The sequence below is a fragment of the Myotis daubentonii genome, chromosome 6, assembly GCF_963259705.1.
Source record: "Myotis daubentonii chromosome 6, mMyoDau2.1, whole genome shotgun sequence".
In the NCBI taxonomy this organism is placed as follows: Eukaryota; Metazoa; Chordata; class Mammalia; order Chiroptera; family Vespertilionidae; genus Myotis; species Myotis daubentonii.
This window is the reverse complement of record NC_081845.1, coordinates 51879702-51951790: the sequence shown is the minus strand read 5'-3', so window position 1 is coordinate 51951790 and position 72089 is coordinate 51879702.

Here is a 72089-nt window from a genome sequence, read left to right as displayed (position 1 = left end):
GTGCTGGTTTCAAACACCTGTATTGTCTGAGCTGCTAATATAACAAACCTTTGTTATCGATGGAAAATTTTGAAGTCAACTTTCACACTGGTTTTAGAATATCAAAGGGAGTATAAACCTATAAAGGTAATATTGGAATGCTAACTCAATGCTAAGAAAAATGTTTTAGTAAAGCTGCCATAAGCCACAGGCCCTTGGAGATGGGAGCAGTGGGGGGTGGGGAACATGGAAGACAATGTTTGGATTTGCAAAAAAATGTCAGTGAAAAGACTTTTCTTTGTTGTCTTTCTTCCCCTTCCCTTTTTAAAGGCTAGGATATATTTTGTCAATGTAGTTCTAGCACTGGACATGTATTATAAGTACTTGATTTTATGGTACCCTGAGTTTCTCTCTCTTTTTCTTTTATCTTTTCATTTTTGTCTCTTTCTTGTTTGTCTCTTGAGCACCTTAAAATAACTTTTTTTCTCTCTATCCCCACTTCTTGGCACAAAGTAGAACCTCAATAAATATACATTGCATGAAAAAATAAATTCCAAGTGTGTGGAATGACCAAAATATAATGAAAAGGTTAATTATTTAATTTTTAGTTTTGTTTTGGGTTATATTTTGAGTCATACCTTACATTGGACTGTACCAGAGTAGGTCAATGAAAACTATGGACTACAGATTTTCTGAGTTTGACTCTTAGCTCTCCTGCTCACTGTCTGTGTACCCATAGAAAAATTACTTAACCTTTCTGTGCTTCAGTTTTCTCATTTGTAAAATTGAAACACACCACACACACCACACACACATAACCACACACCACACACACATAACCACACACCACACACATACCAAACACCACATACACACCCCCACAACGCACAGACCACACACACACACACATACTCCACACACCACACACACACATCCACCACACACTTACACATAACCACCCCCACACCCCCCACTCCACATCCCCCCCCACACATATCACGCACACACACACACCACACACACACCACACACATACAGGACAGAACAAGGCCTGAACAGGGCACAGAGGTGGTTTGACTCTTTTTATTTATATACTATATACACTATGTGTGCTAAGTATACACAAAACTATTCTGTGTATAAAACTATTGGTTTGACTCCCCCAATAGTCTTCGTCTTTAAAGTTTGATTCTTGGTAGGGAGTACTTCTGGTTCATAGGACTTGTGTTAGGCCAGTAGAAACCCGGATGAATTGGACAGTGTATATCTAAACTAATATGAGAATATTAGTAGAATATATATCACTGAGTTATGAGAAAATGTGATTTAATATATGTAAAGCTTTGGAACAACTCCTGGTACATAATGAGTGCTCTGTCAGTGTGAGTTATTATTTTATTATGCCTTGGGAGTGATCCTCAGAAACCCAGGCTACTAAAAGGGTTCTATCTTATTATTAAAAAACTCAAACGAGTTTTCCAGTCTCTTTATATTGTTTTAATAAGTATTCAAAGTGATATGTGGTTTCCTCTCAGTTATTTTTTGGGATTTATTTTTAGTAGTTGGGAAAGTTGATATCTTAAATGATCACAGCTCCCAATGCCCATGGACTTGGCCAAGAATAGCCTTCTAAGAAATGCAATTTGAGGATTCTTTGGTCAGAGATGGGATCCAAGGAAAATGTTTTATGTGAAGTGAGAACCCACAATGCCAAAATAATATACTCCCCCAATAGTCTTCGTCTTTAAAGTTTGATTCTTGGTAGGGAGTACTTCTGGTTCATAGGACTTGTGTTAGGCCAGTAGAAACCCAGATGAATTGGACAGTGTATATCTAAACTCATTGAAAACTCTTTCTGGATGGCTGCAGTTCTCAGAGATGGGATGTTATGTAAAAGCAGTCCACTGGCCCACTGCAGGATGCTGGATACAATTTTATGGCATGTTTAAATCTCCACAATCTAAGATACATTACTCTGTTTTACCCCCAAATGGGCTTTTAGTAATTATGCTTTGGTTACTTTTCCTTGTTGTTTGGTTTATTGCGCGCGCACACACACACAGCTTCTCAAAGCCTTAACTATGTGGGATTGTATTGAGAGGCACTAGTAGCAGAGTCGAATACCAATAAACATGGAATGGCTCATTATAGGGCAGGAATAAGGAAATGGAAAGTACTAGTAGTTAAATAGGAGTTTATATATCTACTAAAAAAGATTCTGTTTTTCAAGTTACCTTTTGTGGCATATTAGATGTGCTTTCTTGTGTTGAAAATCTTGGCAACTCTTTCATATTAAATATTTCAAGATCATTTAGTTATTTATCCTTCAAATGCAGTGAGTTAAAGCTATCCCAAAAGGAGGGAAATGGCAAATTGCTGAAATTAAAACTGTTTTTACATTTCTAATGGAAGTAGTTTTAAAATCTATGGGGGAAATATCCAATTTGAAGGGAAGCAGTATTAGAAAGCATGCAATTATATATAGTGAATATTTCCTCAGTGATGGAAAAATTCAAAATACACGAAGAGAAGCCTCCATGACCATTTTCTCAATAAGGTGAGTTGATGTTGTGCACTGCTATTGGGGACTGCTGTCGCCAAGGAGGCAGAGTAGAAACTGATTTATTGTGTATTCTGGCCTGAGGTAAGAGTACAATATCATTGATAGAGATGAAAATCATGTTCCAGAAGCCACATAGGAATTAAAAATATGCAATTTCATTTTCCATTCTGATTCTGTACCTGGGAATAATTAATAGTGATGATAATAGTAACTATTAATAATATTTAACTTAATAATACAGTTGTTGCACATGTTAAATGAGATAATTTTATTAAGTTATTAAGTTCTAATATGTGATGTGAGTCAAGCCTCTTAACTTTCACTCCTATGATAAGACAGGTAATATACTTTGCTTTTTTGCTCCTTTGACAATAGAGGGTGGCCCTTAAAGATTATATATATATATAATAATTATATATATAATAAATATATATATTAATATATATAATAAATATAATAATAAGATATATTATATATATAGTACAATGAAGATTTAACATTAAATATAGAATATACTTACATTACAATATAGAAGTTGGTATAACTAACTTTGTGAATTCTTGTTGGGTACCTGTTGAGTGTGCTTTTCCACTTCCACATGCTGGTGTGAAACTATTGAATATATACAATTGCATTCAAGCTGGTGTGAAACTATTGAATAAGGAAAATGCGAAAATGACCCCTGGTTTTTTACTTAGTATGTGGGAAATGAATAGAGTATTGTGAGGCATATTCAAACTTACCCAAGTTGAGTGTGTCAAACTTTGAAAATATGGAATGGAGTTTCTACCGCTTCATGTATGGACATCCAAGGTGAAGCATTGATGTGGTCATATCCAGGCCTTACCTCTCTAAACATAAATTTCATATGGCTTATGGGAATGAAGCACTTAAAGAAATTAGATGAGGAAAAATAAATCTGGCACAAACCCTCAAAATAGAAAAGGAAGTGAAAGGTAATGAAGTATATATATACTCTCCATTTCTTGTGTCTACTGTTAAATGGAATTATTTTCCCAGGATTTGACAATAGGGTTTATGGGCTACCTTTCTCAATCCTTATATTACACAATATGATATTCATGAGCTTTAGATATTATGCATTCTTGCACTTGTTTTACCCAGAACTAGATCATGCACTGTGGTAGCTCAGAATCTGTAATGGCAGGCACAAGATATACAAAAAATACATTATTCTTTTTAATCTTCTTTTTTTAAATATTAAAACATAGAAAAAGCTCTAAATAGTAATGCAATGAATAACTCTATTCACCACTCAGTTTAAGAAATAATTGTTACCAATCAGTTGAAACTCCTTGTATCACTTCTCATCTTATCCCCACCCCACCCCAACCAGTGGTACCTTCTCTATTTAAATCTTATTATTTTTCTAAAGACAGTAATATATAAAATACAGTGATAAATATTTATAAGAAAATGGGTGTACATCTTTTCATTTTTTTAATGTTTTATGTAAATGGAATCATCTATTCTACTGAAACTGGCCTTTTTTGGTTTAGTATTATGTTTGTGAAATTCATCCATGGGAATATGTGTGGCTCTAGTTATTCATTTTCACATCTATGCAGTCTTCCATATATGGATGTACTACAGGTAACCTACCCATCATTCTCTGGATGTTCATTTACGTTGTATCTAGTTTCTGACTTTGCAAACATCTTGCTATGAGCACTGCTGTGCATGCCTTTTTATGTCCACATGCAAGGCTTTGTCTAGGATACATGCCTAGGAGAGGAATTGCTGAGTTCTGTTACATGTGCTTTCACTAGTTATTGCTGAATTACCCTTTAAGGTGGAGAATAGTAATTTATGTTCCCAGTAGCAGTGTATCATCATTCCTATTGCTCCATGTGCCCTCCCACACTTGAGATTGTCAGGCTATTTAATAACTTCTAATCTGATGAGTAAGAAATGGTATGTTTCTATAGTTTTCATTTTTGTGCCCTTATTACTAATGGGACTGAACATAATCTCTGAATTTCTGTTTATATGTTTTGTCCACTTACCAATTGGCTTAATTATCCATTTCCTTCTATTCTTTTTTATTGTGGTAAAATATACATAACATAAAAGTTGCAATTTTAGCAATTTTTACATATACAAATCAGTGGCATTAAGTACATTCACAGTGTTATGCAACCATCAGCACTATCTATTTCCAGAACTTCTGTGTTATCCCAAATAGAAGTCTGTACCCATTAAGCAGTAATGAGTTAAAGCTATCCCAAAAGCTGTCATTTACTGTATTACTTTCTCTCCCCACCCCAAACAGTCCCTGGTAACCTCTAATCTACATTTTGTCTCTATAAATTTGCCTACTCTAGATATTTGCGAAAATGGAATCACACAATATTTGTCCCTTCTTTTACTTAGTGTAATGTCTTCAAGTTCATCCATGTTGTAGCATGTATCAGAACTACATTTCTTTTTCATGGCTGGATAATATTCCATTACAGGTGTATACCACATTTTGTTTATCCTTTCATATGTTAATTGCCATGCAGGTTGTTTCTACTTTTTGACTATTGAGAATAATGCTGAACTGAACTTTGACATACAAGTATCTGCTTGAATCCTTGTTTTCCATTCTTTTGGTATATATAAATAGGAGTAGAATTGCTGGGTAATGGAAATCTTACTTTTAGGATGCTATGTTTTCAAGATACAGTACTGCCAAACTGTTTTCCCGGAGGCCGAACCATTTTACAGTCCTGTCATAAATGTACAAAGGTTCCAATTTTCTACATATCCTCTCCAAAACTTATTTCCTATTAAAAACTATAGCCATACTAGTATGTATAAAGCAGTATCTCATTGTGGTTTTAATTTTCATTTCCCTAGTGACTATTGATATTGAACATCTTTTCATGTGTGATTTGTATATCTTCTCCATAGAAATATCTATTCAAGTCCTTTACCATTTTAAAAGTTGGGTTGTTTATATTTTTGTTGTTGAGTTGTAGGAGTTCTTTATATATTCTGGATATTAAGCCATTATTAGATATATGGTTTGCAAATATTTTCTATTCTGTTGGTGATCTTTTTACTTTCTTGATAATGTTTTCTTATGCACAAAAGTTTTTAATTTTAATGAAACCCAATTTTGTTGTTGTTGCTTGGGGAGTGTATTATCTTTTTCTTATTGATTTACAGCAATTATATATAGACTCTGGGTATGAATATTTTATAGTTTATATTCATTACAAATAACTTCCTCAAGTGTTACTCGTCATTTCTCCTTTTAAGTGATTTTTGATGAGCAAATGTATAAATTTTAAGTGAGTCACATTTATCAATATTTTAATTTATGTTTATGCTTTTAGTCTTTCTTAAGAATTCACCTTTTTCAAAGGGTAAAAAGTATTAGTCTATATTTTCTCTAAAAGTTTTTTTTTTCAAATTTAGGCCTTTTATCAAGTTCCCCTCTTGGTGTGGCTGGCAACATTCTGAGCATCTCTTGATGCCACTATTGCACTCAGATGTCACCACAGTGTCCACAGCTCCTGCCTCTCATCTGGTCCTTCCAGATTGACCTGCTGACTTTCCTCACTGACTTCTTCTTTGTCCACAAGGATAATCATGGATTGGCCTTGTAGTCTTTCTTCAATCCTGTTAGCATTTGGCAGAATTGGATTAAATCTTCTGGCTTGTGCCTGTATAAATATAGATTTGTTAAATACAGACTTATTAAATATAGACTTAATAAAAATATAAGTGTAAATATAAATGTTGTTTATAATTTCATTAGGAATCTAGAAGGTGGAAGAGTAGGCATCTGTATTGCTGCTGTCCCAAGACTCTCCAGAGCTTGACTCAGTTACTCAGCCAGGAGTAGTGCTGCCTGGAAGTGGAAGCCAGTACCACTCTGGTCCTTCCTGACCTTGACATTTCAGATATAAAATATCTCTTATTGGAGGCATGGCATATACTGCTTGTTTTATGAGATGAGAGTGTATTTTTTTTTCTTCTAGTCAGAAGTCAGCTGGAATCTTATATCTTCATAAATTACACATTTTATTTGGTAAAGGCTAATCAATACCATTTCAGAATCTCAATATCTATCTTTACCTGTATCTCGTATTGAGAGATGAAAATAATGGATACCTCTGAACCTTTTAATCAGGGAGACAAATGATTGCTACTCATCTTCCCCGTGTCTGGCATGGAATCATGTGAACAGAGGAATAGAATAGGTAAGAATATTGATTTGGGAGTTTGCAATATCTACCTTTTGAAAATCATATAAGAAAACATGCCAAGGCAAGAACTACAGCTGAAAGAAGCATGACTGCCTGCCATTCTTTTTAATAAACTTTAATGCATCTGTGATTGAGAAGCCATGAGAAAAGACAGAGGGGTTCACCTGGGACTTAGGAGACCTGGGCATTCATCGTGGCTCTTCTCCTTACCAGAAGAGAATGCTTTCCACATGTTATCCCTGGGTCCTTCTCTCTTTGGGATAGTAATGCCTGTGTTGCTGGTATGTCAGGATTTTATGAGATGATCACATAAGGCAGTGCATGGGAAGTAGTTCATGAAACATAAGCACAGACCACCAGTTAGGGGTCATTGTCTAGCTGGTGAGATGGGAGCAACCGGTCTTGGATGAGTTAAAAGGCACCTGAAAGCCACAACTAATAAAGTGCTATTTTTATATTCTCAAACTTTCCTCATATATATTTAGGACTTTGTATATCTAGCCATGACAAAAACACACACCTGACATTTTCAGTCAAAGGTAAAATGAAGAGTTTACTCTATAGATTCATGTGGAGAAAATGGGGCGTGTGGACCCTGAAGCAATCCCAGGAGTGAGGGAGAGCCTGGCATCTGGAATAAGATCCATCCTGGGCTGGACAGCATGCCATTGCATTTCCCAGCCTTTCTGTGTTCCTGCCCATCTTTTGAGGTGGGTCCTTGCTGGTACATCTTGCAGTGGATTTGGGACTACGCAACATAATCATTCTCAGCAAAGGGTTCCAGATACGTGGAGGACTGCTACAGAATAAGCCTGCTCTGAAGAATTATTTGATTCAAAATGTGTCCCATTGCTAGCCTCCTAAAAATGTTTGCAGCATCTGCGGGCTCTGAACTACTGCAGCCCAAGGCTCCAGAGGCTGACAGGCATTTCCCTCTATTAAGTTAGTCTTCAAGGACTGCCATATGCACTTCAATCAAACCTTCCCCACACTTATGTTCCCATAAAATTGGTGCTCTGCAGAAAATCTTTTCAACCACACTCATGTAAATGTGGCTTTTTCTATGAATATAATAGAGTACATATAGGATCTGGCTCAACAATAGCACCTTTGTATTCCTCACCAAGCTTTATGCTGTGTGATGGGACGCTGATGCTTGATCCTTCGGAGATTGTCAGGGGATGTCTGGTCAGGCTTTTCTTGATGTGTGTAGTGGGTTCCATTATGCCACAGGGTTGAGGCTCAAGAATAAAACTTGTTTTATGGATTTCCGATCCTGAGTTTCATTTCTCCAAACTTTATAGCTTTTATAGTATTTTCCTTATATCCAGCAGAGGTAGGCAGAGCAGGTGTTATTATCCACATTATAAATATAAAGAAACCAAAGCTTAGTTATTACTTGGAAATGTTACTACATTTAGTAAGGTTTTTACTGTGTTATTTTATGTTATTTATATTGTAGTTTAATCTTTGAACAATGTCTGGCCAAAATAATAGGAGTCAAACCTATATCCTCTTGAACTCTCTGAGATTATAGTGAAATGGATACATACTATTTTTGGAAATATAAGCCAACATATATTTCATTACCCTTCAATTATTATGCCGACAAAAGGCCAGGGCAGATACCTACTAGAACAAATATATCTGTAAGATAGAGAAAGGGGATATAACCTTTAGGATGTTCTCACCAAGTTGGAAGCAGAAGTGAAAGGGTAGAAGAGAATGTCCTGCTTCCCTAGCAGTAGCCTGGGGAGGCAGCCATCTGTCTGAGTAGCAATATGTTGAACCTGATGCTCATGTTGGCAGGATGTAATTTAGCCATGGGTTAGAGATGACCCTGGCACTTCTCAGTGTCTGAAGCCAGTGACTAGGGTGAAAAGGATCGCAGAGTTCCCTTGGGCCCTGTTGGGGGAACAGACAGATGTAGAATGGGCAATCAGGAATCAGGGGATCCTTCTCAAACAGAGATGCATAACCTTGTACATGGACACCAGCTGCTGTCCCAGCACAGTGCTGCCCCCCAGTGGTCACGGAACAGGACCTCAAGGCCCAGGATTGCCCTGCAGACAGGACCCAGAAGACCCTCTGAGGCTGATTTAGTCTCAACCTGTTGGCCCCATCACACTGAAGGCTTGCAAGCTACTCTTCATACCCACATGCCATGTTCTCTTAAAAAATGTGGGAATGTTGCTGTAACTGGTTTGGCTCAGTGGATAGAGCGTTGGTCTGCGGACTGAAAGGTCCCAGGTTCGATTCCTGTCAAGGGCATGTACCTTGGTTGCAGGCACATCCCCAGTAGGAGGTGTGCGGGAGGCAGTTGATTGATGTTTCTCTCTTATCGATGTTTCTAACTCTCTATCCCTCTCCCTTCCTCTCTGTAAAAAAATCAATAAAATATATTTTTAAAAAATGTGGGAATGTCATAAAGAAAACTAAAGACTGAGTATTTTTCCAAATGAGGCCTAAGTTCATTTTTTAAAACCAGCTTAAATAGAGAAATCTTTAATTTTATTAATTTAAAATTTCTTTTTCAACTGTCTCCATTTCTACCTTCCCCATTCTCCTAATTCCCAGTGAGATGGAGATGTGCATGAGGGGTTTAGTTCAGTCATAGGGATACAAAAGAAGTTGCAGCATATCCGAGTTTTAGGATGTGAATTGTCCACCTCGCTATAATGGGAGAGGGAAATCTTTCAGTAGAGCTGAAGGCTATGTTAGAGGTCAGTGTATATGTGAACCTTGGAAACAATAGGAAACCATAGGCATTTTCCTTTCTTGTACATGCTTTCATTTTGCTTGCCTAAGGATCTTTTATATAATGGACGTCAGCAAAAGTGCCTTCCTCCAGGAGCACAGTCCCCTTGCCTATGGTGCAGGCCTCCAGGGGTCCCTTGGCTTCTCAATTTAATTGCCATAAGACCTTTTGCAGTTGCCCCATGGTGTTTCTAGGCTTTCCCAGAAGCTGTGCCATAATTCTTTCGCCCCCGAAACCCTCTGTATATCCTTCAGCCAGAATAATTGGGAAGAAAATTATGTTCATGTTATTTCAGTTGGAGAAAGTGCTGATAATTCAGGGATCTGTGCAGTGGGACCTAGAAATCCATTACTTTTAGGGTTAACTGCATATTCCATTGACCTTGGGCAGCTCTCTGAGCCACTGTGAAATGGATTGGGCTACGTGATTTTCTATGTCATCGTTTATGATTTGTTTGATTTGCCTGTTCATTTAACACATATTTATTAAGGGCCTACTATGTGCTCTCCTGGGTGCTGAGATGTGGCAGGGAACCAGAGAGGCATGGACTCTGTCTTCTGGTGCTTTTTATATGGATAGAAACATTGAGAAACACGGTAATAAGTTATCAGGTGACATTCACCACAAAACTACGATGCAATCACTAAGCCCTTTATAACCCAATTAACTTTTCACAGCAATGCTTTTCCTCATGATCTTCCTGCACATCCTTGACCAGCTCCCTTAACAAGCCTGGTTCAGGGAGGGTCCCAGAAAGGGCACTGGAGAGAGCATAACTGGGGCAAGATGATGGAAGTGACTAACTCTTTGTGAGGACCTATTATACGCTAAGTGCAACACTGTGGGCTTAACACATGTTATCCTGACTTGGGGATAGGAAGCTATAGATGGCTTTCTGTCAGAGCTCTCTGTCTGCTTCACCATGACCTTCTCTTCTCATTTAATAAAATGCAGCACAAGAGGTACCAAATGGACTAAGTTAAAGAGCAGGGGAAACAGATCAGGGGACTTCTTGGTGAAGAAAGCATGTGCATGGAGGAGAAACAGATGAGGAAAAATAATACCAGTAAGTTCACCTGTTAACTTCATAAGGAAAGGGCATTCTATGGTTAACTGCATTATTTTGAAGTAATGAAATGTTTTCCTAAGTGGGAGATCATATCTGGTGTGCCTGGGTGGCCTTAATTTAAAGAGAATAATTATTTCATGTGTTTTTATAAGAAATTTTGAAATAAAAACAATGACCAACAATCTGGTATACATATTGATTGATTTCAGAGAGGAAGGGAGGGGAGAGAGAGAGAGAGAGAGAGAGAGAGAGAGAGAGAGAGAGAGAGACATAAATGATGAGAGAGAATTATTGATCGGCTGACTCCTGCACACCCCCCAATGGGATTCGAGCCCACAACCTGGGCATGTGCCCTGACTGAGAATCAGACGGTGACCTCCTGGTTCACAGGTTGATGCTCAACCACTGAGCCAGGTATATTTTTAAAATCTGCTCTGGAACATATATTTGGATTGTCATATTTTACTGCCAGTACCATGAATATAGGCCTATTTCAGAGCTACCTGTCCAGATGATTGGCGAAAGAGGACAAAACAGCCTCCCCAAACCCCAAACCAGTATCTGACCACCCTTTGTTTAGAAAGCTTAACAAAACGGTGTCTCAAATGAGGGCACATACACCAAAAATATTCATGAGTAGCTCATGTGTGGGAAGGCAGCATATTTTCCTGAACCAGAAATAATTCATTTTCTGAGAGTACATGGCTTTCCTTCTATAGAGGAGTCAAAATTTGCACACGATGATGTAGTTGGGGAAATAAGGACAATTTTATTTACTATAGCTACTCCTTTGCTTTTGAGTGCCATATCTGAAAATGGTGGTTAAAAACTTAAATTTGTAAAGATTTCATCGTTTCATGTTTTGGATAAATATTTAGTTAATTGAAATTTCAAGCTTTTATTACTGCTGTTTCTCCCTCTTGAAATTCCACCCTTGTTTCCAAAGTGGGCCCCTGATGTAGGGGAAGGTGTGAGTGGCCTCAGGCCCAGGGGCAGATTTCTCACCCTTGTGGGGTCTCCAAGAGGTTTCCCTTGACCTGTCTAGCTAGCCACTCATAGCTGTTGAGTGTGGTTTGTCCTGCCTAGCTACCTGCACGTTGTGTGCTAAATAGACTTTTTTCACCCCACAGTCAGGACCAGCTTTATAATTTGTGAGATCCTGTGCAAAATGAAAATGTGGGAAACCGTGTTAAAAAAGTATTAAGAATTTTCAGGTGGCTACAACAGAGCATTAAACCAAGATGGCGCCCTTCTGAGCACAGGGTTCTTTTTACATTTTCTGCTATACTGCTCACCTGAGTAATTCCTAGCAAAGAGACCACTTTAAGTCCCTAGGAGATCAGGGAGGGAGAGAAGCTGAGTGGGGGCAGACAGATTATTTTTTGTTGTTAGTTGAAGTGGGCAAACACATGGGTACATACGTCTTATCCTTGTTACATGCTTTGTCACTGAACTCTTGTTAAGCTTGTCAGTGGTTGTTGCATTTCTCTATCTCTAAACCAAAATCCCTATCATTTGCTTTCTTTTCTTGCAAAGGTTAGCATCCTCTTTTTGAGGTGGCTGCTTTCTCCATGTTGTGGCAAGGAAGAAACTTTAAAACCTTTATTGGAAAAAGTTTTATCCTCTTTGCATCCCAGCTGATCATGGATTCTCCTTTTGTGACTGTCCTGGTCTTTTCATGTATAATATTTTTGGCCTTTCATATTGAAGCTTAGTAACCTCCATCTTATATAAAAACTGCTGTTTGAAATTTTAACTCTGCTATTTTGGCTTCTGTAAATGCTTGCTTGCTTAAATAATAGTGAAAATAAGACTACTCCATTCCAGAGAGGCCATAAACTATGGCCCAGACAGAGTTGTCAGTGCTGGCGCCAGGCCAGGCCTTGAGATATTGGTCTCATGGCCCTTTCCAGCACACAGCATTTCTTCCTCAGAAGGTCTGGAAGACTGACTCCAAATTTGGAAGACAAAGAGCTGGAAAAAGTACAAAAAGGGAAGACTTCTTCCATATAGGGGCCCAGAATTTGAGAAGCAATATTCCTCTGGGCTCACTAGCGTAATAAAAGACTCCAAACTAATTTGGCTTATTGATTAAGGCGTCTTCTGTTTTAGCTCACTGATTTACAATATAACAATATTTACACCATCAAAACTTCTCCCTCTGCAGCTACCACCACACGCTCTGAGTCTAAACCAACAACAGTGCTTTAAAACGTTAATCTTTAATATTTACATTATATTTGTACTATGTTTTCAATGTGGAGAGGAAAGCATTTCCAAAGTATGTATCAAGGACAAGACTTATTAACACGCATCCATTTTTTTGCTCACTCCAACTAACAACAACAACAACAAAAAATCAGAAGGTGAGGGTGGGTGGGTGGGAAGAGATCAAACAAAGAACTTGTATGCATATATATGGATAACCTATGGACACAGACAATAGGGTGGTGAAGCCTTGGGGTGAAGGGTGGGAGTGGGCTAGAAGGGGTAAATGGAGGAAAAAGGGTCATATCTAATACTTTCAATAATAAAGACTAAAATAAGAATAATAAAATCTGTCTCTCCCATTCGGCTGCTCTCCCTCCTTGATCTCCTAAGGACTTAAAGTGGTCTCTTTGCCAGGAGGTATCCTGGAGGGCGGTATAGTCTGTATGGCCTTAGGCAAATCATTTAACTTCACTGAAGCTTCTTTACTTCATTTGTAAAATAAATATAATAATATAAACCTGCTGATGGTGTGTGTGTGTGTGTGTGTGTGTGTGTGTGTGTCTGTCTGTATGTGCATGCGTGCGGGGGCGCATGTTTGGAAAATCAGAGCATGCTATAGAAATGTAAGGCTCATTCATTACCCCATGCTAGGTGCCTGGGGAAAAACAATCACAGCTCCTCCCGTTCCAGAGCCTATAGTCAAATAGGAGTAGCAATGGAGACAATTAAATAGCACTTACAGTACATTAGCACCTGGACAGGGAAAAGGGGAGCACTGCTCAAGTACACCTTGTAGCCTTGGAGAGGCAGTGGTCAGAAGATACTTGAGAAAATGTAACAGTGTGTGTAGACGCAAGGGAAAACGTGAGGTTGGCTTGTTTGGACATCAAAAGAAACTTTACTGTAACTGATGCTTCCAGTGTGGGCTCGGAGTGGCTGGGGGGTGAGAACATAAGGTCTACAGGGCTGGCTACATAATTTGTGGGGTCTAGTACAATATGCAAATGTGGACCCTTTTCAAACATCAGGAAAAAAATTTTCTGTCTTGACTTATTTTTTTAATTTGCTACTTAATGTTCCCCTCAGGATCAGGGATACAGAGCGAGTGCAGAGCCTCCCAGTTGTTCTGCACCCTATTCTACTTGATGCTTCTATGTCCAACCTCAACCCACTCCTAGGACCCATTGGGGTGAGATGGTGGCAACAGTTGCTAGTTGGGGGGGAGGGAGCATGCAGCTGAGAATTCTTGAGAGGTGAGGAGGCGATGCATGGTGGGAGATAAGCATCTAAGGTCCCAGTACATACTCCATTGTCTCATCAGCCTTCACTCACCAAATTCAAAGATAAAATTATGGAGAATTTCAAGATGGTGACATTCTGAGTGTGGGGTTTCATGTGACTGTATTATTGATATGGGATATTTTCTTTTGCTGTAGAGATAATGTATTTGGATTTGTTTGATAATACTTTATTTTTGACTTTTGGGCCAATGTTTATAACTGAGATGAGAAAATGATAGACTATTAATTTTGTATTAAAAATATTTTGAGAAGGATGCCATCAATAAGATGACAGAATAGGAGTTTTCTACCATCATCTCCCAACAGAGTGTACCCATTTTAGGTGTATATCTTGCTGAATTTTGACAAATATGTACAGTCATGAATCAATTACGAAAATCAAATATAGATTCCTCCACCCCCCTTTTACCATATTAAATTCCCTCATGCTCCGTTTGATCCATCTTTTATTCTATCCCCAGCCTTCAGCAACAACTGATCTGATTTCTGTCTCTATGGTTTGCCTTGTTATTTAATTTAATTTACTTGCACTATGGCCAAGGAACATGGACTTTACTACAGTGATTCCTTGATATTCGATGAGATCTGCTTTTGGTGTATTGTGTGGCAATTATCATAAAGTATCTTTAGTGCTGAATTATTATGTGCAGAGTTCTATATATGTCAGTTAAACCAAACTCTCTTATAGTTTTTTTCAATCTCCTATCACCTTACTCATTTTCTGTCTGTTTCATCTATCAATTTTTGAGAGAGGTATACTAAAATTCCCCAACTTTTTCTTACAGTTTCTTACAGATTTTTTGTCTCATGCATGTTGAGATTAGAGATAAATCTTCCTCAGTAACATTCTTTAATGTCTAAAATGTATTTTTATTCAATTATTTTTTTCTGGTATTAATCCAACCTCTGGCTAATATTTAAGTGATACATTCTTTTTATAGCCTTTTATTTTAAGTATTTATGAGTCATAATGCTTTTTTTTTTTTACAAAGCCCAAAGCTGTATATATTTTAAAATCCAATCTAACAATTTCTGCCTATTAACTAAATAATTAGGCCATTTACATTTATTATTACTTAAACTTTTCATTTGCCTCATCTTGGACAGCTATGCACTATTTGGGGGGCTTGGAGGGACTTTGGGAAACTGAGGAGAAATCCTGAATCTGCTACTGCTCTGTGTGTGATCCCCTCATTTTAGGTTAGTTTCTATGTCCTTTGTTACTTTCAGTCTGTGAGCACTAAGCCAGGCTCACTTCAGATGGTACATTAACCTCCTTTGATACACTAGTCTCCTTTCCAACAGTGCTGTACATTTACAATATGGATTTATAATTGTTATAATATGATCTGTTTAGATAAGACTTCAACTAGATTGTAAGCTCTTAAAGAACAACAGTTTTTCTTGTACCTTACATAACTTGTTTCACATTGCTAAGGAAGGTGTTAAGTGATTGAACACATACCTTTCTCAGTACATCTTGAGTGATCGAGCATAGAAATTCATATCTAGAGACTATTTTGAAAGTCAGTTTTATATCCATGAATGAAACTATCTTAGCCCTAATGGCCTATTATTTCAAAGAGTTTTATTACTTAGTGACCACTTAATGTGTGGATTATTGACTCATATTGCAGATGCTTTGAGATGTCCAAGTCTGCCAACAGAAATCTGCTTTGCAGACTTCAAGATAAATGACTTAGTAGTCTTTAATGTTGCTGTTATAGATGGATGTGCCTTAATTAATAGTTTAGAAGATTAACAGCTCACTGGATGGATTATTTCACTCTTCTATGGATTTTAGAGAATGAGTATATCTCTAATGGCTCAAGTCAAATCAAGCAAACGTTTGCCGAACTTCTACTATGGGCAAAACACTATCTAGGTACTAAAGTGCAGGTGAGTGGGTGGGAATCAACTTTAAGAACATAAAATGACAGCAAAAAAACACATGCATTAAAACATCAAAATCAAATAAACATGTAGGCATTTATGATGATGGTCCAATTTAATATCAATGGAGCACTAATAAGAAATGGTATCGCCCAGCTGGCATTGCTCAGTAGTTGAGTGCTGTGACCTATGAACCAGGAGGTCAAGGTTCAATTCCCAGTCAGGGCACATGCCAGGGTTGTGGATTGATCCTGAGTAGGGGGTGTGCAGGAGGCAGTCATTCAATGATTCTCTTTCATCGTTGATGTTTCTGTCACTCTCTCCTTCTCCCTTTCTCTCTCTGAAATAAATAAAAACATATTAAACATTTTTAAAAGTCATTATTCTTAATAATTTTTTAAAACTGACATTCACTGAGTATTTGCATAGGTACATTTGATTGTGCTAAAAGAGAGTCTTGTTGAATATTATTGTTTATAAAACATGAAATTATCAAAAACATTAGCAGTATTTGAATAATTAAAAGATGTGTTGGCAGCAGCAATAGCAACAGTGGTAATTACGGCCGTGGTTAAAAACACAAGCAAAAAACGTGTCAAACATTCTGTGTATGCTTTCTCCCTAGACAGTACTGTCAAGTCTAAGAAAGGATTTGTTGGAAATAAGGAGGACTCCTGTCTATTCATGAGATTGTGTGTAATGATTAAGAATATGGGCATTGCCACCAAACAGATCTTATTTAGAATCTCTAATTTGTCAGTACTAGCCATATGAATTGTGGCAAGTCATTGATCCTTTCTGCAGTTTTATCACTTATGAAATTAGTGTAACACCTACTTTGCCATGTAGTTACTTTACCAGATAGTTATAAGTGCCTGGTGTATAGCTTGTACAAAGTGTTCAATAAATAGGAATAATTATATCCTAGTTACTTTATTAGTCCCAAATTTACATGTCTGCGATGACTATAAACATCTAGAACCCATTTACTATTAGGGAGCAGGTGTTTGAAAAGTCATTGTGAACTTTGACAATAAAGTGGACGTGGGGTGTAGCTCAGGAGTTGGACTGGGAAAAGGCAGGCTGTCCTGGTGAAAGCGGGAGATGGAGAACTGTGGTTATAGGAACTCAGTGTGGGTGACAGTGTAGAGAAAGGGAGGATTATCACTGTAGTGTTCCCCCTTGAGCCTTAAGGACTGCTCATTAAATCTACTTTAAAAGAGAGAAACATTACCAGAAATCACACTGGAGTTTGCTCTTTTCAGCCTGACATTAACTATAGAAATAATTACAGTTGCATTTTAATACCTAAAATTATTTCAGTACAGAAAGGATGATGCTTGCATTGAGAAGGATAATAGATAGGAAGTTTTTCTGAGAAAATTCAGAAATACTATGCAAATTACTTGATTCTTGTCTTTCCTTGCACCTCTGTGCATTTTTTTTGTGGGGGGGGGGCTCCCAATCAAGACTTAGTTTTCTCGACTCTTTGGCCTTCCTGAATGTTACTGCAATATACTGGAAGGTCAGAGGTCAGAAAAATTCATGTGGTGCAGAAAATAAAGTGAAGAATGACTTTACTTTCTCATTAATGCATTTTACTTACATAAAGTGAAAATACTTCATAAATACAAATAAATCTTAGGGAGCGAGTTGGCAGAATAATAAACGCAAGTTTCCCTCATGCCTGTTAAAGGTGCCCTTTGGGTGCTAGAGACGAACCCACTGTCAGGCTGTAGCATTAGTGACTCTCACCGAAGCAAGCATTAGTGACTCTCACTGAAGCAGTAGCTGCGCAGCCCAGGGTGGCTCTAAGATTCCAGTGTCAGCTTATGGTTCCCATTAGGCAGGGTAGCCTTGTGATTCATTGCCAGTAGCCTGCCCCTGGAGGGCTGGTTAATGAGGTTTGAAGTTTCATTTAAATTTTCTTTTCAAAACCCTTTTCTTTCCATGAAGATGAAAGTCAGAGTTTCCAGATAAGCTTAGCTGGAGTGCATTCCATTTCTCTGAAGTTTAAGAATGGCGACGGAAATGTGGCTGGAAATGCAGGGACTGTGTCTGATTTGACTGGGTGGGACTGCCCCCGTGTACCTGCTGAGATGTTTCGTGGGCAGGTACCAATTTGCCTCAGGCATTTAGAGGTCTTATTTCTTTAGGTGGGCTGGCCCATTATACCCTCAGGGCAGAAGCCTACTTTCCATTAGTGCTAATGTGAAGGGCATGCTCACTGAATCGTGAGTGCACAGACGTGTGTGTGAAAAGCAGGACTGGCACTGTTGAAAGGAGTCAGCCCGGCAGGAAGAGGCTATCTAGGAATGGTGGCAGTCATTCTTACCTATGCATTTCTTGACATTTCTATTCCTGTCTTTAGAAATGAAGTTGGGAGACTTTTAGGATGATAAAACAACTGTAGGACATGATAGTTTTTACCTGGCCCCCAGGTATCAGCAAGCAAAGGAGACAGATTTTCAAATTGCCAGATGCAAAGAACAAGGAAGACATTATAGAGCAGCTAGTCTCAGCCCAGCAAAGGAGTGAGGAAGAAAGAATGACACACTGTGAGTACAGCTGTGGTTCTCTGCAACAGAAACCCCTGACCATCTTGATGTAGCAGCGACTCCTCACCAGCCCTGCAGGGCCTGGGAATTCCAGGTTTGTTGCTAAGTAGTAATCTGTCACAGTTGGAGGCTCTGATAAAAGCTGTTTGTGTAAATGCTGTTCTTTTGAAAAAAGTCAGAAAAGCTGAAGTGGGTATGAGTAGGGAGGATCTGAAGCCAAATTTCAGGTGGCTCTGACTTTGGCTTCGTAATAGCTTGTTTGGTAACCTTGATTCTGTTTCCCAGGGGCTTTTGTGTCAGCCTTAATTTCACTGGTTCAATTAATAAATTCAACCAACATTGATTGGCGAGTTGACATCTCTATAGCTAGAATGCAGTCCTCAGACTATAAGAGTAATTATGGCCATCCTGTCATGTCAACCACTAAATAGTAAGTGGGTGTTTTTAAAGAGTGAGCCCAGCCATCTACATCAGAACTGCCTGGGTGTTTGTGACAATGCACACTCCTAGGCCCCATTCTAGGTTAGTACCTGATGCACAGACATATACACACTCAGGGGATCCTTATCAATCTAACCCTTGAGAACCACTGCTTTTGTTGCTATTTATCAGCTTTAAATATAGTCAGGTGATATTTGTGAGGCAGTTTTTCCCCCAAACATATCTTTATGCCAATGAAGGTGATGTAGCAATGATCACTTGGCATTTGTAGAGGGTTGAAACAGAAGACTTGTGCTTTCACAGGACTCCAAACTGGAATAACAAATATATATATATATATATATATATATATATATATATATATATATATAATGCCCAAATTTATATATATCATGCCCAAAACTAGGCTGATCAAACACATGTTGGTAGGTTAAATAATCACCTTGAACAATTCTTAAAAAAGAAATGTCTTTTTCATCCAGACTTAACTATTGTCATTTTCAGTTTAATGTAATCACAGTCCTCCATTTAGGTTGATTTAAAAAAAATTTGAATGGTCTTTCTATCTTTTTGGAACCACATAGTAGAGACATACTGTTATGACACATAAATGTGTCAAGCATATAGCAGAGAGCTTGTCATGCATGCACTGGTGTTCAGGAAATTAGTCCTGTTTTTTGTTCCTTTCTCTGCTTCTCCATCTTTTCCCTCTAGATGGCTCCAGGAATTGACATCAACTTTGTGGCAACCACCTTTCTGATTCATGATTTCTGATTTAAGCCACAGGCAGTCTATTCATCCTATTTATAACATTGGAGATAAGTAAAGGTACCATTTAGTTCTTAATTAGAAGCAACTTCTTTGCCTGACCTAATACTTCATGTAAACCTGGAGATGCATCCTTCCTACTGTGTCCCTGCTCTCATAGTAGCCAATAGAGAAAAAGGAGATAAATATTGGAAATCCCTTCATGGAATGTGTTGGACTCCAGTTCCTGTTTGTCCTAAATAGGGAAAAAGTAATTCCATGTTTCCTTTTGAGAAAATGAGTGAAGCTATATTCTCTCATTGGTATAATTTCATAGTTTTGAACAAAGATTTTAACTAGAGTAAGGACATCTCTGTTGATCTCTTATGCTGACATGATTGCTGCCCCAGATTAAATATCTCTGCCCTTGGATCAGTTACCCAGACTCTCCTAATTGGGCAGCTCCAATTACAGGCTTTGAGAGAGAGCATTATACATTACCCTTTACCTTCATGTGTATAATCATATGTACTCACACAAGAGACCCTCAAGAGGCACAGAGAGACCATTCTTCTTTGCTGGAGCAATTCTTTTTTTAAAAATATATTTTATTGATTTCTTACAGAGAGGAAGGGAGAGGGATAGAGAGTTAGAAACATCGATGAGAGAGAAACATTGATCAGCTGCCTCCTGCACACTCCCTACTGGGGATGTGCCCGCAACCAAGGTACATGCCCTTGACCGGAATCGAACCTGGGACCCTTGAGTCCGCAGGCCGATGTTCTGTCCATTGAGCCAAACCGGTCAGGGCTGCTGGGGCAATTCTTGCTAAGTTTACCATATTACATTTAACTCTCTTCTACAAATACTCATGAAAGTTACTGTCTATTTTTAGGGAACAGACCCTCCACCAACAAAAAGATTACAACTTGCTTTATTGTGATCTAGAACCGAAACCTCAAGGTCTCTGAGCTATGCCTGTATATAACTGTACCTGCACCTGTTTATTATAATTTTATCCCCATTCCAGGTGCTCCTTTGTCTTCTTCATTTTCCAGAGCAGAGTTGCCCAGATGGCGAAGCGCGTCCATCTCTTCCACTCGCAGCCTTTGCTCTTTGTGATTTCTAATTTATGTGTTGGAAAATCCTATTAAACCAGACTTGACAGGGCAAACAATAGTAATTTGCTTTTTCTGTTGATTGCAAATGTGGCTTCTGGGTTACCTGAGTACTAATAGTTTCTTTTCTTCGCTTTGAGCTACACTGGGATTTTAAATAAAAAAGTCAATTGAATTTCCAATGCCATTTGTTTTGAAAAGAAAAAATAAAAACAACCCCAGGAAGTTGGGAATTTCTGAGGAATTTGCACTCTATCAGAATTTGAAGTTACAGTTTGTGGCCAGTAAGACTTTTAAAATTAATTTAGAAACAAAGTTAACATTAATGAAGAATTTAAAGAAAAAGACAGTGGGAGAACTCTGATTTTGATGTCAATATTTCACAAAGCTAAAATTGGTTTTTACCAGGAGCTCGCTGATATACACTCACTTACAAAGCGCACGAGTTGGCTGTGGATTGGTAGAGGTTGGGTCTCAGATAATATGGCTAAATAGCAGGGATTCTCTGAATTTCATGTGCTTGAGGATGCTTACTTCCAACGATTTTTGTCCTTGAGGTCAATAATGAGTTGGTGGAAATTCGAGGTGTCAGTACCTTCTGGGAGGACTAATTCTATTTGTCCCTTATAAGGGATGCTTGGTGCTAGCTGCTTAAATCAGATTAATACTTGAGTAATGTCAACTCCAGGGAGTGGGCATTTTGGTTTGGGGGCAGAGGGAGTGAACTGAGAGAAGACATATCAAACAGAAGAGGAAGGAAGGAGAGGAAGGAGGAGGATGCCAATACTATTTAGATGGGAAGTTTAAAAGCAATTATGGTCTACTCAAGAGTAACTTGAGTAAACATTAATAAGTGAAGAAGTCTGAAATAGGCACTTTACATTAATAAATTTGATTATTTATTACTCCTTCTACCATGATACTTCTGTTAATGTGGGAGAATTTCCTCAAAATAATCCTGAATTTTCAAAAAACAGATTCAAAATCTTCTTTGCTTCAGTTTGATCCATTCTTTCTATTTGTTTCTCCCTTGGCTCTGGGTTTAACCCCCACTTCATTTTTTTTGTTGTTAAGCAAATTTGAAAACCATAAAGTGACATTATTTAAGTTATTTTTTTTTCTCTATTGCCCGGTCCCAAGTCAGACATGTAGTTGGTTAGTTGCTGAAATCGTTAAATCATTTTGTTTCCAAAGATAAAATGACCAGGGTTGTTGGCGTATGCCCGTCTTTCCACACACAGCTGGAACATCTTGACCCCTTTCTCAGTGGGGACTCAGGCTCATTGCTCTGTATAAATGGTAAGCTGTACACACCTCTCACTAATGGGGGAATCTCTCCCCTGCTCTTCTTCATCTCCTTCGTCTCAGCCGGGCCAGTGCTGCTCAGTAAGTGGCCATGACTGAAACATTAAACAAAAAGTGGAGAAAACCAAAAGAGCTCATGGGTGATTTGGCTTTTCCAAGTGCCCTCCCTTAGTTGCAAGGACTGGGAGGTGCTTCTACCCAAGGGGACGGAGAGCAGCTGCCTGTGGCTCACGTGTTGCTCTGAATATTATGTAAGTTGAATTCAGATGTTAAAACTGGGGTGGGGTGGGAAGAGATCAACCAAAGAAATTACATGCATAGCCCATGGACACAGACAATAGTGTATTGAAGGCCTGGGGTGGGGGGTGGTCTAGAAGGGCTCAATGGGAAAAAAAGAGGACATATGAAATGCTTTCAACAATAAAGATTTTTAAAGACTATTCTTTAGAGTTTAATGGTTCTGAGCTTATTGCATTTAACCCTGGGAGGAGTGTTCGCATCATAATACATAACTTTTCTAGAGAGGGCAAGAGCTGGGAGTTGAATCCAGAGTATGTCGCTGCCATTCCAGGCCAAACTGTTTTCCTAAAGTAAGGGAAATGTTGTACTGAGGATAAAGTGTCCTCTTAAGTGTTCTCACCTCTAGTACAAAAAATTCAATTTCCCTGAAAGATATATCACCACTCTTCCCTTCCTGAGACTTTAATCTCTGTATCACAGTGGAAAAGGCCCCACGGATCAAAGATGCCTTACAAATTACTGGGTCATGTTTTGAACCGTCCTTGTGTGGTCATCAGAACGTCTGGGGGTGAGGTGGCTGGCGGCAGGTGGAGAGCTGTGGGAGTGGCGGAGGAACAGCAGGGATGGCTGGTGAAATTATCTGAACACAGAATGGTGATTTTGATACTGTGTTCTGCTACCCAGCACAGGTCATTAGCTGTAAAAAAAACCAATTTTCTTTGATAGTATATCTATGTCTCTTACCTCTTCTCTGAGATTTAGGTGATGATCAAAGTAACTGTAGACAGTGTACTGTATGGCACATTATGTTTGTTGCATTTAGTTGCTCTGGACATTATAAAATCAATAGACTACGCTGCTGAAGCCAAATTTCAAAATGGATACTGTATTCTTCCTATCTCCCTTGTAATCTCAATCAGATAAGGTTTTTTGTTTCTTGTCCATAGCTGTTTGGGGTGAGCATTCAATTTCTTGCAAAAAGCTAAATGTAATATGTGGATATACTTTAATCAAATCACAACATATTTATTTAGTTCATAATATGTTCAGAGTATATATTGAACATATTATGAACTAAAGGTGCTGTGAAAGAAACAAATTTTGTATTAGACACAGATCCCACACCTTTCCTCTCCTATGGATTTTACTCCCGTGTGTCATAAGATTTTTACTCTTTGTTCAGTTTATGTTTTTTTAATGATACACTAATATAACTACATTGCCAACAAATTGTAAACAAAAGAATAAATATAGTCCATAAAGTGATTACCTTAACAAGAAAACTACTGGCATTTTACTGTTTTCTTTTAGTCCTTTCTTTCTGGACATGTAGGTTTTCCCTTTTAGTTGTTATAGTGTACATATATGCTTACAGCTTTTTTTTTAACATTTTATAATACTATAAACATTGTCCATTTCACTACAAGATCTTTACATCTTTATTGTGAAGGCAAGCCATTATTCTCAATTAATATTTGACAAAGGAGGAAAGAGCATACAGTGGAGTCAAGACAGTCTCTTTAATAAATGGTACTGGGAAAATTGGTCAGATGCATGCAAAAAATGAAACTAGACCACCAACTTACACCATACACACACAAAAAAAACCTCAAAATGATTAAAGGACTTAAATATAATATAGGAAACCGTAGAAAACTTAGAAAACTTCATAGGCAGCAAAATATCAGACATATGTAATAGCAATATCTTTACTGATACAGCTCCTAGGACAATGGAAACTAAGGAGAAAATAAACAAATGAGACTACCTCAAAATAAAAAGCTTTTGCACAGCAGAAGAAAGCATCGACAAAACACCAAGAAAGCCCACTGCATGGGAGAACATATTTGCCAGTGCTATTTCAAATAGTGCCTTATTTCCATAGCTTTAGTGGCAGCGTGAGATGGTGAACAGAGCATGGGTTTCATCTAGAAATTGGGCTTGAATGTAGGCTTAACAACTTCTTGTTCTGTGACCAGAAGCAAGTAATTTTTCCTCTCTCAGCTCAGTTTTATCACCTGTAAAATTTGCCATGTATTTAGTGAATGCATGATCTGGGAATGGCAGTTATCATTTAGGCGCTCTCCAGGTTTTGACATTATGACTAATGAAATGTGGAAGCGTATACAACACTTCCAGATTTTGTATTATTTTCTTTGGCTAGAAGTCCAAAGTGGAATTCCTGTGTTGATCCATTTAAAGACTGCTGACTTGCTTTGTCATGTTGCTTTCCAAAATAATTTACTAATTTAAATCATACCATCCAGGTATGAGAGAACCTCATCTCAATTTTCATTTTTCAGGCAAATTTAAAATTATCCTTAAAGTTCCTGCAAATGAAAATGGGTTTTTGATTGTAGTAGTCAACCTTTTTAATTGAGAACATTATAAGTCTGCTCATTTATTTCTATTTTTATAAAAATTTGTGTTTTTCATATAGCCTACTTTTATTAGCCAGAAGATGCATAGTTTTATGTGTCTTATTGCTATTGGGAATATACATATATCATAATAGTTATAGATAATACTAGTATAGTTACAAATAATTATATAATGTCATTTGATTGTGTAATACAATCTGTATTTTTCAGATTTCTTTAATTTTCATGCCTATTTGTCTGCTTTTACCAGTCAGAAGTTCTAAAGCAATATAAGTTGTAATATATAACAGGCATCCTTATTTTATCTGAATATAAAAGGAATTCCTTTAAGACAACATTTCCCTTAATGCCTCTTCCTCTTCTTTTGAACAAAAGAGACACAGATGGGGAACGTAAAGGAGCAGGAAGTTAAGAGGGACACTAGGATTGGCCCACCACCTTCTCTTCGATGCCATCCTGTAGATTAGGGGGACAAACGGGCTTCACCCCACAATGTACCACATGGCTGTCCAGTGATCGGGTCCAGGTGACCAGGTGGCTGCAGCTAACTCAACAACACTGCTGCCAGAGCAGCCTGGTCTGGGACTGGAAGGGGGGAGGGCAACACCATGCAGGCAGGACGTTTACCACCTCTGCTCGGAGCAGAGTCTGAGCGTGGCCTACTGTGCTCCGGGCCCCAGAACGAGGCCCTACACCTTGGATGCTCTCTTGGGCCAGGAGTTTTGGGAAAGTGTAGGAGGAATGTCTTCCAGCTGCTGAGAGAACTACTTACAGATATAAGTTTTTAATATCCCTCTTTAAAATCCTGGGATAATGACCACTTGGAATTGATGCGTTATTTTTTAATACACCTTGGGGTCCCAGACTGCGAGAGGGTGCAAGCCGGGCTGAGGGACTCTCCCCGCCCCCCCCCCCCCCCCCGTTCCAGTGCATGAATTTCATGCACTGGGCTTCTAGTTTGTTTATAATGATCCATTGTATATTTTATAATTTCTTAATATTTTTGTGACTGTTTTTATATTGTCTTTTTCTAATTTTGCTGCTTCTTTCTTAAGATTTATGTTTGAATATATGAATTAACTACTATTTTCCTTTTTTATTTATGATTTTATTATTAGCATTTTTCTGTTTTCTGAAGCTACTTATATTTCTTTTCCTAAATTATTAATTTGATTATTTTTCCCTTTCTCTTTTATATTTTAAACAATAAGAACACTTGAACATAAATTTACCTAGAAGTAGATCAATGAATTTTCATAAAGTTTATTGTGTTTTATAGCCATTTGTTATATCTAAATTAGCTTTCATTGTATTACTAGCCGGCCTATTGAAGATCTCAGGAAAATTCCCCTAACTGGGTCTAAGATTGTGGTCTGTCATGCATCACCTCTTCTTTCTCATTTTAACTTCCAGATCCAATAGGCTAAGATGACTGTTCAGAAGCAAGGTGTGTTAAACCAATCTCAATATATCAACTGTTATATGCCAAGTACCACTTTAAGCATTTTGTGAATATTAATCTGATTAATCCTGAAACAACCTTGTGTGGTAGATGCCATTCACACCTTCACAGACAGGAAACAAAGGCACAGAGAGGCTAGTGAAAGCCAGGACTTGAACCCGGGGGTCTGGCTCCAGAGGCTACAGTCTGAACCGTGAAGTCAAACTGCTTTTCTGCTTTGAAATTCTTCCTGCTTCTTCCTTGGATACAAATATCTCCATAAACAACTTAGAGAAAAATGCATCCCTCTGTACCTTACTTAAGGTACAGAGGTTATAACTGCATATCACCACAGACTTCAGTACCTGTCCCAGGAAAGCATTAACAAGGGTGAAGGGAGTCAGGATAAGCCACCCCAGAATATGGCATCTTTGTATGTTGGATAATTTAAGCTGAAGGAATTTAAGAAACAGCAGAAGCAAGGGCTCAAGGTCAGAGAGAAGGAAGAGAGGAGCATCTTTACCCGAGAAGACAGAAGGATGCTGAGAGGAATCCCAATGAGCAGGCTTTGCTAGTTTTCCCCAGCTTATCACCCTGAGCTCATGCCCTTTGCCCTAGCGGGTTTCCCAGAGACTTCCCACCCTTTATCACGCCTAGCATGAAACACCAGGCTTAACCTTCTTTTGTGGAGGATTTTCTTTTCCTTATGACAGCTCCTGCATCGCCTAAAACTTATATTAAATTAAACTGTATACTTTTCTCCTGTTAATCTATTTTGTCAGTTTAATTTTTAGGTACAGCCAGGGACTCTAATAAGAGGGTTGCAGAAAAGAGGAAACATGTTCTCTCCCCCACAGGCATCAGAACACACACCCCCCCCCCCACCCCCTGCTCATGCCCCCTTGAGGCTAAGCTGCAGGCTACAGGCAAAACCTCTCCCTGCCGGTGACCATTACCAGGCAGTCTGAACAGCTGCAGAGTCCAGAAAGTTCACACCAAAGTCCCCCGCCACCGACAGAGTGTGGCAAGCAAGATGGACGATACTGAGACAGTCCTTGGCTTCACATTAGATAGGGAATAAAAGGAGAACAAACATGGATTAGTTGCTATTCTCGATTTTTTGTAGTTCCTGACTCAAACCAATTAAAAGAATGAAAAACTGGGAACACTGCTTCAGATCCTGCATCACTCAGCCAGCTGAGGGCCCCTGGGAGCCATTACCTCCTGCCCACTTAATGCCTACTGCCTGCCTACCGGGGAGGGAGTCTTCTTACATTGTAAATGGAGTTGTGAGGTTCCTGTTGAAACTACTCTGCTTTCTCCACCAGGACATCAAAGTACACAAAGAACATCTCTCTCAACTCTTTTTTCACTGTTCTTCAGTTTTAGCTGCTCTGAAGGACATAGTTATTTCAATAGACGCTGCTTAGCTCTTGCCCTGCCCCCGCCCCCCCAAACAAGCAAATATCACAATTACTTTAATAGTGTATAGTTTACTTCAGACCATGCTAAATACAGCATTTAAATTCTGAAATAAATACACAGAAAATTACTTTTATTTATATTGATTGGTTTCCTCTTTGACCCAATTGTTTCAAGAAGATAGTCTTATTTCTATGCCCCCTTTGCTCCCCTCCTCCCCTCCACCCCGCTGCCCCTGTAAATGGAGTTTCGATTTAATTATATTGTTATCTTTTAGTTTTAGTGTGTTGTAGTCAGAGAATATGTTCTATTTTTCTCTCTGTGCTTCTATATACGTATCTTTTGTTTTTAGTGTTAAAATGATTTAGCAAACACATACATCTTTTTTTTTTCCTTTTCCCATTGACCCCCTCACCCCAGGCTGTCACTGTATTATTGTCTGTCCATGGGTTGTGCATATATGCATATAAATTCTTCTGTTAATTTCTTCTGGCTCTCTCACCCCTCCCACCCAGCAAATATATCTTTTTAATGAATGAGGCAGTGATACTAACTTCAACCACACTTACTGGCAATATACAACATAAGAAATGTTTCATATTTAACTAGTGAGGTTCTGCATCAGTTATTAAGCTGATATGAGCATATAGTTAAGATTTAGAGCATATAGTTTCCCCCCGAAACAGTTCCACTTTTTAGTAGGTCATTTGTTTAAGCTCAGGATTTACCTAATAACAATGTCACCTAGTTATAAATCAGCTGTGACATATGGAAGCATGTGTTTCATAATAAAACAATCCTTTATTCACCATAAATTATGTCACATTTCTTTGTGACTTTTTTGTATCTTCTTAAGTCACAGAGAACCATTCATCCATTTCAACCATGCAACGATTTCACTTACATCTTTTGGTTCTTTATGACACCTAATTTCTGAACTACAGTATTCTATTATAATAGACTATGGTGGGTAAATTATTGTCCTATGATTCCCTAGCGAAGAACGAGTGCTAACACAGTCCCAGGAACACTTGAGTGCCATTGCCCTAGAACAGAGCTGCTCAAACTTTAGCAGGCATCACAACCACCTAGAAGGCTTGTTAAAACAATGGTTATTGGGTTCCATCCCTACACTTCTGATCTGGTCCATCAGGTGGGGCACAAAAATTTGTATTTCTAATAAGTGCCCAAGTGATTTTGATGCTGTTGGCCCCAGACTACACTTTGAGAACCGCCACTCTAGAACTGCATAAGAAACGCATAGAACCTTTGCTACCATATAATTCAGAGATATGGCCAAACTTGCCAAGTCCCAAATGGTCTCAATCCTCTGGTGTTGATGATAAGTCTAAAAATCTACTCTCCAATAAAAAGTGCTGTTCAGAATGATGCATCTTCCCAGCTTTCTGGTAGTGTTGGTGCTAATCTGGGGAGTTATTCTCAGCCTTGGTAGCATGATCGTGTAGCCAGTGCTCTGGCATGCTTTATTCAGACATCATTTGAAATAGGCAGACTCTTGCTCTCTCGAGCACCTGAAAAGAACTTCTTTATACTTTGATCTGTTTTCTTGCTTACAGGAGTGAGATAGACAAGAGGAATGCAGAAATGGCACAGCAAAGACAGATGCTCCTAGAAGTCAAACAGAACAAGTAAACGTGTTTCAGATTGTCCAGGCTTTTGCTGTATTCCTTTGAATCTCTCTTGCCTCTGGGTGTGCACATTCTTTTGATGCTCAGATTATATGAATTTTTTTTTCTATTCTAGACAAGGGAGAAGAATTAAGGTTCCTTTTGGGGTCTCCTTGCTTCATTACAATATTACAATATTTCTTGAACTCTATGGAGAATTAGGAAGGGTTCCCCATAAAAATCGATTCTGTGTCATCAATTAATCAGGTTACAAAGAGTGACTTTCAGGTTATTTGACTAAGACCTTCTTTAGACATATTTAGGAACAGAGCTTCCAATCATCTTAGGTACCCCGTTTTAGTGTTAATTTATCCTATATTGATGATGTTCTTTTCCTTATTTTGTAGAAATCCTTAAAATGTAAGCACATTTTATTTTCTATAGAAATGGAGAATAGGCTAGGTGTCTCTTCATGGTAACACAAATACCAATTAAATCATACCTTTTAAGGCAAAAAATGTCAAATTCTTTAATTTTTTATGGGTCTGGTTTTTAATACTGTTAATATTTTTTTAGTCTTTGTTATCTCCTTTAATATTTGTAAACTTAAACTTTTACTTTAATAATAACATGTTTTCTTAATTGCTATAGGTCAGAAAGTGTTTTAAACATTTCACTTGTCATTACATGCTTTATCAAATTAGTAGATATGCATTATTTAAACCTAATATGTTCCTAAAAAATAGTTTTGCATAAAGATTCAGACATTTCTCTCAAGTGAACAAAAATAATTTTTTTTGGTCATTATTTTTTGTTTTCCTATCTTGTAAGGGTTCTCTGGAAATTGATTTTTGGTTTGCACCAGTGGTTTTAATATTCTAGTGTTTTCTAATTCCATCAGTATTAGTAGCTTTGATGAATATTGCAATTTACTCTGGCATTCAGGGAAGTTCAACATGCTAATTAAAAGATGCTGATCAGGAGATGTTAAGTTTCTTTTAGGGTCTCAGTTAAATATAACACGAAGATTTCTGACAGAAAAGAAATGGATGATAACAAATATAGAAGCAGGTGGCAGAAACTGTTTAAAAGATCGCTAGATGTCATTCTGGAAGATTAAGTAAAATAAGAATACTCTCCTGAACAGAATAGTTTAACCCTTGATAATTATTGAAAATCTTTGTGCCTAACATAGGAGTTTGTTTATTCATTTGGTTGTTCAAGCAGCAGACATGAGTATCTTTTGCTGTGCATGTGGCCCTGTGCTGAGGTTGGGTACAAGGAAGAGTCCTGCTTCTTTTTCTTGATGAAAAAGTCTCAAAGGACAGAAGGGCATCAGCAACATTCACCTCACCCATGCACGTCCTGTACTGAGAAGAATAACAAGGCTTGCCGACTTAAAATGCTGGAGAAGGCATTTTCACTCAAGATGATGTAACTGAGAGCAAAAGGGAAATGTCCTCAGGGGAAGATACTTTTCCCACAGGGCCTTGATAGGACAGAGTGTGAGGAATCCTGGTGGCAGTCTGTCGGTGTCCTTGGAGGCTAAGGAAGGGCCCCTTTCCCAATTTAGAGCTGAGAGGGTGACCCAATAAATACTAAGTGAGGGGGCAGCATCTGGTCCTGGAAGTTTTGGGGCCTTGAAGCCAGGTGGTGTCTTGTATTGAAGTGGATGATGATAAGGCTCATCGTGAGCTGAGACCATCATACTCTGTCCATGTTCAAGTAAGGGTGAGAGCTCATTGCTGCTTTCTCTTAAAAAGACATCTTTCTTCCCTGGCCGGAGTGGTTTAGTGGTTAGAGTGCTGGCCTGTGCCCTGAAGGTCTCAGGTTCGGTTCTGGTCAAGGGCATGTACTTTGGTTGCGAATTGGATTCCTGTCCCCAGTTGGGGTGCCTGTGGAGGCAACCAGTCAATGTATCTCTCTCACATGGATGTTTCTCTCTCTCTCTTTCCCTCTCTCCCCTTTCTCCCTCCCTTCTACTCTCTCTGAAAAGCAATGGGACAAATATCCTCAAGTGAGGATTAACAAAAATAAATAAAAGTAAAAAAATATTTTTCACATCATTTTCTTCATATGTTTGTTGAGATTATTCTGAAAGATGGAATTTATCTGGTTCAGTGGTAGCCTCATCCTCTCAAATAATGCAACTCCAGATCTTCTGCTGCCACAACTCTGGCAGTGGATTCATGTAAACATCCAGTAAATTACCATGTGCTATCACTTATGATGCCTTTAAACTTTGAGTAGGAATTCCATAAATTGAAATGCACTCAGTATATAACACAGCATAACATAAAATAACACAGCATAACATTACATTCCAGTTACATCCTTGTCAATAAATGATACCAAGATGAAAAGAAATGAAATTTTATTTTCTCAGTGATATCAAAGTGTAAGACTTAAGTACATCAACATCATTTAGCCTCAGGCATAATGCATTTCAGGTCTCCCTCTCTCTTCCCTCTCTTTGCAATTCGTCTTCTGACCACACTTGACAGAATCCTATCTAATAAAGAGGGAATATGCTAATTGACCCTCACACCATCGCAAAGATGGCAGCACCCACAGCCAAGAAGGAGGGGATATGCTAATTGACTGCCCCGCCCTCAAAGATGCCGGCACCCACAGCCACAAGATGGCAGCGCCCAGTCCCCTCAGCCCTGCTGGGGTGGCAGGTGCACAGCAAGGCCCCCAGTCCCTTCAGCACCCCAGCCACCCAGGGCTGCCCGAGGCTCAGGTAACCAGGGCCAGCTGAGACTTGTGCTGCTGGCAGTGGCAGCAGCAGAGGTGTGATGGGGGTGTCACCTTCCCCTGATCACTGGGTTGCCTCCCACCGCTGAGGGCTCCTGGACTGTGAGAGGGGGCAGGCCGGGCTGAGGGACCCCCTCTCCAGTGCATGAATTTTCATGCACTGGGCCTCTAGTATTTATAATATTTGGAGTAGCACCTATTATGTATCTCTTATGTGCTGCATATTTTGCCTATACAATATTATGACTAATATACAGATACCCTGTCAATGTTGGCATTTGGACCTCTTTTACACTGAAATCAGAGATAGTTGTCAAAGGGGCAGAGGAGGGATTCAAACCCAGGCCTGAGATGTGTCAGAGCCAGGCTCTCTCGCCTCAGTGCACAGCCTCCTCAGAGAAGTGCTTCCTGCACATGGTAACAACACACCTAATCGGAGTCATCACAAACTGTCTTCAACAATGGATAAGGTTTCAGATATGGCTATAATAATTAGAAGAGCAATTTCATCAGCAAATACAGCACTGAAAAGGGAGAGTAATATTATTAAAAATGATAATATTTCCTAAGTATTGTGATTTTAAATTAACATTGCTCCTGTGTGGCTATATTTAAGACAGTGTTAGCAAGAATTCAGTAGTAGTGCCATGGATCAGATTTGACATTTACTTTGGAACCAGAGTACATGTGGTTTGGTTTCCTTGCCGACTGACAAGCGTTCATGTCTGGCCTAAAGACAGTTGGCCTGCTATCTGTACAGATTTGTCCAGAGCGGCCGGTCTGGGAGATCTAACTGTGTCCCCTGCTCGCAGGCTCCTTGGCTCCTGATGTCTCCAACTTCCAAATGCGGCTCAGCTAGGGCTGTTAGATCCATCCTCCTATGTTTTGTCAGAGGAGGCAGGGAAGTCATTTGGAAGGTCTTGTTCCAAATCCCTGCTGCTGGTACTAAGCATAGATGCAAACACAGTGAAGCTGCGTGGAGCTGGCGTTGATGCTTGCAGGATGGTGGATGGAGCAGGTTACTCAATGCCAAGGATTACCAACCAGTCACTTTCCCAGAGGCACAAAATCAGTGTTGTGGTCTTCCGTGCTCCATTTCACTGCCACCTGCGGGTATCCTGGATTGAGTGTCATCTGAGCCAGTAAGATCATGCCCGCATCTTTATGAGCATCTTTCTTTGTGTATATGTGAGGGCCAGCCTCTGTGCCCTTGCATCACAAGCTAATACTCCCGAGACAAAAATACCCCGGGAGTCAAATCCCTGCTCTTCAGCTGCACAAATGACTTGGCAGAGGTAACCATTGAAATAGAGCCATCAGTATTCTTTTTTAAAGGAAGAAAACAGCATGGTAAGCGCCAATGAAACAAGTGCCTGAAGAGGTTTGGCCTTGTAATATGTGTGCATCACACAAGGTGGCAGAATAAGCACAAGGCGCTCCTCCAACCACCAGCTGAATGCTGTGCTGTTTGCAGGGCAGGGAATGGTTACCAGCGCCTACCTTCACAGCAGCTACAGCTGCTATTTCTCTCTGTGTGTGCTCAACCGTTTGTGTTTGAGTCGAGTGCAGCACAAGTTTAATAACTCACCAGCCCTCAAATCCTTTGCTTTCCACGAGAAACTGTGTTAAATGATTAGATTCATTGGTTGAAAAATGCACTGACTCCTGGCTTCGATTTATATGCCTCCTTTTTGATTGAAAACACAAGCTTATTCTCCATCGGCATTCTAGTTTAACTCAAGGGCATTGTAAAAGCTCAGCACATGACAGTTTTATAACCTATGATATCAAATTTTAACTTTTTTCTTCTCCATATAGGATGCGAATGTGAAGTTAAATATTTTATTAAATATTTGTCAAGCGTATTAACTCTGTTTTTCTCCATAAGGAGAATTAAAAGTCCCTGGATTTTTGAAATTTAAGTGAATGGTTAATACTTAATTCTAATCATTATTAATTCAGTTTTTAACGCAGTCATTTTTATGGCTGAATTAAATATTTTACTGGACTCAGGCTTGTGACCAGACCATTAGCAATGGGCTACATGAGTGCCACACCATACATCAGGAACAGTACAGAACATGTTTATTTGTACTATTAACCTATTCTACAAAGAAATGGGCCATCTCTCAAAGTCATGAGGAAAACATGGAAGCTATGCATATGCCTCATTTCTCATATAAAAGTCACACATCTTAGCTTCAGAATTTTTAACAGATACAATTTATTTTCCCAAGTTTTCTTATATAAAATATTAGAATAGATTATGGGAGAAGAAAATGCTCACCGTCAATAAAGTAGGTCAGGTAATTCACAAAGATAGACCACCAGGTAGGCAGCTGACCATACTGGTCATTTTTTGGTCACTTCTTTCTCCTCCTTCTCCCCAATGATCATGTTTTCAATGGCTTTCAATACTTCTGGCAAGTTATATTGGTTTCTGTGTCTGTGTAACTCTCTTAGTTTAAATTGTAATCCTTACTTCTAGGCCCCTTTCACTTGGCTACATCTCATCGTTTCCTTGTCTACCTAGTGCCTACAGCACTGCACTAGAGCTAACTCATACTGGCTTGGGAGAATCAATTTTGCACATCTTTTCCTAATTCCAAGGTTCTTGACTTCAGGTTGATAGCTTGGAATTGGCAATGGGGGTAGTATTTACACCACAAAAATAAAAACACACACATAAAATCTTTCTCTCCCCTGAGCCAGTCCATCTCCACACAGTGGTGTAGTACCATAGATTCATATGAATGACCCCAACTCCAAATTGATGGCACGTTGTATGCAGTTACTCTCCAAAGTGTTAACCACCATAACTGGGAAATAAATATATTTATTCATAGAACTGATGATATTCTTGTCCACGTTTAGGAATGACAGATGACTGTGTCACGCAGCTGGTGTGTCATTTAAACCATTGTGCACACAGCAGTTGGGCAGAGATTTAAATGAAAAGTGTTTCCACCTAGAGACCATGCCAAAAATGAACTCCAAATTGTCTAAACAACACATTGAGTTTAGTGAAACGTCCACCACTTCTTTGATTTGCTGGCTACTTCTAGGGTGCCTGGCACTGTAGAGCAGTACAGAGAGTTGCAAGGTCAAAATTTTGATTTTTGAGGGGCCTTATACTCTATCGTGAGGGCTTTTTTCATCCCAGCAAAGAGATGACTTCCTATGCTAATTTTGAATATTATCACCTGGAATGCAAACGATCTGGCAGAGTCCTGTTAAAAGTATTTAAAAATCCATGGCATTCTGAAACCTGAAATTTAAAGCCCTCTACAATGTTTTCCCATCGATTCCCCAGTTTGTTGTTCACTGTGATTTCCAGCCACCCTGTTCTTGCTCATACTGTGTCTTCTGTCCAACGTTTCCTTTGTCCTCTCTCATTTTATTCGAGCTTCATCCTGTTTCAAGACTGATGTGAAATTTCATCCCCTCCGTAAATCTTTTCCTGATCTCCTCACTTGGAAATATGTTCTCCGCCGAACACTTACATCATCATGTTCTACATAATGTTGGGTTACTTGTTAATTTTAGCTTTACATTAGCACACGTGTTTTATCTTTCCTATTAGATTTGGCAGCAGAAGCCAAGTGGGCCAATTATTAAGCTATTGAGGCTCAGCTCTGTAGCATCACTCTGTTCTGTGATGCTGGGGCTGGGACTCTGCAAACCATCCATCTGCTGTGCTGGCTGCTCCCTTTAGACTCTGCCATTAGGGGCACGAGGAGGAGGGGCTGGTAAGGGGTGAGTGAGGAAGGACTTGCTCTTTTGTTTTGCTTGATGTTCCTGAAATGTCTCTGGATGGCACATCACCTCATCAGCAGGAGGTACACCCAGTCTCCAGAACCCACCCCTTGGTGTCCCTCAGAGGCACCACCAGCAGCTGCGCAGCCCCTTCTTCTCGGTCATGGCCAAGCCAGCTCTATGAGGCCCACCTCCAGTCCCCTGAGTGGCCACTGAGTTGTGGTCTCTTCTCAGACATTGGAGCCCAGAGGAGGGGTGACTTCTCTAGCTTCTAGGTTCTTCTCTGTGTTTCCTCAGCCACAGGGAGCACTGCTTCCTATAATTAGTAACTCTGTCTTCTCAGTATTCCATCTAAAAGGCCGTTTTAGTCCTCCCACACCCGTGTCACCAATTGCCTCTAATAAATAACCTGTTGAAAGGTCCAGGAGGTTTCAGTGCTCTCGACTGGACCCAAACCACTACACAATGACTGGGGAATCTGTGTTTCCACCTTTGCCCAGTCTCCCAGCTTCATTCCTAACAGTGTGGTTTCTGGATTGGGATGTGAAAAATGCTTGGGACTGGATATATGGTGCACACATTGGAATATTAAAATATGGACCCCCTAAGTCCCTTCCTCCTCCCCTTTTAGTCCTACATCAACTTAAACAACTTTAATGATCTCATTAAAGTGCCTTTGAGAAAATTGCTTGAATAGATATTACAATGGTAGTAGTGTGAATGTTTTCACTGAGTGTTCCACTGATTTTGATAATTATTAACATACAAACAAAGCCAGTAGCCTAGTGAACAAAGAAAGCATCATTAAATCACCCAAGGGAAATAAGCCATACCCTATGCTCTTTGTTCTCATCTAGGCGGAACCATTTGGGAATCATCTGAAAATAATTTCTCTCCAAAAATGTGAGTTTGCGTAATATATGCTTTGCTAAATATGAACAACCTAGAGGTAAATTACATTTCAGCGATATTGAAGAACTTTTCCTAAATTGTTTTTATCTAATCTTAAATACCTACCTATAGTATAGATTTTGGATTTGGGTTATTTTTGTAGCCAATAAAATACAAAGAAACTTTCAATATGGTTTTGCTTTTTAAAAAGGATAAAGAAAATGCATTCTGAATTGGCACAATCAAGTGATTTGGAGTATGGGTAGGAGACACATATGCCACAGGCTTTAAGTCAGTAGAACTGACTTTCAGTATTACCTCTTCTGCTAGTGTACCTCAGTTCCTTCTAAAAATGGGGATAACAATATTTTCCCAACAGGTTATAGTGAGGACCAAATGCCCTTGTCTTCCTGAAAGTTCCTGGGACAATGTCTGGCTTGCAGTGGATTCTTAAAGAATCTGGCTGAGTTGGCATAGGCGGCCATAGTGGGCCATTCGGTGGTTAGCATTGGTACCCAGATTCCTGTCTGGCCTGAAGGGGTAAGTGACCGTTTTCTCTCTTACCTCTGGAGCCTGAGATCAGGTGTGAAAATCAGTGGGTACAGAATGGGGAGCAATGAAGGTAAACCTGGGGACATGGTCTCGGAGCAAATGAAACATGGGGAGACTCACAGAATCATTTCCTAGCCATTAAAGTCCCTCAAGTAAAAACTCAGGCCTGCTGCTGCTATCCCACTACCCCAGCACCCTGGTGTCTTTCTCTTGGGTCCATGTTAATAAAACATCATACCTCACATCTGAGCCATGCTTTGCTGTGACAGAACTGTCTGTACCTATAAACCACACACTTCCATGCACTTTGAGCTCTAACTTTTATAGCTCTTTTCTACTTCTGGACTGTGTACTATTTCTTTTCACCGCGGTAAATTTTCTTGTCTGAGTTAGTCTGTGTCCCTTCTTCAAACTTGCTATTTCTAATAAACTATGAGATGAGCAGTCTGATCTCCGCCTTCAGGATTACATGGACCATAAACATCAGTGAGTGATGATGAATCCCCGGTGGCTTCCCTCTGGGACAAGTGCCTCAGCTTTAGTGCCTGGAGTTTGTGACATATTTTGGCTGCTTAGAGACCTCTTTACATTCTCCCCAGTTTGCAGTTATTTTCTGGAAAGGCGTCTGCTTATTGTAGAGTTCTATATGAAATACTATTGTATTGAGCTTAATCCTCTTCTGGGAATATAGGAACAATATTACCATCTCACTGGACACCTTTTATGAAGTGGAGAGAGGCCGCATTTTGTGCTGCCTCATTTTTCAGGGCACCTGGTGTTGATAAGAGGCATTCAGAAGAGCTCTATACAGACACTAACTTATCTAGTCTCCTTGGCAATTGCTTGTGGATGAATAGGCAAGTCAAGTCCTCATAAAGAAAGATCAGGATGAAGGTTAACAAATATATTTTTGAGGTTGGAGACATGAATAAGCAGAAACTGCCAGAGGTTGAAAGGGAAAAGAAAGGAGGAAAATGGAATTCAGGACCATTTTCAGACAAGAGAAGAGAAAGAAAGCAGACAAAGGACCATTCGAGGGAGGAAGCAGAGGAAGAATTAACAAATGCTGGCCTGCTGACCCTCCACTGCTACAGGAGCAGCAGGTGGAAGAAAGCGTCTCCCGGCTAAGACTGATCACCGAGCAAAGACACCGCATACAAGGCCCTGCTCCAGGAGGGTCCGAGGAGAGGAGCACAGTGTGATTAAGATGCAGTTCCTTCCAAATGCAGACCTGGGGAAGTGGAGAGAGGAGAAAGGTGAGTCAACAGGACACTGTGAGCACAGTGGTGGGGGAAAAAAGGGAGTCACAAGGTGGAAGAGTAGTTTTAAATAAACTGTTCAGCTTAGCATGCTGGGGTGGGGCGGGGAGGGGGGAGTAAGCAGTGGCAAAGAGTGATGGAATTTTCTGGAGCTACTTAGCTTACTTTGTACTGTCTATGGCTTTTTGGTCTGAAGATCAATTCTATTCCATTTTAGCATTCTAAATCCCAAATGAAATCCAAGACGTGCAGTTATACATAGACAGAAACAGTTTTAGCTAAGAGGAGAATAAATATGTTTTTGCTTCTCCAAATGTAGTCTTAGTTAGCATCTTTTTAAATTATGGTTTAGAACGTGCTAGACTTTCTATTTCTTGCCTTAAACTTCCCTTCCTTGTAAAAGATCAATCTCACATGTCTTCTTTGTGCTCCTTTAAAAAAAAAGCCGATCTGACCCTTTCTTCCTCCAATTTCCAGTTCCTTCATGGGTGGAACTTGAATAAGCCTGAAGGCTGACTGGGACACTCTGACATCTTGTTACTCCATGCTTCAGTGGCTGTTAAATTGATAGTTTCAGAGTGGATATCAAACTATCCACTCTATCAATGTTTTTTAAAAAAGGGAAAAAGATTACAGTCTGTCTAAATCAACATGACACGTCTCTGACATGAGTCTTGATCGCTTTCTCCCAACACAGCCATTCCTTTTGACTATCTCCATTTCTCAATGGCTAAGTCAAAGAGGGCTTGTCATTTTATGAACATTGCTCCCAGTTTTGCTTAAGTTTCTCTTAACTTTCTCTCCTTCTGTATTTATCTTAGGGCCAGGGATTCGCCAGGAGCCTTACTTCCAGCCAACATGGGTTGGGATTTCACAAGGCACACGGAGCCTTGGTTTCCCCTTCAGTGGAATTCCTATTTGCGGCACAGGCATTTTCTTCGCTGAATTTCCAGCAGCAATTCTCAGTAAGGGCAGCTGCTGCTCTGAGCCTCTTTGAGTTTTTCTTTCATTCTCTCTTCACATATCGAACTCATTTTGTCTTGAAAGGTTCTCAGTCTCCACTGGCCTGGGGAGGGTGGGACATATCACAAGTTGGCAGAGTTGCAGTGTACTGGGCTTTGAACTTGTAAAATTCTTTGTAAAAGTCTAAATCTTTAGAGGAAAAAAGAGAAGCTTCTGGTACATTTAGACAATGCAATAACTGGAATGACCCGAGTTTAAAGATAAGGGTTAATGCTGTGATGTCAGTTCTTGGGCATAACTTCCCGGGAAACTTCAGATTGGCCAAAGCTCTCTGATTTCAAATGCCTTACAAGGTAATCTTTTTGTGTCTGAAAAAATAAGAAAATAGAACAGGATTTATTACTCTTTTGGTAATTTCTCCTACAGCGTGTAAACATGACATTCTGTGCTCCCAGAAGCCGCTTTTCAGAGAGAGAATTCGGCATCATGTGCTGCTGCTATCACTATTGCCCTTCCAGTCTGACACTCCAGTTAGAAAACTGAAGTGCCATGAAGATGTTCACTCTCTTCCCTCTCAATTAAGATGCACAGACTGCCCTAACCGATTTGGATCAGTGGATAGAGTGTCAGCCTGCAGACTGAAGGGTCGTGGGTTTGATTCCAGTCTAGGGCAAGTACCTTGTTCGCAGGCTCAATCCCTGGCCCAGTTGAGATGGGAGGCAGCCAATTGATGTGTCTCTTGCACATTGATGTTTCTCTCTCTCTCCCCCTCCCTTCCACTCTCTCTATAAATCAATGAAAAAATATCCTTCAGTGAGGATTAACAAAGATGCGCAGACTGTTAGCACATGCACCAGTTGCTTCACACATACCCCTTGTCCAGCTTTGATTATAGAATCACATCCTGACTGCGTGTGATTTAGCTCAACAACCAGGGAATATAAAAGGTGCCAGAGTCACTTTCTCTCAGCTTACTATCATCTTCTGAAAAATGAGTGTAAAAAATAATATCATAATAGTCATGGGAAACAACATAACTTTTTCAAAAGCACATTGCATGTGTGCAAATTGGTTCTAAACATATGTATGAAGGAGAGATTCTTTTCCCTATCACTCCTCCAAAGCCCCTGCCTTTTGCTCCCTATATGCTTGTGGGCCTCATTCCTCATCCACTTTACACATCTCCACCATCCATCTCTGTCAATGTGCTTATCTTGGTTATATATCGAGAGAAAATATTTGATTGCATCAGCTGACACTGGTGTTGGGTTTCTTAACCTGGGGTTTATGAGCCCCTAAAATGATATGCAGGATTCTGTGTTTGGGGACCTATGTGCCTTATTCTGTAGAAAAGATCCACAGCTTTCATCTGATTCTTAAAACATCCTAAGATCCGCAAAATTATTAAAATCACTGGGAAAATGTTTTTTATTAGCAGGCCTGCTAATTTAAAGTCCTGCATGTTTAATGATGGCATTTTGGGAAGTTCAAGGAAGATAGTCTGAGGTATGGGGTGGGGGCAGCCTTCCAGTCCTCCTATTAGCTATACTACTATTCAACATATTCATTGTTCTTTAGAATCTGAAACTTGCTCCATTTTAGAACACTTTACTTTGAGAAATTTTGTGTGGTACATGCCCTGAGAAAATGTCCCTAGTTCTGTCAGGCTGAGCCTGTCCCGCACAGACCCAGTGGTGTACACACTGAATCTGTGGACACTGCTCTCCTGCTACAAACCTCTGCTTAGCTAGGAAGTGAAGGGTTAGGGGAAGAAAAAAAAAAATCAATTTTTATTCTGTTTGTCAATTTGGGGAACAGTTATTTTTCCTGAATTACCCAATGGCTAAAAAAATAAATCAGTATTTATCTTTTAAGTAAATAAAAGAAAAAGTTGCCTGTGTTTATATTTTGTAGGTTTTAAAGTATATAAGTCAATACGAATGATGAGAATCAGTTTTTAAAAGCTTTACCCTTTATTTGATGGAAAGAGTGGGTACAAATTAAAGTCCAGAGGCTGGGATAACTGATGCAGCTATGCAAGCCACAAGAGCGGGGAGATTGCATAAGGGCGGGATTCTCAGAATGGCTTCTGGCCTGGTGACTCCTGAGATAGAATGCCTGGCCTGAAAAAAAAATTAAAGCTTATTCTGGCCCCATACTAACCACTTGAAGAACCCTGGAAGGAATCACTATTGCCTCAGGAAAAGGCAGTATTCAGGTTTGACTTTTAACAGGGAAGGGCTGCCTGCCAATACCCCATTCCTCTTTACTTGTCTCAAATCGGCTAGGGTAGTTTAAGGACTTTGTCCTCGGGCAAATTAATCTGAAGTAAAATGAATTGTGGGAGGATTGACTGTTGAGTCAAAGATATGTAGTAATTTCCCCTTGAGGTAATTAGCATACTTATTCTAGGACAAGTAAACTGCGTCGAGAAAGTTGGTCTTCACTCATCAGCATACAGCTCATGTCTGGCGACATGAATGCTTCTCCAAATAATGACTGCTTGTCAGAGAGACGGCATTCCCTCCCTCCCTGCCTTTTGCACAGAGTCTCCGTTTACAGACAAGTTTCACAAAAGCTTTTGCTGTGTGATTTACTTTGAAAAAAGAAGAAAAAAAAGCTTGTTTCTTCATAGTTGGCTGAAAAAGGAGATTCAGGAGAGTGGAGAATTCTGTCATATGTTTCATAGACATTCCAGACAAGCCTGGAACAACAGCCCATTTAAATAACCACTCTATGGATCCATCAAGCTGAGCTGAGACATGCTTCAGCAGCCTCTGTCTCCTTTAAACCAAGCTCTCAGTTCATACCTGGAACTTCTCTCAAATGAGGATGCTGGAAAACGAGTCGCACAGTACAGGCTGTGACAGAGGAGCTGAATTTTATCTCTGCTTTTACACAGAAGCATATGGTCTCCGCCCACAGGAAAAATCTGCTTCTCTCTGGGCTGCCACACTAAAGCATGCATGAAGGGGAAAGGCTTTGCTATCAGATACATCTCCAGGGTTGGCATCTGTGATTAAAGCTCTGTGCTTGCCCTGCATCCCTCCTCCAGGAGGTCTAAACAAACAGCCAAAAGTTGTACCCATTTTGCTCAGAGAGTGGACAGTTGGGTGCTTGTTGTTATAGCAGTTAATAACATAGCTATTGGTTGGGTCGATGCCCTGACTTCATTCACCCTTTAATTCTGCTTTTCTGCTAATGAAATAATTAGAGGGCAGACCTAGAACTTGGAGTTTAATAGAGAAGCCTTTTTATGGTGATTATGGGTGGCAAAATGTCTGGTTAGGTTGACCACAGATAAGGGAATTTTTGGTCTCCAGTGTTACTTATCGAGAGGAGTGATCTTAATAAAAGGAGCTGGACGTACATTCTGCTTTCTCCATCTTACAGATGGGAACACAGAGGCGGTGTTACTGGAACACAAATGTGAGAGGACATGAAACAGCTCAGTAGTTGTGTTTTGTGGTAGGTGTTAATAGGATGCCAAGGGAAGAAAATATAATGGAGGCTTTAAGGTAATGGAAGGAAAACTCTTTTAGTCAGAGCTCAGACCAGAACTTTCTCTCTTCCTTCCAAAAGCCAGAAAGGCTCATTTAAGCCCCCCTCCTACTGCATAGACACAAGACAGGAGTTGGTATTTGTAGTAGGCACATTTCATATTGAACTTTTAGGGCAAGAGTTGTGTACTCTGGCCTCCTAGTATTTGCAGGAACCCCTTCATTAACATAACATAAATACTGTTTTATAAATGCAGTTGACATAAACTTTTATGTTTATGTTGGACCTTAGAACAATTGCCGAGAGAGAGACCAAGAATTCTCTGCTGCTATTGACACCAATACAAGGAAGGGGCCTATCACCTAGTTGACACCAGATGCCTCTGAGCTCTCTAGCAGAAGAGCATGAGGCAGTGATGGAATGCCAGCCCAGAAGGGACTGTAGGCAGCTCTTGTTTGGGAACTGGAAGCAGTGGGGAAAAGAGAGGTGAACACTTTCTCTCCCATAATTCTTTACAGGACTAGGGAATTCACTGATGCCCTCCTGAGGAAGGCACACAGATGGTCCCAGAGATACCTTATAATTAGATTTGCAAGATACTTCTGGTTTGTTTTTGCACAGGTTAATTCTTTGGTTGACTCTATATGGTTCATTTCAAAGTTTTCTCAATTAATTATCTTGGCTGTCTTTATAAGTTTCCAAGTCAAAAATTTGGTTGTTAAGGAGAAGCATCTGCACCAATTGGACCTCACATTGACATTCATGTTAAAAATGTGTAGAGTGGACCAGGCAAGTTGCATCACATACAGATGGGAGCTGGAACAAGGCCTGAAATTATGATCTAGTGGTAGGAAGTAAAGGGAAGAATCAGCACTTATCCCAATGCTGGAATTTTTCAGAGTCAAATTCTAAATATTGTTTTTGTCACTGTCAGCAATAGCCTTCTAATAGTTCTGCCTGTCTCAACTTTTGCCCTACTGCGGCCTCAGTAATCTTGCTAATTTCTTTGCATGGCATAAAAGACTCTTCAGGGTCTGGCTCCTGCTGTCATTTCCAGCCATTTCTCCCTCAGGTCTCTAACCCTGGCACCCTATGGCCCATCAATCCTGAAGTACATGGAGTTTTCCCAACATGCCCTGCTATGCCTTGTCCCTTTGCAGATGTTTGTCTCTGCCTGGATTCCTTACCCCCTTCCCCATTAGCCACCTGCCAAGCATCTGCTTGATCTTTTTTTAAAAAATATATTTGATTGATTTCAGAGAGGAAGAGAGAGGGAGAGAAAGATAGAATCATTGATAGGCTACCTCCTGCATGCCCCACACTGGGGATCAGCCTGTAACCTGGGCATGTGCCCTGACCGGGAATTGAACCGTGACCTCCTGGTTCATAGGTTGATGCTCAACCACTGAGCAGCACCAGCTGGAAAACACTGCTTGACCTTAAAGCCACAGTTCAAGTATTTCTCTGTCTATGAACCTTCTAGGCACATGTGGTTGCTCAATATATGAATGAACAAGTATATAAGCAAATAAATGAATGAGAGTGAACCAATGGGCTGACTTTTGTTATTTCTCTTTACTAAGATTCTACAGAATTCCCAAAGGCAGTGCTGCCTGGGTAAACAGCATGATAAATTTATAATTTTGGGGTCCAGTGTTTTAAGTGTGGGAGAAAACATGGCACTTACTAGGCCAACATTGACAAACTGCTTTTCTCATTCTGCTTCAGAATGACTTGAAGATTGATTTCTTCATCCTCTCTAATATCACTATCAGCATCTAACATCTAACCTCTACAAAATAAAAACTAATGAAAACTACATAATCCACTGTAGAGCGCCTGCAGAAGACAAATGGATTGTGTGCAATATGTTTGGTTGTGTGGGTGTAATCTATCTCAGTAATTATTTGTGTTCATGAATAGCCTCTAAAATCTCTGAAGACCAGGCTTTCACAGATAAGTCAAAGGTACTGTTTTTTATTTCCTATGTGAAGAATATATCCCTCAATCATTCATGTTTTCTTTCTTTAAAGATGCTCAGTTAGGGAAACTTTAGGATTAACTGCAGGGGTGAATGTGTCACTGAGCAGTGAGACTCCAGATATTCTGAGGGAAGGCGTGGGAGGGAGGAGAAGGTGAGTCCACCTGTGGTGAAGAAGAATGCTTTAGGACCGAGGGTGTGCACTAGCAGCTGAGGCAGCATCTTCTCTTCCTCTCATCCATTACAGTGTGATGCCCCAGGGCCGGCTGCAGTGTTTGTTTACAAAGAGGTTCCACAGGTCAAACTGTGATCTCCATTCCTCATATGCCATTTTGTGCCTTAGGGGTTATCTGTGGAACAGTAAGTCCTCTATCAATGTTCTTCCTTAACATAGCACGCTCCCTGGGTGGGAGCTGGGACAAGGAGTAGTCTCCAGAATTTCAAATATTTGCTAAGAACTAATTTTAACATAGCCAAAATAAAACACATGTGAAAGGGGTGCGGGTAATCACGGTCTCTGTTCAGGATGCCCCAGAAGAGCTGCCCGATCCCACCCTGCTAAGCATATGAGCTCCATGCCCTTGTCTTGGGCCTATGGGATATTATGAGCTAGTGGTTCTTTGCTCAGGGTGAGTAGGACAGGGAATGAGTCCAGTCCAGGCCACAAAGAGGCAGCACTCCTATTGGGCAGTGCCAGACCAGGAGCAGGCTGCTCATGAGGGGCCACCCTTAGCCCTTAGTGCAGGAAGGACCCCACGCACTGGGCCTTGGGGAGGGTGAAGCTCCCTCCAGTGAAGAGTAGGCAGTCTGTGGAGAACTACGCTGCTCCCACTTGGCTCCTGGACAATCAAAGCCCCTCTGAGAGCCTTTTACTAAGTGTCTGTTGTTCTTGTCTGCATGGCTCCTCAGATCTTGCCCCATCCTTAAGTACCCATATCTCTTTTTTTTCTTCCTTCTCACCAACCCAGCTGAAAGTCTTATATTTTGTTTATCTGGTATAATTTCTTTACAGGATTTAGTCTTCTGGAAACTAAACCATAAAGTGACCTTTATTATTATTATTATTATTATTATTATTTTTTTACCATATTTATCCTCTAAGGCAGGGGACACAGGATTAAATAGCTGTTTTAATAGGCAAGTTGGTGGGAGAGGAATCATTTACTAGCATCCCATGATATTATTCCACCTTACAAAATCGAAAATTTCATTCTGATAAAAATGTGCATCAGAATATATAAGTATCTATATATACTTCTATAGAGTCAAGGATAAATAGTTTGGCTTTTAAATTTTGTTTTAGATGATTGGCACCTATGTGATTGATTCATTGAGAGATATCTATGTGTTTCCTAAAATAGGAGAAAAGAATATGATTTTCAATCTTTATGTGGTTGTCCCATGTTCCAGTTTTACTTTATGAAGAGGCAATGCAAAAGCAGAGATGTGCTCATGGTCTCCAACATTACATTCTGCATTCTGAATATCTCTCTTACCATTTCTAAGGCAATTTTAATTGGTAGCCCTAAAAAGACCTACTTTTGAAGAAGCTGGGCCTTTGAATCCTAGAGATTTATGTCGGAGAAACTCTGGTATCCTTTAGTCTCTGTGAAGATACATGTTGAGCAAGAAAAGAGAGATTTTCTGTACATTTTCTGCTGAGGGAAAATATATAGTTTCTTAGAAGAGAAAAATTGGTGAATACGTTGAACAAAGGCCACTCCCTCCTGTAAAATAAATCACGCTATTTAGTAAACTACCTTCAAATACATCTCAGTATGTTAACATGTGAAAATTAATGGCTAGTCATAAAAATTGAAAGAAAAATATTTTGAGCAAATGATCTATAAAGAAAAGATTTTGCTTAACTTTAATAAATGGGATTTGGAAGCTGAGTTATGCTCTTACGCCGTTTCTTGCATTTATAAAATAATAGGCTTATGAATCTCCTTTTGCTTGACAGGGTCAAGTAATGCATGGATTTCCTTTCCTCTTTATTTCAGCTATTTGGGGTTCACTTGAACTGTCCTGGTTGCTGTAATGGAGAGTTATATCTCATGTCTGGTGGAAACATGAGAACCTTAATACCCTTAAAAACAGCATTCCAGAATTTGTCCCAAATGAGTCTTCAAGATACTCTCCCTTAGGAGACTTAAATACAGTGTAGGTTTGAGGAGTTTTTTTCATGAGGCAAACTGGTTGACTTTGGATTACGCCATTTACACTCTGGTTTCTTTTTAAAAAGTAGTCATCTTTAGAAACATAATAAACCATCACTGCAAAAAGTTGCTCTCTAAAACAAATATATAAAAATCCATTTGTTTTAATATTGGAAAAGAAAAAGTATTTCTCTATAGGAAAACTATTCTGGTGGTTATTTAAAACTAGAATGATAAGGTAATTTGAGAATTTTAATGATTCAGACGAGAGTAAAAAAAAAATTCCAATTATAGCATATTTGAGAAATGCAACCACATCGTTAATTGCTGCATACAATTGTGAAGTGAAGGGGAGGAAGATGATTATTATTTTGATGAAGCAGTCTTAATTATTAAGATTGACTTTTCCCTAGCCATATATCATTCCATACCTGAAAAGTGTATATAGCATCAAAAGTAATTCTGCTGATCTTGCATGGAATGCGGAATGTTGCAATATTATAGTATTGATTTCTTTTTTAAGATCCCATGCATAACCTTGTAGTGTTTTGTTTTGTTTTTTTAGATAGAAAAAATGCAAACATTTAGTTCTCCTTCAGCAAGGGTACACCCTTCCTCCCATTCCACAGCAGTGGCCTTTGCTCCTTTATTTAGATCAAATCCATTCTTGTCACTTTGAAATAATTCGTTGAGCTCACCATTTTATTTTCTTCTGGACTAGTTGGGAGACTGCTCTGTTCCTCATCAGCTTTAGGCCTTCCCATAGCCATCCTTGTAAGCATCTCTGTGAAAAAAAAAATTTGTTTTCTCAGATTTCCCATAAAGAAAATCAGTGTCATGAGAATATAACAACCATATCTTGGGCTTTGCACTATAGTCTGTCATTCTCTGAAGGCTCTCTTTGAGCCACACACTTATCGGAGTATTCTTAACCTCAAACTCATTGTCCCTGAGTTCTGCCTGAATTCTCAGTGTGAACCACGTAGGGAAGTTGCTTCTTAGTGAGTCTGTCTCACAGCTCTCTCTAATTTAGTAAGGTGCTGTCTTGATTTCAATGCTAGGAAGGCTTAGGCCCTAACATTGTGTCTCTCTTCAACATTTGATTGAGTTTTTCTGTTTCTAGCAATTTTAGTAGGGGATACAGAAAAAGTATAATGGCTCTGAAATAAGAGTTATAGTTTGAGCCAGTGGTGGCTTTACAAATCAATTAGTATGTTGTATTATTTTTAAATTGAGGAGGTCTTTAAGCATATTGAATGATATAGCTCATTCAATAAGTATGATATTCTTGGTACAAAGCATCTTGTTATTTCTCTGATCCACAACTACATGAAACATTAAACCTTAGATAAAATAAATATTACAATATACTAGATTTGAGGACTTTTTTTCAGTATTAGAACCTTTCAAGAGTGCTTTCTTTCAGAAGTTGTAGGGCCTTTTGAAGTTCTCCTTTTTTCTTTCAGTCCCACTCAAGTGCATATAATCTATATAATTATTCATCCAATACAATTTCCTTTACTGTAAATGAACACGATAAATGATAATAACTGCCAATGATTTTATAACAATTCAGAGCTTTGGGTGGATTTAGCAAGTTCAAAAATGGATCTGCCTACCCAGACTCATTTCATTTGTTTAATTTCTTGGGAGAGAGTGATTAGGAATGTTGTTGTTTTTTTCTTTTCTTTTTTAAAGTTAGCTGGCAAATCTAGGCACCTGCTTACAAGTTTCAAGTCAGGGGTTCTAGGTGCTACATGATTTGTGCTAAAGTTTATTATACTAAAAAGTAATAATTGCTACAAGTAAGGATTGAATTGTGCAATAATACCTACTTAAAGTGAATTAGTTATAGAATTAGTTTTAAAATAGATTATTTGGTGCCTTAGGCTTTAATTAAATTAAATGAAGGTCCCTGTTCAGCAGCAGTGAAATAAAATGTGAGCAGTTGTGTGTGAGCTTGTATGAAGGGAGTAAGGCCTCCATCACAGCTGGAGCACCTGGCCTTGCAAATCACATTCGTGATTTGGGTAGGAAGGGTCAGTTACATTTCTGTGGTAGCCAATTCTCATTCCATATTCCATCTCCAGCCTCAAATCATAACCCTTTTTCATCTATTTTATGCTACTGAAACTATTGGTCACTCTTTACATAATTCCAATTTTCTCACTGATCAAGGCAGGATCATGTAAGGCTAGTGTTTAAAGAGGCTTCTATTGAAGTCTTGTTGAACTGAAAATATGGCTTATCTCTAATAAGCAATACTAGTCAATCTAAGGAAAGATCATGTGCTTGGAGTTATATAAGTTAGGATGTGAATCCTGGCTTCATCTCTCTGGATGTGAGACCCTGAGGAAATTATATCTTTTAAGTATCAGCTCTACTCTAAAATGAGAATACTGATACCTCAGAAATTTTTAGAATTAAATAAGGTAAAGTAGGTAAATTGCCTGGTATATAGGAGACATTGGATAAATGTTTCCTGATGCCTTTTCAAACTTTGGACTTCAGATTCCCTGCTTTAACCTGGGCCAGAGTTTTTTCTTCATTTGGGGTGCATGTGCTACAGCGGTAAGGGTGGGAAAGGCTAGAAAATGACTGTGCTCATTTTAAATGGTTTAATTCAAAGCCCCTGATAGCCTCATTAAGTACTTGATTACATATTATTCTGTTTCTTATGTATTAGCTTCTGTTGTCCAATGGATTCCCTGAGGGCAACTCTGAGTCCGTCTCCTAAGGTAGATATGGATACTTAGCATATCTTCTCTTACTTGGCCAGAAGCTGCTCATTGGGACTTTGATAAACAGGAAAGAATCTCATTTTTCTGGAAAGGTCATGAAGCCCACTACATAGCCCTCTTCTGAGAATAACACCTCCAGGCAGCCTTCTTTGAGGAGTGATTATGCTCTAACCATGCATTTTAGCATCCTAGTCTTGCTATGCCAGTTCATAGATGATTGCCTGCAGGGTCTGGGCACTGTGGAAGGCAGCCATATAAGGGCTGATCATCTCAGATAGCTGCCTCTGAGTGGGATTGGCATGACCTTTCCCCTACAAGATGGTGGGAATTTAGACCTTTGCAAACTTCTCTAAACCTCAGTCTTTTTGTCTCTAAAATGGCATAATATTATCTATCACCTGGCATGTTGTGAGGATTAAGTAAATGAGTTAATTCAGGATAATGTTAGGGAGGTAGATGGAGTAGTTGGCTTTGATTCTTCACAGCCTTCTGTGTGCACAGACTACCCCTTACCTTCAGGGTTGGCTGCATGATTCACTTTGGCCAATGGCATATGGGTGAAATTGACTACATGCTAGTTCTGAGTCGAGGTATCAGAAGTCTTGCCTGTTTCTGCCTTCCTTCTTGACCACCACTGTGGAAAGAATAGGTGCCAGTTTGCTTTCTTTTTCAAGAATGATGAGAGGCACAGGGAGCAGAGCAGCCCCAACCCATAATGAGAAGTGGGGTCACTCCAGCTTTTGCAGCCGGCAGCAGAGCTCCTGGGGAACCCAGCCTAGATCAGTTGAACTTCAAGTAATGCGCAGATGTATGTGTGAAAGTAAATGGTCATTGTGTAAAGGCACTGAGGCTTGGGTAGCATTATTACTATTCTTTTTGAGCCAGGTGGTGGCTGTGACTGAAGCTGGGCCTCCACCCCAGGTCCTGTGCAGTCAGGAGCCCGGGGACTCTTAATGCTCCTGGAACAGACAAGGCATTTTCCAGGCAGCTTCTCTTCCTCCTGTGTTTCTGCAGTCAACTCTCGTCACGGTGGGTGTCATTTTCTTGTGATCCCAAGGATCTTGACTAATACAATCATAAAACGTATAAAAAGAATGGAAAAGCACTTATACAGGTTAATTTGCATCCCCTTTCTGTTTTTAGTAGTTCTTCTAAATTACGACCTCGCTGCAGTGGATGCTTTTTTAAAAGCCTGAGAGTTGAGGCATTTGTTCTTAAAACCTTTTCTGCACTTAGTTGGGTTTCTTTGTGCTGCTGCTTCTGTAGCTACAGCTACTTGCCCATCACCCCGCTTCCTCCCAGGAAGTTGGAGGGGATTAATGAAACAGTGTTTGCAGAGCACTGTGAGTCACTGAAGAAAAGGCACAGTAGTCATATAAGTGTGGGTATCTGGAGTTGGCACTCATTTGTCCCTGTGTATGTATTTCAGATCATTTGGAATCTTTGAGGCAATAATTTCGAAGGCACAACCTCATGCCCTTCTCTTAGTAAAGGACAGCGTTTTGCTTGGAGCTGAGATATTTTTTCCACCCTTTTGGCCTCGCCGAGCTTTTTAATGATCACTTCCATGCTGCCTGTCTCTAATCTGCTGAGAGATGCTGTCGGTACAAACTGTACTGTGAGACTGTGAGAAAATTACACCACAGCCCACATGGAAGCCCTGCTTTAGGTTCCAGGATGTCTGTTGGGACCGCTGTTAAGAATATGTGTCTAAAGAAGGAGCTCATTCTAATTCTTGGTGCACAGGTGAGTTAATAAGTGTGTGCATTGAGACCAAGAGCTGATGTATCAAAGATGTGGCTCTCTATCACCTCAGGGGTGTTCTTAATAGTGGTGCTGGGTTTTTTCCCCTTTCATTTTCTTCAAAATGTATCAAGGGCTGTCATTGCTTCTCAAAGAAAGCACTTATTAATATGTATAAGGTAAGACTGCTCCTTTCTAAGAATTAACTTTACTCACAATCATTACATCCAACCATAATGCATGTGGAGAAAAAAGGCAACACACACACACACACACACACACACACACACATACAACAAAAGAGCACCATAGTCATGAACTTTTTCAAGGCAGAAAATGTTATACATTAATGCAAAATAAAATGCAGTCCTGTGCTTATTTTCCTCTCTGAAATTGTAGCATTTGCTAGATAATATTTTTTGTTTCTGAGTCTAAACATGCTTCATTTTCTATGATAATTTGAGGATATATCAATCGCTAAATAATGGTATGTGAATGTTGTTAGAGCCCCATTTCCATTCATTTTAGATGGACCGCTCCTACTTGTCTTAGGCTATGACCTATATTTTATTTTCACCTGTTTTAACAGTTCAATGGTCAGTAATTTAAAACGTCTACTTTCAGGCAGCCACATGAACCTATTTTTCATGAATATTATGTTTTAATTTCTCTTTTGTTGAAACTGCTAATCCTAGGGACATTTAGTCGGCCATGTATTGGGAATTTATTGGATGAAGGTGCCTTGAGGAGTCACAAAAAGGTAAAAATCTAGTCTTCATTCTGAGTAATAGTAACATCAAATAATCCTTGCTGCTCACTAGGTGGGTAGTTCTTTCTATTATCTTGATTAATTCTCATAACAAGACTTTGGGCTAAGTATTAATTATTCTTATCCATATTTTATGGATGAGGCAGTGGAAACAGAAGGGAAAAGCCACTAGTCAAAAGGTCTCTCTTGGGAGGAAGACTCAGGTCCCTTTCTTTGGGGCTTGCTTTGGTTTTCTGGGGCTGCCACAGACTGCGTGACCTAAATGGCAAATTTATTTTCTCAAATTTTGGAGGCTAGAAGTTCAAGATCAAGGTGTCAGCAGGATTGGTTTCTCCTGGAGCCTCTCTCCTTGGCCTGTAGGCGGCTGTCTTCTCCCTCTCTCTTCACATTTTCTTTCTTCTATGCGTGTCTGTGTTTTGAATCTCCTCTTTTATACATAAGAACACTAGTCATATTGAATTAGGGTATTGGGGAATCTAGGTTCTGAAGTCATCTCTGTCACTAAGATGCTGGGTGATCTTGGGCTGCTCACTTACATTTCCCATGCTTCATTTTTTAGGCCTTAAAAAATGGGGCTTGTATGAGACCTGCTTTCAAGTGTGATGATAGTGATTAAATGAGATAACAAATGGGCAGATATTTTTAAGTTTTGACATCAGAGTGAAGTTCAACTGAAAGGACTCTTAGAAAATTTTGCATTAGGGTCATGAAAGTTTTGTTTTCTTCCTAGTCTAGCTCCACAAAAACGTGTTTTCCTTGGCTGGGGATATTTCCCACCATCACTCAGGATTGAGGTTTGAGCATAGAAGTGAAGTTAGCATACAGCCAGGTGAGTCCTTGGGATCAAGATTAAGATAAACACCCATGCTGTCAGACCTCAGGATTTCCTGTGGCTGGGTAATTGCTGTGGCATGCAAAGAGCCTTGCTTTAGGCTATTACACCCCTCTCTGCATGTTTCAGAACATTTGAATCTCTGGCCAATACATTTGAGCAATACTTTTCTATCATTTTTATCTGGACATGCAAATTGAATTTTTTCCCCATTTGTTATTTTTTGGAGGGAGGGGGTAGGAGGAGGGTGCAAATTCACTTGTTAATTTCTTTCTGTTCTATTTAAGACAGATGAGGCAGGACATGGGTTATAGGCATCTTTCTAGTCTCTCCTCTTCCTCTCCCTTAGTCCGAAGGTTTTTTTTCCACCCTTGATCCTCTTTTCCGTATCAACAGCTATGAGGCCTGTTATTCCAGAGGAGTTGTAATCTAACCAGCCAGTTTTATCAGTTTACTACACCGTCGTTCCAGAGAAGGCTTGGCAGGCTCCTGGACAGGGAAGCCTTCATTGACACCGAACAGATGGATTTCTGTTTGGTGGAGCCAATAGCTAGCTGTGTTAGGATACCCTTCTGCTCTCTTCTTTTTTGCTCTAACCTTTGGAGTCACTACTCTGGTCCTAGGCCCCTGCTAAGATGCAGTGCAGAGTGCAGCAGACTGGGGAAGCTACTTCTTCCTGGAGCAGCATTGGGAACCTGGGCTGTGCCCCATGGGGATTTTGCTTTGTTCTAAGAGTGCCTGGGGCACCTGGAAAGCTCCAGGACTTAAGGTTGCCTCTGTTCTGCTCAAGATCTCTCCTGGGGTTTCCAGAGCAGAGGCCTCACTGACCCAGGACGGGCCATGATCATGACCTTACAGGAGTTCTATATGTGGCCAACACCAAGCTTTTAGAAGTGTCCAGACTGAAGCTAAAACTCCATCACTCACTCCTTGCTCCTCTTCAGACACCCTAGGTAGCATACTAGGACTCTCTGAGGGCCAGGGGATAACATGAAAATCGCTCTGTTCTGCCATGTGGTGAAATGGGCAGCTCTTTTGGTAATCCTACAATTTCAGTTATCAGATTGCCTTCATGATCTCTGCTTTCTTGTGGTGTGCATGTGCCTCTCTTCCAAAAACATATTTCAAGGCTTGGGGTGAAACGTGAGAAGAAGAGTCATCTAATATTTCTCAACTTCAAAATAATGATGTCAAGTGATTACTTGAGGTAGAGTTTCTCAGTGCCTAAAGAGTCATAAATTTGTCCATTTGTGGAATGGAGGCCACTGGAGACTATGTCTGGTGGTTTGTAAATTCAACATTCCTATGATGATCAGTAATTCATTTATGACTTCTCCCCTTGGGCACACTGCAGTAGAGAAATGATTACTCAGCGGGAGATATATTTAATATTCTCCACTCTCAAGTGTCAATGGCATAGCATTGTCTGTGGCCTCCTGTTCCAGAACTTCTTCATTTAGTTGAAAGGAAAACCTACCCACCTACTACTGAGTACACAGTGGGATAGCTCCCCATGCCTGGGCCCTTGTCCCTGAATCAGCTGGAGAGAAATATTTCCTCTGATGGAAAAGGCTTTGAAATAAATGTAAAGGGACCCGAAGAGTAAGATTTTTTTTTCATGTTTTTTGGAAACTTTTTTGGGTGTTTATTTCAAAGACTTAAGTGTACTTTGGGGGGTCCCTAATCATCATAAGCCCTGGGAATTTACTTCTCTGCAGCTGCTCCCCCTCTCCAAGCAGCCCTGCATGGAGCAAAATAATTGTCTGTTTCTGCAAGCAGCCTCCTGTGCAGATGGAGGCTGATTAGCATGTGCGCTTGCAGCAGTCCACCGCTCTAACCACATTCGGAAATCCAGCCACTGAGAGAAACGTGGACTTGACATTCATTAACATTCTTTGGCTCCCTGGGAAATACACATAATAGGGTAAAATTGCCATTAAGGAGAGCAACACTTGAGGGAAATATCTACTCAATAAAGACAGAGATTCTTCTCATCAACAGCTGAGGAAAAATTCAGTTGCCATTAAGGGTAAAAGAGGCAGCCTCTTAATAGGAATGGAGATGGTCTGAGTTCAGCAGGTCTACAGCTCTAATGAGTCTCATCGTCCTGCACTGGATCACAACTGACTTATTGGAATGCAGATGTTTCTCAGGCATATTTTGGTCTTAGCGGATCCCAGAGACAGTTTAATGATTTTGGTCCCCAAGGTTGTCTGTGTTAAACTTAAGAAAAGGCAAACATGGGAGGAACAACTCTGAACACTGACATAGAGTCCTTAGGTTAGGACTTTGTCTCCCGTGGGCTGGGGGAGTAATATTCATGGATATTCTCTTTGCTGGGGACTTGAGGTTCCTAGTAAGATACTGAGAAGTAACATGTGGCATGGGTAATTCCTACATCAGACCTAGATCCACCTTTACATCCCTAGGGTTATTTGATTGGACTCTTTGGTCTCCATAGTCCTTTCAATTTGAATGATACTATATAATGAAAGCCTAATATGCTAAGTGTCCGGTCATTCATTCAATCAATCAAAGCATAATATGCTAATGATATGCTAAGGTTGCTCAACCTCTCGCTATGATGTGCACTGACCACCAGGGGACAGATGCTCCGACCTGTAGGTTAGCTTGAAGCTGGGATTCAGCTGCTTGGGACTGAGTGAGATGGGCCAGACATGCCCTGGAGCCCTCCCACAGTTCCTTCCCGGCTGGTCAACTGCCCATGTCCCTCCCCAGCCCTGATCTTGCACTGGTGGGATCTCTCAGCCTGGCCTGCACCCTCTTGCAATCTTGGACCCTTAGGGGATATCAGAGAGCCAGTTTTGGCCCGATCCTTCATGCTAGGCTGAGGGACCCCACTGGTGCATGAATTTGTGCACTGGGCCTCTAGTAGTCTAATAATACCAGAGGATTGTGTGTTGTATGTGCTGAAATGATAAAAGGAGTTGTTATTAACATGTAGAAAGACTGTCCAAGGAGTAGCACTAAGAGTGTTTAAACCAATCTAGGTTCTTGGACATTTTAAAATTTCATTTGAAGAGACGAAATTATATCTGAGTTAATTCCTTGTTATTGACAGACACATGGGTAGATTTATGACACAAAACCTTAAAACCCATTTTTATTTTATCCTCATTTGACCAATGAAATGCTCCATATAGAAGTTCTTGTGTCTACTGTCCTTGACATAGCTGCAAGAATGAGGCTCCTTGCTGAGTCTGTCTTGCATAAAATTATCGATGTATTGAATAAGTTATCTAGAGCAGCAGGTTTCTTAATGTCTGGTTGAGCAGTTTTAAACTCCTTCGTGGGATATAACACCAATTTGTGCACATACTATTTTGATTCTTTTATCTCCAAATGGCCTTAATTTGACGTTAGGTATCTGTACTGTATTTCAATTTCATAAAAAGCAGCACCCTGTGCTCTTTGTTAATAACAACAATATGTTGTATTTGCATAGCAGCTTATAATTTTCCACTCACTTCACATGTATTTTCTAACATAATCCTCACAACATGCCTATGTGATAGATTGTATTGCTCTAATTTTTCTTAGATGAGGAAACTGAGGCTCGGGGAATAAATTGCTGAAGTGTAGCAAAGTATAATTTGGACTTGAAGCTACAAGCCCTTTGTAAAAAACAGAGCCACCTCTCTTTGTTAGAGAAACTCTTTTATTATAAACATCAAGTTGTTGATGATAATCAAAGATATTGCCTTGAATATCTGCAGCTACGTTTGGCTACAGGTAGCTGAGTTTAACACGTTTGCTGAGTGTGCAAATATACTGAGGTCATAAAGAGTGATTTTTTTTTTTTGGTCACAAGCCTATGATTATTAAAAAGAAGTTTTTCTTTTTTTAAAAAAATATATTTTATTGATTTTTTACAGAGAGGAAGGGAGAGGGATAGAGAGTTAGAAACATCGATTAGAGAGAAACATCGACAGCTGCCTCCTGCACACCCCCTACTGGAGATGTGCCCGCAACCAAGGTACATGCCCTTGACCGGAATCAAACCTGGGACCCCTGAGTCCCCAGGCCGACGCTCTATCCACTGAGCCAAACCGGTTAGGGCAAAAAGAAGTTTTTCTTAATGGGCTGTAATGCTAGTACTGTTGGTAGACTGGAGTAGCTTGATACTATTTAATGCTTATACTAGCATCACTCTCCCTTGAGATTTGGTGATGTATAGGATGTATTTTCTCTTTAGGTCCAATGACATAACTTGATTCTGTAGTGAAAAGTACTCATCATAATATTGTAAATGATATTTTTATTGGATTTTACTCTTATGATCAACCCACAGAGAAAACACTGAACATTATAGTTATGCAGCAAAGTGTGACTTTTATAAACCCTGACATTGTGAAAGTTATGGTAATGCTGACAGGAGTCAGGAGGTGAGGATGGATGGTGGGAAAATGTGGAAGGGATGGGAGGGTTCTAATTTCTTCATCTAACAATGGAAAATCAAGAGATACAATTTAAAGTAAATGGAACATTATAGGAAAGGTTAGCTATATTATTTAAAGTTATGAAGTTAAGCAGTGGAAGGACTAAAAGTAATATCACTAATAATACTTGATGGGAAGGGAAAGAGGGGGAAAGTATAATTTAGTTACTTTTCTCAACTTTAATGTTTCAAAAGAGTTTGGGCTTTTGGGTATCATTGAGTCAAAAGTTAATGTCTATAATTAAGAAATCATGAAAGAGATACTTTACATATTTATGACCACTTAACTAAACAGGGACTACAAAGGGTGGTGGAATGCACAGTGGAGAGTGGACTAGAAAACACTCTTTTTCATAATATTCTGTACTATTTGATTTTTAAACAATGTACATATAACACTTAAAATTTTTTTTAATCAACAAGGACTTTACCATTTTGTTTTTGCCATAGATTGATTGGTGTATCTCTGTGAAAGCCATAGTGACTGTGTTAGATGACAATTGAACAAAGCAGGCCAGACTCTGAATGGACTGATGAGATATGACTTCAGCCCTACACAAACTGCACTAGCTCAGCCCATGGACTCAGCAGAGCCCTTGACCATCAGATGCTAGCCTGAACAGTGAGTTAGCATCAATATGACACATCCACAGCATGGACAAGGTGCCAGTAGATGACTTGTTAGTTGTGATTTCACCAATAACTCCTTGTGTTACTTGGACCAGTTTGAGGCCTCTGTTTTCTCTTCTATAAAAAGTAGGAGTTCAATTCTTGACTCCCTCCTAACTTTCACTTACTATCTATATATATAAAAGGCTAATATGCAAAGTGTCCCCATGGGAGTTCGACTGGGAGACCGAGAGTTCTATTGATCGCTATGACATGCACTGACCACCAGGGGCAGTGCAGAATGAGGGAAGGCCCCGGCTGGCAGCCGGAAGGCCCTGATAGGCCCTGATCTCCAGCCAGGTCTAGGGACCCTACCTGTGCATGAATTTTGTGCAAAAGGTCTCTAGTTTTTCTATAATTGTTTTATTTTTATTTGTAAGACATGCATAGTTATAAATCTTTTGAACCTGGCATCACAACTTTAACTAGATGATTTAAGAGGTTACTTTACAATAATGATATATTATCTGTAGAAAATCTTTGTGTTACGAAATAGCTATCAATCATGGTTAAGTCCTGAGCAGTGTTAATTGACTCAAGAATGTGTTAGTTTATCACTAATAGATTTCTTAATTAAACTACTAAAATGTTTCAAAAGAGTTTGGGCTTTTGGGAATAAGATTCAGTACACTTTCTTTTCCATCAATTTTTACAATTTGAACTACTTATTGCTTACTTAAGATGGTTTTTAAATATGTTGTCAAATTTCCTTAAAACAAGCAAGAACTTAAACTTTACAGAGAGCATGGTTCAATGCTTGATCGTGCTTAACAAACAGCTTTGCTCTACCCCATATTGGAATTGACCCAATCACATTTTCTTCAAACCTTTTAACTTGTCATATTCTCCTGATTTTAGTTATAAGACTTCCAGTAATACATTTAACATGTAAGGAGGTGAAAAAAATTAGCTAAAATTTTTTTATATTCTTTCTTTGCTTCTAGGTAATCAAGTCTTAGATTAATTATTTGAAAGTTTGAATTTAGGTGAGGACAGCAAAGCTGAATGAGCAGGATTATTCCCCCCGCCCCAACCCCACCTCAAATTTATTAGGAACTTTTAATGTTTGTACAATTGCTTAATGTAGTAACTTGGGAGATGTAGACTTGGCAGAGTTGGTTTCCAAATAATGAAAGACTTCATTGTCCAGTTTTTTGACCATTACTTGGGTAGCTGAAAACTGCTATGCTCATCACTGGGTGACTTTGGTCCTATTCCAGTAATTCTGGTTAAATAAACATTGTCATATATGCTGTTCTCGGTCTTTGGTCTCCATTGGTACTTAGCTTCCTCAGGAGCCAGATATCCATAGATCTTTAAGTTGAAATGTGAACCAGGGCCAGAGTATGGGAGGTTGCATAGAGCGCCCCATACTACCCAGGTTAGGCAGAGGAAGACAGAGGTCAGGAGAGCAGGAAGCTGGTTGAAGCAGGAAAATGGTTTTTGTGGGGCTGAGAATGGATGAGGGTGAAGGAGACAAATAGCAAACCCTTCAAATAACTCTGTGCCAGCCATTAACATACATGAATACTCACAGAAACTTAGGTAGATATTGAAAGTGGTAAGTCTAGGTCTGAGGAGGTTAAGTAAGTTGCCCAAGGTCATGCAATAAGTATTGAAGCCAATATTTGAAGTCAGTTCTACCTGAATGCAAAGTTCTTACTCAACACTACTTTATCATTCTACCTGTTATAGTGACAGGCAACTGGGTGTTGAGGATTGGTCAAGAGCTCCTGTGTACTAAGGTTGAGGTTGCAAATATGAGGTGTTTTTTCCCCCAATGACACTAGATCTCACTCATGTTTACCTAGCTGCTTTCACAAGTTGCTGTGGCAAGCCTCCATTTGCAAGCAAGAAACATAATCTGTGTTGGAAGGCCTGGAGAGGGATGGGTAGTAGGGTAGGCAGGAACAGCTCCATTTCATCCCATTACAAAGCTTATCTTAATGCACAAGAAATACTTGCTTCTCTGGAAACCAAGTTAAGGACCCTTTGTTATTTTTTTCTTTTGAATGAAATGAAAATATCTGATTAAAAGGAAATTTTTCATTTCAAACCATTGAATGCCATGGTAATTTCAGCTTGTTAAATTCAGGATCTTGAATTGAAATCCCACACATAAATGTTCTTTGGGCTCATGACATTTCCATTTGATTGTGAACTGGATTAATTTTTATTTATCTTAAACACTTGCCTTTCATTCCTCTTTGTTTTGAGATCCGAAAGCAAATGTTGACAGTTATGGTTGACTTAATAAGCTGCCTCAGTTATGTAAATGGTTTCTGTCAGTTATATTATTGCTAGCTGCATATAGCTTTAAGTTTCCTGGCATATTTTTAGGCCTTACTAGTAAAGCATTCCTGATACCCTTTAACATTCTTTTGCTTCTTCAGGCACCAAGTTGACCTTTTTTTTTAGTTGCCTTTAGCCCTACACTTCCTTTTTGAATCAACTGTTTGCCTGACATGAAAAATGAACTTATGCAGTTATAGACCCAGTGGCCTTTTCTCAGTCCTCATTCTTCTTGGCTGTTCTGCTGGAATTGGCACTGCTGCTTCTCCCCTTTTTTGAAATTTCCTTGTCCTCTGGCTTCCATGACACTGTTTTCCCAGTTCATTTTCCCTTCAATTGTTCTTTCTGCTCTTCGTCTCCTCTATGATCTCTACTGGAGATCCATGCTTTCCATTTTTTTGGCTCAAATTATAATGCTTATAGAAGATTGTGCAGCACATAGGAGTTTTCAGGTGAGACTCTCAAGTCTGAAGGTGACTGGAGAGTGGGGTGAGGACATCATTCTCTTGGCACATCTCTAGCCCAGTTGGGCAGGTCAATGTGCTTCTGCATATCAGCTGGGAGTTTTGTTACATTCATTACAGAGACCTATGTTGTTTACCTCCATAGCATAGTAGATAGAAGTGAATAGTATTGACCTAAACAAAAGGTAAACTAAGGCAAGCTCAGTTTATTATAAAAGATAAGTTTTTTGGGGAATAGTAGAGGAATTGCAATTTGGAACAAGCAAACTATAACAAGCTACAGGCAAGTCCAAAAAGACAAAGCGAAGGTCAGCTTTTATTAGGTTTTAGGAGGAAATTGGGTTGGAATGTTTTGAATGGAATCTCATTGATGGAGAGCGAGGGTTTGAGATTGTGGTGATTTCTTATTGGCTGAAAGTGGTGGTTAGTGCATTGCTACAAGGGCAGGTTAGTGCATTGTTTCTTCTTTTTTAAGTAGGAGATGGAATTCCCATGTAAAAAATGTCCTCCCTTATTAAAATCCTTTTAATATTTCTTTTTTTTTTTGCTTGTTACACAGGCTGCGATGAATGGTATACTAGAATGTGTGAGAGCTCTCCTTTCGTGGCTTCCCCACTCCACTTTGAATAAGATTTCCTTTATCTTTTTTTCTTTTTCAATAGAGTCAAGGTATAGGTAAATAGTGGGAAAATCTGGATTCCAAATGACGAAGTATCAGAAATAGGAATGGGCAGAAGGTCCAGAAAATTTAAAGAGAAGTCAAGGAGAGGACACTTAGCAGATGTGAAAAACAGCAAGGATTCAAACACCAGGAGTTTTAACATGGATCCAGGAACATCTGTGACAGCTGTCAGATATCAGGAATAGAAGTTAGCAGCCCAAACTCTCAGTGTGCTTGGCTGGAGTCCAGGGAGATACCAGGACATGGGTGAGCAGCAGAAATCAGAACACAAGTGGCTGCTCATTAAGAATCACCCTCCAGTGTCTGTGAGAGTGGTTCTGAGCTAAGGAAGGGAGCAGGTTGATAGACTATGGAGTGAAGAGATTTGGATGCAGGTGAGATGCATTCTGTAAAAAACAACTTAGGGTCCTTGGCTACAGCTCCTTTATTGTCACATTACCTCTTGAGGATATCATTTACTTCCAACTCTAAGGTAATGGTTTCCTGTCCTGTTTCCTTATTTAAACTCTGTCTGTTTGGATATAACTGAACTTTTCTACCTAGAAAGCTTATGTCTTTCATATGTGACCACTGGCTCCACTTCCCCACTTCTTGGTTTCTTCATTAATGTCTTGGGTTCACAATCTTGTAAACATCGTTGATTCCTGTCTCTTCTTTATTCCTCATCATCATTCTGTCATTTTGTGAAGTGTCTCTCACATTCATCTCTTTCTCTCTTTAATTCAGACCATTATCCCTAATACTCAGGTCTCTACACAATTGCCTCCTCTGTGGGTCTTGCTACCTCCAGTCTCCTCTTTCTCTGAAGCATTTGGTGCTCTTTTTCCTGATTAGTCTTCCATAAACTCAACTTTTATTATCTCACTCTTCCTATCAAAAGTGGAGTAAGGGATTACACATGTCTCTTCTCCTCAAGTAAAAACATATTTGGTCATTTAAAAAAAATCTCGCTACTTTTACATAACCTGTTAAGCTACTGTGCAGCTTAGAACAATCTTTTCACTGGTTTGTAGGTGTTCTCACTCACTCACTCACTCACTCACTCACTCACTCATTCAATTACTCACCAACCCACAACTCCCCCCTCTCCCTCAAATAACAGCCCACAAAAGTGTCTACATCTACTCTTCAAACCTGTGGATATATATGTTCAATGGCAAGAGGGAGTTAAGGTTGCAGATGGAACTAAGGTTGCTAATCAGCTGACTTTGAGATGGGGAGAGTATCCTTGATTATCCAGGCAGGCCTAACAAAATGATATCAGAGTCCTTAAAAGTGGGAGAGGAAGGCTAAAGAGAGAGAAAGAGAAGACAAAAGTAGGGTCTGAGTGATTCAATGTGAGAAAGACTCAGTCTACCATTGTTGGCTTTAAAGACCACAGAGAAGGCAGGTGTGAAGAGATTAGAGGAAGGGGGCCACACCCTAAGGAATATGGCAGCCTCTAGTCTAGCAGCTAGAAATGACAGGGAAACAGATCTCATTCAGAATCTACAGAAAATAACATACCCCTACCAGTACTTTATTTAAGCGTGTGTTAGATTTCTGGTCTACTGAATTATAAGGTAATAAATTATAAAATAAGAATTTTAAGCCACTGAGTTTATGGTACTTTGTTACAGTAGGAAATCAATATACCACTCACCCAAAAAATAGTTTCTGAGGTATTGAGTTCTCCTTAGGAGCCAGGCACTCTACTACCTGCTCACAAAGAGCTCATAGTTGGAGGAGTTCACCATGGGAGATGAGGAGAGAGAGACTACCATCAATCTAAAACTTGTTCTATTTCATTCATTGATTCACTCATTTAATATGTGACTGTTATACACCAGGCACTATTCTAGGCACTGTAGAATGGTAAAATTCTTACCATTTGGAACTTAAAAACTAGTTGGAAGACACACAATATAAAAAATAAAATGTCAGTGGGAGGTAAGTGCTATGAGGAAAAGTAAAATAGGTTATGGGAATTAGAACTGAAAGTAGTAGTTACTTTTCATAGGGTGGTCAGGGAAGGCCTCTCAAAAGAAGTAATATTTTAAAAATGCAGAAGAATAGCTCTGATCATAAATTAAATTTAAATATACATTGTGAGTTATATATAAGATAAATTCTAAATTAAATACCTGATATAAAAATGTGCTTTATGGGTTTCTGTGCTTTAAGAATTAGAAACCAGAAACAACAATCAGAAAGGATATATGCACCCATATGTTCATAGCAGCACAATTCACCATAGCTAAGATCTGGAAACAGCCTAAGTGCCCATCAGTAGATGAATGGATTAGAAAACTGTGGTACATCTACACGATGGAATACTATGCTGCTGTGAAAAAGAAGGAACTCTTACCATTTGCAACGGCATGGATGGAACTGGAGAGCATTATGCTAAGTGAAATAAGCCAGTCAATGAAGGAAAAATACCACATGATCTCACTCACTCATGGATAATAGAGACCATTATAAACTTTTGAACAATAATAGATACAGAGGCAGAGCAGCCTCAAACAGATTGTCAAACTGCAGCGGGAAGGCCGGGGAGGGTTGGGGGGCAGGAGGTAGGGGGGTAAGAGATCAACCAAAGGACTTGTATGCATGCATATAAGCATAACCAATGGACACAAGACACTGGGGGGTAGGGGAGGCCAGGGGATTGTCAAGGGCGGGGGGGAAAAGGGACACATATGTAATACCCTTTGTAAGACTGTAAGCAATAAAATAAAATTAAAAAAAAAAAGAATTGCCACTCTTTATGAGCTTCATCATTTTCCATGCACTGACATTCTAGGTCTTGGGTGCGTGGAGACAGGTGACCCTATTATCTGCTGCTACAACCCGAGGCATTTCTAGAGTTTGATTTAGAGAGTTGTAACTTAATGTTGTTATTTCTGACCAGAAGTGTTCATTATGTAGCTTTTTCTTCAATACCTTTGGCAGTCTCTTTACTGGTAGTGGATGAGAAGGACTTTATTTTCAACTTCATCCTTCATGCAGTAACCAAGGTAGATGGACAGCTAAGGAATTATTCTACAGAAATTAAAATTCAATTTCCTCTTTTGACCTCGTGTTGGAAGAGCCTTGAGGACACGATTTGTTGTACACAGTCATGACTAATAACGACATTAATCTACTGTGAATTCTTAAAGTTGGTCTTTGGGCCAAAACTTTTGTGTCATGATGAAATATATTATATATAATGGAGTATCTGAGTACAGCTGCCTTTTTATTAAAATTGTTTTTTTATAGATAAAGGATCTTTTAGGGAGTGAGAAGGGTTGGTTTCAAAATTATCTATGCTTTATGGACTTCATTGCACCCTGAGGTGCTCTTGAAATGCAAGTGTGGCTGTTCATTAAACAGAAATGGTTTCAAAACTATTATGCTCTTGTATGTTAATGCAGGTAGAAATTTGAAAGCTTCCTGCCTTTATTATTTTTTCTCTTACATATTTTTGGGAAGGAGGTATTGGCTAGAGAATATGTATGAGTCAAGCAAATGCTAAAAATCTCTCAAGGGAATGTATTTATACCCCAAAATAAGGACGTGCTTTGACTCCCTGGTCATGCTGGTACAGAAGTCACACTACACTCCTCCCACACTCCTCCATAAACTCAGGGTGCAGGCATGTTTTATAATTAAGTATCTATTTCAACAGCTGCTAAGACATTGTTTAACAGACGAAATAACCAGCCAACCATGTGTGTAATCCATTATCTCTTCCCAATGCTCATAGCAAATATTTACAGGACTACAGGAATTTCAGCTCTGATTCTTCCTGCTTTTCATTTCTATTCTCATTGCTTCAGATGGATACAACAATGTTTTAACTAGACCTAGGCAAGCCATCTGGTCATTGGTTGGATATTTCTTTTGACATGCCTCAGCATGCATATAATTATATAGAAATGGTCTTTGATGTTTGTCAGTTTACAGCTAGAACAATGCTGAAGTGAGTAGAAAGTGTTAGAAGGATACCTTGATGAATTGCACACTTAGTACTCTGATTTATACCTTAATGAAAATGAAATACTCACCCACTTAGGGTGATATGAATGATGAGTCATCTGAAGATGCATAGGACATTGATGTCCTAGGGTGCATGTTTTATTATCCATTATAACAATCATTATTACTATTATGGCCATGTTATATTTGGATATGCCAGATAACTCTGAATTGTCATGTTTTGGTCTAAGGTACATCATAGTGCTGTTGTAAGCATTAATTTGGATATAGTGCAAAAGCAGATCTGGTTGTTTCTTTAACACTGCATAAAAATGATTTTGCCTGCTTGCTTAACAATTCCATGTTAAGAGATCTAATTCTTTTTTAAAAAGACATGTTACTATATAAAGTAGTGTTCACTTGTACTCATATAGCCATAGCTACACAAAATTACCTTTGGAAAACATTTCTAGCTGTAGAAATTACAATACTTGTTAGTCAATAACTTTTGGAAAATGGATTCATTTGGAGGCATACCTCCCTTTTTTATTTTGTTCTTCACATATTTCAATGTTGCATTTGTTTATTTGGTCACTGTTTTACAATAAAAACATATGGAATATGAAATACATTTTTTATATGAAGAACTAAAAACAAAGGATAAAATAGACTAAGGAACCTAACACGAAACCAGAAATGAGTGAGGTGTGCAAAATAAATGCCAGTAGTCCTCTTTCTCTGCTAAAGGAGTTGACTTTAGCATCATAAAAACCAAGGCAAAGCGAGAACATCTTCATAGTCATTCGTTGACTATGTAGGAATCCCCTTTTCAGTCTTCCCCTACAAAGCAGATTACTCACAGCAGTCAACTAAAACTTTTGAGTTTATTTTATGATCAGAAGATTTTGCTGGACAGTGGGCCATACAACTAGCCTTAGGGAAATGGGTTCTCCATGATCCTGCCCTAGTCTGCCTTTTGAGCTTTTTGTCAGATTCCAGTTGAATGGAATTAGTTGCCTTCCCATGAGTGCACTCCGTTGCCCTGCCTTTTCACACACTGTCTCTCCTGTCAAGGGTGTCCTCTGTTCCCATCCTCCAAGGCTGAGCCTAAATGCTACTTCCTCCACAACGTCTTCTTGAGTCCCCACAGCCAGGATTTATTTTTCCCAACTTCTCACTACTATCGCATCTTTGTTTGTTTTTATCTTAGCACATTTAACCTATTATGCTTTCTATTAGTGATATATGTACAGGTCTTATTGCCTCTGGTTATAAAGTACTGCATCGGAAATGCTCCTCGCCATCTAATTCAATATTTTACATGTAGTTAGTGCTCAATACATGCTTTTATGAATGAATGAATGATGGAAGAATAAATGAATCTTAGCAGGTAGGGTTTGAGATTCTCCATAAACTGAAGTGGTTTGGCTTTCTTCCCAATGTGGAGTGAGCTATTCTTTTAGAGTTGGATTTGATTTTAAAAACAGAATTAGGGAACTATAAAATAGCCTGCAATGAGTTATTTGAGCAGTCTCACTGTTTTTTAAGAATGGTAATGTTCCTTTTATTATGCTTTTCATTTACAGCATGGCCTTGCAGGCAGCTCTTTTTTGAAATACAATCCCATTATGACTGCTGCCTTTTGCCTCAAACAACTTCCCACACATTAGAGGTATAATATTGCAAGAATAGGTTCTGACAGAGAGGTTTCTGGGTTGCAGTCAGGGGGATACAGAATGTCAAATTGCTCATCATTTCTGGATCGGAAGGGAAGTAGTTTGAAGATTTTATTTTACCTGTGTGGTTCCAGCCAACCATGTCATGGAAAACATATTTCCCTAAATAGGACAAGGAAATGGCTCAAATCATTCTCACACTTTGCTGAAATCCAAACATGAAATGGGAATGATTTTGTTTTCTTTCATTTCTTTGGATGATACAAACAGAAAGAGTACAGGTAAGAAGAAATAAAAGGTTTAAATTCATTTTGAGAGTTCCTTGTTGAACTTTTTAAGAGTTGTAGGTATGAGCCTTGAAGATTTCTATACCTGGATGTGTAACCTGTGGGGCACTGGCAAGGGTTTAGGCATGCCAGAGGAGCTGGCAAAAACAGTGAGTAGAAATGGCAAGTATAGAAAAGAATGGAAGCCAAAAGGCAAAATCTGTGTTTCAGTCCTCTTGCCTCCATCTGCTTGGGCACCTCTGCCTCCTGGCCCCCTTTGACATCATCCCATCCTTTTAAATGGACGTATTCTCCACCCAGGCCCCTTAGGGTCAGATTCTCTTTGTATTACAGGACAAAACTACACCTTATCTGATAAACTAAATTGGGAAAAATATATTGTGTATTAAATGAAATGAAATAAAATAAAATGAAAACAAAGAATTCTTTGTTTCCTGGGGGAGAGAGAGAGAGAGAGAGAGAGAGAGAGAGAGAGAGAGAGAGAGAGAGAGAGAGTTAGTTTTATGCTGGTGTTAAGGTAGTAGCAGGATTGGATAGAAAAAGCAGGGACTTTGGATGTAGTCATTCATTAATTTATACCCTTATTCTGCCATGCACCTATGTGGGGCACTGAGCATGTTAATTACCTTCTCAAACTTCCTGTTGCCCCTTGCCCCATCTGTAAGACTGGAAAATTGTTGTAAGGATTAAATGACCTATCAGTAAAGGGCTGAGTATTGTACTTACCCTGTAAGGGCTCACTGAACACTCCTTTCATTGCTTAATTTTTATGTGTTAACTTAACTGGACTAAGGAATGCCCGGAGAGCTGTAAAACATTATTTCTGGGTGAGCCTGTGATTAGTATTTGAATCAGTAGACTAAAAAAGAAGACTCACCCGCCCCAGGGATGGTGGGCATCATCTAATTTGTTCAGGGCCTGAATAGGACAAAATGGCAGGGGGGAGGTGAAGTTGTTCTCTTTGCTTTATTGGCAACCATCTTTTCCTGCCCTTAGACATCAGCACTCCTGATTCATGAGTCTTTGGACCAGGACTTACATCATCAGCCCTCTGATTGTGGAGTCTTTGGACTGGGACTGAATTACATCACAGCTTTTCTTGCTTCTCCAGCTTGTACACAGCAGGTCTGGGACATCTTGACCTCTATGACCAGGTGAGCAAATTCCTATATTACATCTCCTCTTATATCTCTTACATACAGATATATATCCCACATTCAAAGGCTGTTAAATCACGTTGTTTACTCATATCTTCAGAAAAAAATCACTTCTACTGTCACAGCAAACAACCTGCTTCCCTATTTATAATGGTCTGGCCCTCTAGCAACTTCAGCGTGAAATTATAGCTAATTTGCCTACAAACTTCAGGTGGTCCTAATAATCTGGCCACTCAGTGTAATCCTTGAGCTGTTCAGAATGAGGATACAAATGTTAATTTATGACTTTTCAAATTCAAATAAGCACATTAAAATTTTGTAGCTATTAAAATGAAAGTAAAAAGTGTAACCTCTGAGGTAGAGACAAAGTGGAAGAAACAAAACTTTATTAGATTAAGCAAAAAATACATATATATGACACATAGACATGGACAACAGTATGGTGATAGCCAGAGGGAAGCGGGGGGGTGGGAGTGAGCAAAGGGGGGAAAATGGGACTGGAAAGAGACTTGACTTTGAGTGGTGAGTGCATCATACAGTATGCAGATGATGTTTTATTGAGTTGTACAGTTGAAAACTGTATGATTTTATTAACCAACATCTCCCCGATAAATTCAATAAAAACCCACACTAACATAAACAAATAAAAGGGTAGGAGATAATGTATGTTATACTTTTTGCTGTTATAATTAAAGCTGCAATAAATCTCCTACATGAGCCCTAGTTCACATATGCAAAAATTGTAATAGAAATATACTTAGAAGTAGAATTTATAGGTTATTGGGCATATGTATTTTTTTAGCTTCATGGGATATTATCAAGTTGTTGTCCAAAGTACTTAACACTAGTTTATACTCTTACCTCCAAGCATGTAGAATTCCTATCTTACCCACATTCATATATATATATATATATATATATATATATATATATATATATATATATATATATATATATTGCCTTTTGGTGTGAAATGTCACCTTACCATTGTTTTAATTTGCATCCCCTGCTTAGAAGGAAGGTTAAGCCTTTTTTTAAATGGTTATTGGCAATATGGGCTTCCTTTTCTGTGATAGCTTCTTCATATCTTTTGCCCATTTTCTGCTGGTTGTTCATATTTTGAATCTATGTGTAGGAGTTCTTTAGATAGTCTGAATTCTGGTCCTTTATCAGTTAGATGCATTGAAAAATCAACCCTTCCCTCTCCTCCCCTTCCCCCCCCACCTGCCAGTTTGTGTCTTGTCTTATCTTTTTGGTTTAAAAATTTTACATTGTTAATCTTAATAATTTCTCCTGATGAATAGGGTTTTTGTGTCTTGATTTAAAAAATTATTTCATATGCTGATATCATAATTTACTCTCCTGTATTTTCTTCTGGCAGTTAAAATTTTTTTTTCTTAACTTGGCTCTTGGTTCAATACTCTCTTGCTACTTCGAAAGCCATACTAATGGGTTCATCATGGAGACTGAAAGCACAGCCAACTTCAGCCCTGAAACCAATGGATGAAATTTGTTTTAGTGTATGATGTAAACTAAGAATCTAAGTTAAGATTTATGTAGACAAAAACCCCTTTGTTTCATTACTGTTTGTTACATAATTCCAACTGAATTATAATGCCACCTTGTCATATTCCAGGTTTCTCTATTGGCTTTGGTTTCATTGATCTAGCATTCTTTTTTTTTTTTTTTTGCATGAATAAAACTTTACAAGTCTTGAAATCTGATGGAAAAGCTCTATTTTTAAATTCTTTTCCTGAATTAACTTTGAATTTATCAGATTTTTTTCTTCCATATGACTTTTAAAAATTGGTTTGTCCATTTCTGTTTAAAAATCCTATTGGCACTGTCTTGTGTTTTATGGACTGGTTTGGGGAAGACTTTATGTCTTAATGATTGTTTTTCTGTCCATTAGCATAGTACATTGCTTAATTTATTCAGGTCCTAATTTATGTTTTTTAATAATATTTCACAATTTTCTCTGTAAAGATCTCTTATACATCTTCGTTAGAGTTAGTTGCAGACAATTCATTAAAGTTGTTACTTATATTGCAAATAGTATCCTTGTCCTTTTAGCTTTCTAATCGATAAGTTACTAGTGCAGGGCTGGCTTCATGGACAAGCAGTAGCTCAGAAGGTGGCCCTAAGCATAGGTTTAATGCTCTGTGGTGGCTGTCTTGAAATCCTCAATAATTTTATCTTTGAAATTATGTTTTCTGAGTGAAGTCTGATGCGAAAATGGAGCATGCACCTGGTACTTAGACAGCTCATGATGCATGCGGCTGCCTCGGCTTTCACCTCCCCAGACAGGTTGCTGGCCTGCCCATGCTTGTCCCAGCGTAGCTACTGCTGCCACTTTTCACACCATGTGGGGCCTGGATATAGGAACGCCCTTGCACCTTGAACAGTGAGTTTCTGGGTAGGGTCTGCACTCTCTGTAGGAGTAACTCTAGGCCAGAAGGAGTATGACAATATAGCCAATAGAAAACATCATAATAGGTCAAGAAAATGACTGCCAAAAAAAGGAAGAAAGCTTTTTTCCCCCTGTTCTTTGAATGAGGGAACCCACATATTCATTTTGCACATGCCTGGCAAATTATGTAACCTGCACTGTGATGGTGTTTGGGAATACTAGAATTTCTATGGTACTCACGATCTCATCTCACTCATAATTTTATGTTACAATGGGCATATGTAATTTCCCTACACATTTTAAGATGAAATTTTGGTAGCCATTTGAGAACACCTCTTGGGGCCAAGTGCCTTTGAAATAATTTAGTTCATTGGAACACATCAAAACCTGATGGAATTTGGACATATTTTGTAAAACTGCTATTTCAGAGATGTATGTAGCTCAGACACAGGGATCAAAGTGACTTGTTCAAAGCTAGCAATAAAGTCCTGTTCTTGTTCTTATTCTTAATTTAAGCAGGACTCACACTATTTTTGTTTTAAGGTAAAAATGAAATCAGTGCTGGGAAACTTAACCCCCAAGGTGAGCACATTTATATGTTTCTCACAACCCTCACTCTTCTCCCACCAGCACCCCCATGGGGTGTCCTAGGATTAATGAGTTAGTGTTAAGAGATTATTTATACATTCTGGTATAAAAGTACCATAAAGACACATGCATGTAGTTATTATCTAGAGTCAGTAAATTAAGATTTGTGAGAACATAAGGCATATTTAACATATTTATTTTTTCCTCCTTAAGGGAATATTCAGAAAAGAATTTATTGAGTTAAATCATCTTTGGCTTTATTTTCTACACTTGTTTTATATCCC